The 69787-nt window shown below is 40.8% G+C and overlaps 8 protein-coding genes across 10 annotated transcripts in view; 5 read left to right on the forward strand and 3 right to left on the reverse strand.

Annotated features, from left to right (window-relative positions):
* Window positions 1-3838, forward strand: part of LOC134176906 (low-density lipoprotein receptor-related protein 4-like) — a 9577-nt gene extending 5739 nt beyond the window's left edge. Inside the window, exons 7-19 of the mRNA XM_062643587.1 lie at window positions 1-103; window positions 160-291; window positions 356-475; window positions 547-672; window positions 843-976; window positions 1034-1468; window positions 1942-2146; window positions 2401-2559; window positions 2616-2691; window positions 2755-2877; window positions 2978-3160; window positions 3247-3334; window positions 3560-3838. The exon at window positions 1-103 is cut by the window's left edge and continues 14 nt beyond it. Coding sequence (XP_062499571.1) covers window positions 1-103; window positions 160-291; window positions 356-475; window positions 547-672; window positions 843-976; window positions 1034-1468; window positions 1942-2146; window positions 2401-2559; window positions 2616-2691; window positions 2755-2877; window positions 2978-3160; window positions 3247-3334; window positions 3560-3604 — 1929 coding nt within the window. The 3' untranslated portion in view covers window positions 3605-3838. The remainder of the gene's footprint in view (window positions 104-159; window positions 292-355; window positions 476-546; window positions 673-842; window positions 977-1033; window positions 1469-1941; window positions 2147-2400; window positions 2560-2615; window positions 2692-2754; window positions 2878-2977; window positions 3161-3246; window positions 3335-3559) is intronic.
* Window positions 3839-5814: 1976 nt separating this feature from the next.
* Window positions 5815-7373, forward strand: LOC134177792 (uncharacterized). The gene is made up of 4 exons (XM_062644573.1): window positions 5815-5980; window positions 6039-6177; window positions 6382-6642; window positions 6711-7373. The coding sequence occupies exons 1-4, from the start codon at window positions 5815-5817 to the stop codon at window positions 7285-7287; spliced, it is 1143 nt and encodes a 380-aa protein (XP_062500557.1). The 3' UTR covers window positions 7288-7373.
* A 6692-nt stretch (window positions 7374-14065) lies between these two features.
* LOC134177011 (low-density lipoprotein receptor-related protein 8-like) lies at window positions 14066-22711 on the forward strand. Its single transcript, XM_062643711.1, has 19 exons — window positions 14066-14170; window positions 15000-15110; window positions 16055-16171; window positions 16750-16866; window positions 16924-17076; window positions 17983-18171; window positions 18230-18346; window positions 18472-18603; window positions 18669-18788; window positions 18855-18980; window positions 19139-19272; window positions 19335-19769; window positions 19913-20117; window positions 21266-21424; window positions 21490-21565; window positions 21631-21750; window positions 21908-22135; window positions 22199-22286; window positions 22357-22711. Exons 1-19 carry the CDS (start codon window positions 14107-14109, stop codon window positions 22417-22419), a joined length of 2754 nt encoding a protein of 917 aa, XP_062499695.1. The 5' UTR covers window positions 14066-14106; the 3' UTR covers window positions 22420-22711.
* A 1809-nt stretch (window positions 22712-24520) lies between these two features.
* LOC134177793 (low-density lipoprotein receptor-related protein 1-like) lies at window positions 24521-45602 on the forward strand. Its single transcript, XM_062644574.1, has 38 exons — window positions 24521-24796; window positions 24854-24955; window positions 30754-30790; window positions 31319-31510; window positions 31569-31685; window positions 31811-31942; window positions 32008-32127; window positions 32194-32319; window positions 32460-32593; window positions 32656-33090; window positions 33240-33444; window positions 34517-34675; window positions 34741-34816; window positions 34882-35004; window positions 35193-35432; window positions 35496-35583; window positions 35671-35727; window positions 36313-36354; window positions 36500-36558; window positions 37024-37121; window positions 37953-38069; window positions 39012-39134; window positions 39703-39816; window positions 39874-40026; window positions 40892-41080; window positions 41139-41255; window positions 41365-41496; window positions 41562-41681; window positions 41748-41873; window positions 42008-42141; window positions 42204-42638; window positions 42750-42954; window positions 44106-44264; window positions 44331-44406; window positions 44472-44594; window positions 44781-45008; window positions 45072-45166; window positions 45229-45602. The coding sequence occupies exons 1-38, from the start codon at window positions 24653-24655 to the stop codon at window positions 45240-45242; spliced, it is 5346 nt and encodes a 1781-aa protein (XP_062500558.1). The 5' UTR covers window positions 24521-24652; the 3' UTR covers window positions 45243-45602.
* A 65-nt stretch (window positions 45603-45667) lies between these two features.
* Window positions 45668-47603, forward strand: LOC134177487 (ankyrin repeat and SAM domain-containing protein 3-like). 3 transcript variants are annotated; one of them, XM_062644272.1, is made up of 6 exons: window positions 45668-45748; window positions 45896-46017; window positions 46078-46176; window positions 46298-46392; window positions 47191-47268; window positions 47328-47603. In XM_062644272.1, the coding sequence occupies exons 2-6, from the start codon at window positions 45964-45966 to the stop codon at window positions 47386-47388; spliced, it is 387 nt and encodes a 128-aa protein (XP_062500256.1). In that variant the 5' UTR covers window positions 45668-45748; window positions 45896-45963; the 3' UTR covers window positions 47389-47603. The 3 variants fall into 3 exon arrangements, with proteins under 3 accessions (XP_062500256.1, XP_062500255.1, XP_062500257.1); XM_062644271.1 differs by having other exon boundaries at window positions 45673-45761; XM_062644273.1 differs by having other exon boundaries at window positions 45673-45761; window positions 45896-46006.
* A 2010-nt stretch (window positions 47604-49613) lies between these two features.
* Window positions 49614-49952, reverse strand: LOC134177794 (uncharacterized). The gene has a single exon (XM_062644576.1). The coding sequence runs from the start codon at window positions 49950-49952 to the stop codon at window positions 49614-49616; it is 339 nt and encodes a 112-aa protein (XP_062500560.1).
* A 7678-nt stretch (window positions 49953-57630) lies between these two features.
* On the reverse strand, window positions 57631-58633 carry LOC134177028 (soma ferritin-like). The gene is made up of 3 exons (XM_062643730.1): window positions 58496-58633; window positions 58307-58428; window positions 57631-58177 (listed from the first exon to the last, which is right to left on the reverse strand). The coding sequence occupies exons 1-3, from the start codon at window positions 58557-58559 to the stop codon at window positions 57746-57748; spliced, it is 618 nt and encodes a 205-aa protein (XP_062499714.1). The 5' UTR covers window positions 58560-58633; the 3' UTR covers window positions 57631-57745.
* A 7318-nt stretch (window positions 58634-65951) lies between these two features.
* LOC134177795 (polycystin-2-like) lies at window positions 65952-68365 on the reverse strand. Its single transcript, XM_062644577.1, has 10 exons — window positions 68214-68365; window positions 67997-68157; window positions 67779-67938; window positions 67588-67713; window positions 67436-67527; window positions 67279-67364; window positions 66918-67208; window positions 66693-66827; window positions 66326-66622; window positions 65952-66263 (listed from the first exon to the last, which is right to left on the reverse strand). Exons 1-10 carry the CDS (start codon window positions 68363-68365, stop codon window positions 65952-65954), a joined length of 1812 nt encoding a protein of 603 aa, XP_062500561.1.
* Between the last annotated feature and the right edge of the window lie 1422 nt (window positions 68366-69787).

Below are 69787 nucleotides of genomic sequence, written 5' to 3' on the forward strand. Positions count from 1 at the left end.
CCACCTAAAGTTCAATTTTCTTGTGGTAACTCCAACTGCGTTCCTCTCAACAAGCACTGCAACAAAATCGATGATTGTGGCGACAACTCGGATGAATTCAACTGTAAGTAGTTAGGATGTTACAGTCAACGACAATCAATTATAGACAAACATTTCTAGGTGGCCTTACACAAACCAAATGGCAAGAATGCGAGGGAATGTTTCGTTGCGGCAACGGAGAGTGTCTCACGTTCAAACGAGTCTGCGATAACAAAAATCACTGCAGCGATGGATCAGACGAGAAGGACTGCTGTCAGTTTGGAACATTTTGAATGCACGTTGAGTGATGCTTTGTAATGGAGAGTTGTGGTTGTAGCATTCAACGAATGTCAAAGCGGCAAGCCTTGCCCAGGGGGGCAGATATGCATCGACGAGCCCACTTCGTATCGATGTACTTGTGCTCGAGGATATCGTATCACGACGACAGGCTGTGAAGGTGAGAGAAAATGATTCGTGTGGCCCTGTGTGTCTGCTTGCTTGCTCATGTGATTTTTGTGTTGTGTGTAGAAGTGGACGAATGTCGGGCGTATGGAAGTTGTGCACAGTATTGTACGAACACTCCTGGTAGTTTTACCTGTAGTTGTGCTTCTGGTTATACACTCAAAGCAGACGGTCGCACATGCAAGGCGAACGGTCAGTTTGTTTGTGACGTCATCAGTCTGTGTGTGTGTGTGTGTGTGCGTGTGTGCGCACGCGTGCGTGCGTGTGGTGTGTGTGTGTTTACCAGTAACACATTGTTGTAAAAATTTCCAATGACTTCACAACGACCTGATACTCAATCATATGCCCATTGTGACTTACAGACGGGGATCCCAAATTGGTGTATGCTGACGGGCAGGACATACGGCTAATGCATCTTAACACAATGACAACAGAAGATCTCGCAAAAGATAGATCCTCAGTCGTACCAGTTGCATATGACTTCAAGAAAGGCTTGGTGAGAAACTCGTTGTGCACACGATGAGTGTCGTCTCTAGCGATTCAAATTCTGTAGATCTACTTTGGTGAATACCAAAGGCATCGTATTAGTGTTGTTCCTGTTAATGGCAGTGCAGAACCAACAACCATTTTATTGCCACAGCATGGTGCTCGTGAGCCTGACGGTCTTGCTGTCGACTATCTGAATGATTGGATTTATTGGGCGAGCCCGATTACTCGTATGATCTTTATGGCTAAATTGGATGGTTCTTATCATCGAGTTGTCGTGAATGAGAGTATGAAGTTGGACGAGCCGCGTGGTCTTGCTGTTGATCCATTAAGAGGGTATCTGTTCTGGGCTGATTGGGGGGATCACTCACATATCGGTGCTGCTGCGATGGATGGAACGGGACAGAGACACATTGTGGTGGATGGATTGGTGTGGCCGAATGGAATAGCGGTTGATACGATAACACAGAGGATCTACTGGGTGGACGGTCACCATCAAAAGGTGAGTTGAAAACATGCTGGATTATGTCTGTGTGCACAGGCATAAATCAAGGACACACACACACACACACACACACACACACACACACACACACACACACACACACACACACACACACACACACACACACACACACACACACACACACACACACACACACACACACACACCACAAACACACACCACACAAACACACACACACCACCACACACACACACACACACACACACACCACACAAACACACACACACACCACACAAACACACACACACACACACACACACACACACACACACACACACACCACACAAACACACATCACACAAACACACACACACCACCACACACACACACACACCACACAACCACACACACACCACACACACACACACACACACACACACACACACACACACACACACACACAGCTCGCTACTGAGTTCTGTTTAACTTCATGTATGTGTGCATTTCAGGTTGAAGTTGCTGACTATTTTGGAAACAATCGAAAAGTGATTGTAAAGGGTGGTATTGGACGGCCAATCTTCATTGCATTGTATGAGGAGAAGATGTACGTGTCATCTGAATGGGGAGACAAAAAAGAAGGAAGAGTGTTCGTCGCTAATCGTCTAGACGGGACACATTTGATGACGATTACTACCAACGTGGACTCTGTGCAAGGTGGGAAGGAGCATATCGTTGTATAGGAGAGATGCGTAACTCAGACTATTGTATTGGAGGGATGCATCTCACAATACACTAGACTATTGTATTGGAGGGATGCATCTCACAATATATATATTTTTCAGAACTGTCATCAAAAGCACAAGGCAAACAATACATTAGACTATCGTATTGGAATAATGCACATCATAATAGACTAGACTTTTGTAGTGTGTTTCAGCATTGGCATTCAAGTGTTGCCTTGTATCTAGGTCTCACAGTGTATCAAAAACAACAGCAACAACATGCACAGAATTACTGCGATACGGCGGGATGCAGCCACTACTGCGTTACAAGCTTCGTGTCAGACTACACATGTCTTTGTCCTCCTGACTCTGAGTTGTTGAACGACAAAAAAACGTGTTCAGTTGGTAAGCCAGCACACTTAGCATCCGACATGCACCTGTTGTCATCACATAATTTTTAGGCATTTCGAGATGTACCGACAGCTACTGTAATAACAACGGCCAATGCATCGAGGAAGGCAACACGAGGAGATGCTTGTAATTTTGGTGTATGCATGGAGATTGTTCGCTCGCTGCAATGGTGGTTGTTTGCCTGTGTAGATGTGACAGCAGCCATACCGGGTCTCAGTGCACTGAAATTGTACGCGAGATGTTGCCGTGTCCTGCCAGACGATGCCAGAATCGTGGGCAATGCTACATAGCAGCAGATGGTCAATACTGCGTGTAAGCATAGGCACTCCTAGTCTGCATGTTTGTCTCTTGTTTACATCTGTGTTTACATGTGGTATCTGGTTGATATCAAGTATAATTTTGATGTTTTTAGGTGTGAGAGTGACTTTACTGGTCCACAATGTGGAATTGATATTGTGATAACACAGGAGCCGCCTGTTGAGACTAAAGGGAGTAGCAGCAATTCAGTAGCTGTTGCTGTGGGAGGTGCCGTTGGTGGTCTTGTTGTCATAGCGATTATCATCATTGTCGTCATTCTTCTAGTACGAAATTTGAAGTAAGTTTGTGTTTGTAGTTTTTGATTTGTCACGTAATGTGATTTTTGTGTTATGTGCTGATTGATTGTTTGGTTAATTTGATTAGAGGGAAAGGTTCGGTCAACTTTGATAACCCTGTGTATCATGGTGATGGCAACTCGACAAATTCGCATCCAAAGAAGGGAGTTGAAGAGGTGGAGTGATGGTGCACGGGCGCGCGTGCACACACACACACACACACATGACACACACACACACACACACACACACACACACACACACACACACACGTGACACACACACACACACACACATGACACACACACACACACACACACACACACACACACACACACACACACACACACACACACATGTTGTCTCTGTTTGTCTCTACTCACTTTATACTGTTTGTGTAGACTAATCACAAGGTCAATGATAATGCTGGTGCTACTTCCGTTTGATGATGGTTAGGAGATAGCAGTGTGTCAGTTCAGAAGTTGCCAATGTTACACAACCTTGTTGGCATGTCTCACATCGTCACCAGAACTGACAATAAATTGTTATGTTAATAGTTTGTATGTTTTGGTTCGATAGATTTGTTTTGTTAGCTGCATGTAAAGCGTAGTAATTTATGGTGATAGTAAGTAAGACTGTACATAGTAGGACGAGATGAAAAGAGTTACTTTATACGTTGATATGCCATGTGTATGTAATAAAGTCGTTGAGCTGCATAACACTTGTAGTCCGTGGGCTAGGTCTCAAAAAGACGAAGAGTTGCATTCCACCCACGTGAAGACACACATTTCTTTTTACGAAACGTTAGAGGAATCCATTTAAAGCATTTCTTCAATTGTCCCCCTTCGCGAATGTTGTCCGTTCGGTTGCATTTGTCTATTTTTGGTACTGACAGCGAGTACGCTCTGTACTCCGAGGGCAGACTCTGTTTTCTAGCATTTATAAGCATAACATTAACTTGAAGAAGAAATATATGAGTATTTAGACAGCAGCTATTCAAAACATAACGAGAGACTGAAAAAACACGAAAAGATTGCGGTCAAGTCTCTGCACTAACGTGCGTTAGCGGCAATGCTGTTTCTCTTGCCGTCATCAGCAAAGACTTAGAGTGCGTTTACACTGAGTGCCTAGTAGCTTTATATCCTCGTTTGCGAAGTCTTGTTTAAACTCAGCTGTGTTCACACCTACGTTCATATCTAGTCAAGCGACTCTGCTAGCTATCTAGATGTATATGTACCATATTTTCGCCTCTAGCTTCCAGTGTCCTTGAGTCAAGGCTGCTCTAGTGTGAACGCACCTTCGTTTTGCTTCTAACCTTTGTACACGGTATATTTGTACATACTCTAGTAGCATATCCTCACCGGGCGATTTTTTTTTGGGCTGAGTTGTAGGTTGAGCGTGGGTGTGGGCAGGTAGGCGTTCCGCGCAACAACTAAACCCACCAAGGCGACGTTTAGAACGCATCGCTTACAGTGACAACAGTTCTTACAGATACACACACAATTTGGCACCGATTGATGGGTACATTGAGACGGGACCCCATATCGAAACCACACAACGGTGATCGATGTAAAATGAGCTTCGACCAAGATTAGTGACGACCACAGACGTTAGCAAGACTACGGTGTAGCGAATTGAAAGTTTTTCAAAAGGGCTCACGGTTTTGAACGTCGTCTAACTACAGCTGCTTTCTCTACAGATCGAATTCAAGTAAATTGGACGACAGGTAATGTCATCCATAATAAATATAATCTTTTTATTTTTTTTAAAAATTATTTTCGGTCGGTTTTAGTATTACTTAGCTAAATTCAACTGTACATCGACATGCAGTGTGTACATGCATGCATCGAATTGTTTACTATATGTGGCAAATCTAATTTTGTGTGAGATTACACATACATACATATATACATACATACATACATGCATGCATACATATGTATCTATATATTTGTATATATATTTTAATAGTATGTATGTTGTATAATATGCTGCATAATATACTGCATAATATACTGCATAACATACTGTATAATATACTGCATAATATACTGCATAACATACTGTATAATATACTGTATATATACTGTATAATATACCGTATATATACTGTATATATACTGCATAATATACTGCATAACATACTGTATAATATACTGTATAATATACTGTATATATACTGTATAATATACTGTATAATATACTGTATAATATACTGTATAATATAATGTATATATACTGTATAATATACTGTATAATATACTGTATAATATGCTGTATATGTAGTAGTTAACGCATGGTAGGGAGATCATATCCAGTTTATTGACCGAGGTCTTGAGGGGCTTCCCAAGATAATTAGCCGAGGCTAATTATCGAGGAGAAAGCCCCTCAAGACCTCGGTCAATAAACTGGATATCGTCGACCCTACCATGCGTTAACCTATTTGTTGCATGTTTAACATCCTACTGTAATTAGAGTTCATAGATTATTCAAGTTGAATTAGAGTGGTTGTGTATTGCAATGACAGCTAGAGTTTTTATGTCAAACAACCACATTTTGACAGCTGTGAAGTGTTGTTGACGTGCACGTCAGCCCCATAAGGCCACGTGCTCAAAAGTATTAGTACAGTACAGTATCGACGTGTTTTGCCAGCGTGATGTCGGATCAGAAAGAAGACCGTAATAGTGATCAGGACGACGACTTTCAGCCGCCAACAAAGATGAGACGCATTGGTTCCAAAAAGCTTACCACTAGTACTAGCCAGCTTGACAGCAGATTTGCTGAAAAGACGAGTACGGACAAAGTACAGGAGTACAGCAAGGGTACGGTTTTGCAAGAACACGACTGCCTGCAACAGTCGGGCGATGCGAACATTTGAAGCATGGAGAAGCAATCGAAACAAGGATGCTTCACAAGAAGAGCAGGTACCCACAGACATTCTCTCAACGAAGGATTCACAACTTTTGCAAGAGTGGCTAATATGCTTCCTACTGGAGGCGAGGAAGACCAACGGTGACAAGTATCCTCCAAAAACTCTCGTACATTTGGTGTGTGGGCTACAACGTGTACTTCGAGCTCGGCACAGAAGGATTCGTTTAATTTTTCAACAAGGCAGACCATCGTTTTGAAGGTTTGCGCAATGCTCTTGATAAAATCTGTCGAGAATTACGTCAAGAAGGACTAGGAACGATCCGCAAGGGTTCCAGTGTATTCACTGCTGAAGAGAAGACAGTCTATGGAAGAAGGGAGTAATTGGCTTAGACACACCTGTAAAACTACTGAGGGCAGTATTCTTTTATAATGGGATAAACTTTGCTCTTCGAGGTGGTGCGGAGCACAGAAGCCTCAAATGGAGTCAGGTGACTAGATGCAGCCAAACCACAGACGGATTGTCAAAAGTCTGTTACATTTATGTTGAGCACGGATCCAAAAATCATAGTGGTGGACTACGTGATTTACGGCATCCAAACAAAAAAGTCACAAGGTAAATTATAGTCAAGCTCCAACGTGTTTCTGTAAGGTAATAGCATTTTGTGGTTTGTGGTTTATCAGATACGCTAATGAAGAAGCTGGTGACCGTTGCCACGTAAAAATTTTGGATCTCTATCTTAGTAAGTTGCCAGCAGGATTTTCTCGAGAAGCCTTCTATTATAAACCTTTGTCGTCTACTCCTTCATTTGGTCCTTGGTATTCAAAGCAAGTAATCGGTCATAACACGTTGGCTACAATGATGAAAGTGATGACAGCTGAAGCTGGTCTTCCGGTTCGAACCGACCACGCTCTTCGAGCTACTAGTGCGACAAGGCTGTTTCAAGTGGGAGTTCCCGAACATGTAATTCAAGGCAGAACCGGCCACAAAACCTTGCAAGCACCGAGACAATATCGAGAGCCATCCGAATTGCAGCAAATGGCAGCGTGCAAAGTTTTGGACAATGGCCATGGACACACCGATTACACTGACGCAAAAGTCAAGGAGTCCGGAGAGACAACGGAACAGGCAGATGAGCTGAAAGTAGTCGAGGTCGAACAGCCGTCTGAAACGGGAAGACAGAATCCGGCGCCATTTGTCATTTCTGACTGCGTCTTTACAAACTGCAGTACTGTGAACATTATTATTGGTAAAGAATAAGCTTGTAATCTAAAATAGGTATGCCCATGTATTGATTGCTAGTTGGTTTGCAGTATACAGATTCTGACCGGTCAATATACGTTTATTGACCGGTAACTAGACAACATGTGGTTGAGTTGCTATGGTAGGAGTGTAATATAACTAGAAAAAGAATCCTAGCAACGGCGGAATAAACACCCAAACATGCAACAAATACTGTATAATATGCTGTATAATATACTGTATAATATACTGTATATATACTGCATATATATTGTATAATATACTGTATAATATACTGTATATATACTGTATAATATACTGTATAATATACTGTATATATACTGTATAATATACTGTATATATATATATATATATATATATATATATATATATATATATTGTATAATATACTGTATAATATACTGTATATATACTGTATAATATGCTGTATAATATACTGTATAATATACTGTATAATATACTGTATAATATACTGTATAATATACTGTATAATATACTGTATAATATACTGTATAATATACTGTATAATATACTGTATAATATACTGTATAATATACTGTATAATATAATGTATATATACTGCATATATATTGTATAATATACTGTATAATATACTGTATAATATACTGTCTAGATATACTGTATATATACTGTATAATATGCTGTACATATACTGTATTTGCCAATCTTGTGGCAAGGAATGCCGTTCAAAAGCAGGTGTTAAATCCCACCAGAGACACAGAGGACACTAAAGAGAGTCATCACTGTTATCAGTGGACATGCCATCATCATATATACTGTATAATATACTGTATAATATACTGTATATATACTGTATAATATTCTGTATGATATACTGTATAATATACTGTATATATACTGTATAATATACTGTATAATATACTGTATATATATTGTATAATATACTGTATAATATACTGTATATATATACTGTATAATATACTGTATATATACTGTATAATATACTGTATATATATATATATATATATATATATATATATATATATATATATATATACTGTATAATATACTGTATATATTCTCTATAATATAATGTATAATATACTGTATAATATACTGTATATATTCTGTATAATATAATGTATAATATACTGTATAATATACTGTATAATATAATGTATAATATACTGTATAATATACTGTATAATATACTGTATATATACTGTATAATATAATGTATAATATACTGTATATATACTGTATAATATACTGTATATATACTGTATAGTATACTGTATAATATACTGTACAATAAACTGTATAATATACTGTATAATATACTGTATATATTTGTGCATGGCAAGTTTAGCCAAATGAGTGCTGTTGTATTAATTTATTTCTGGTTCTATGCGAATGAACATGTGTTCTCCATTGTCATAGACTGTACTCAGTTTCTGGCCAAGAGAAAAGGCGATGCACATCCCCTACACAGGGATTCACAGCTCTGTCGGAAAGAATCTGCTGATCTTTGTTGTTTTCGAGAAGTAGGTTTGTTTTGCAAGACTATATACTTGACGAGCGAAAGAAGCAGAGTGTCCCATGTGAAACACTGTCTAACCTATTGGGCCGGAACTACGACAATAGTCACCATTGCAAGCGGTTTAATTACTCTACATAAATTTGTCAACATCACCAACTTAATTAATTAAAGAAGATCTGAATTTAGTGCTGGAATAAATTAGAATGCAGAATTAGTCAAAAGGTAACCATGCCATTAAATTTGTGTCATTGTCTGAAATATAATATATGCAACCGTTTAATGGGAGTCTGAAGCTGCTTATGTCGATTCAACGAATACGCCAAATATCTGCGAACGTCTATCTTCAATGTACCATTACAGTATTCATGTAGGACCTGAGGTTTGAAGAGATAACATTCCTTTGTGTGTACATTTAACATCAATCAAGACAGATGGTAATAAAAATATACCTACCTACTCATCAGGTGTCTGTAAAACAATAGATGACTATACTAGTACTAACTAAGAATATACGTAGCTAGTACGTGCTATCTTTTAGTACCACAAATTTGTTATTAAATTAGATTAATAGCTTGAGTAGCACACAATATGCTTGTCTTTCTGTCAAACTTAAGTTCCTCACGCTCTGTTCATTATAATTACTTTATTATAATACAGTATATTCTGCAGTATATTATACAGTATATTATGCAGTATATTATACAGTATATTATATAGCATATTATACATTATGTATACAGCATATTATACAGTATATTATACAGTATACATATACAATATATTATACAGTATATTATACAGTATACATACAGTATATATACAGTATATATACAGTTTATATACAGTATATGTACAGTATATATACAATATATTATACAGTATATACAGTATATTATACAGTATATTATACAGTATACATATACAATATATTATACAGTATATTATACAGTATACATACAGTATATATACAGTATATATACAGTTTATATACAGTATATGTACAGTATATATACAATATATTATACAGTATATACAGTATATTATACAGTATATTATACAGTATACATATACAATATATTATACAGTATATTATACAGTATATATACAGTATATTATACAGTATATTATACAGTATATTATACAGTATATACATTATATTATACAGTATATTATATAACATACATACTATTAAAATATATATACAAATATACGGATACGTATGTATGCATGTATGTATATGTATGTATGTATGTATGTGTAATTTCACACAAAATTAGATTTGCCACTTAGAGTAAACAATTCGATGCATGCATGTACACACTGCATGTCGATGTACAGTTGAATTTAGCTAAGTAATACTAAAACTGACCGAAAATGATTTTAAAAATAAAATGATTATATTATGGATGACATTACCTGTCGTCCAATTTACTTGAATTCGATTTGTAGTTAGACGATGTTCAAGCTGTGAGCCCTCTTGGAAAACTTTCAATTCGCTACACTGTAGTGTTGATAATGTCTGTGGTCGTCACTAATCTTGGTCGAGGCTTATTTTAGTAAATTTACAGCGATCACCGTCGTGTGGTCCTGATATGGAGTCCCGTCTCAATGCAGCCATCACTCGGTGCGGAATTGTGTGTGTATCTGTAAGAAACTGTTGTAACTGTAAGCGATGCATTCTAAACGTTGTCTTGGTGGGTTTAGTTGTCGCGCGGAACGCCTACCTACCCACACCCACGCTCACCCTAACTTAGCCCCCCCAAAAATCGCCCTCACCAGGTCTAGATAGAACAAACACGGATGTTTCTTGTTTCTACGAACGGACTACCACGTAAAAGGATGTCTACAAGGAGGCGGACATTGGAAGAATAACAAGGATCTAGACTGATGTAACGCTACTAGAACACTACGACCGAGTCTCTCAAAGACCAATTATGCAGAAATGATGTCTTCAAAACAGTTTCAATGTATACAATCTGCGTACATGAAGTTCACCGATTCTGATCGCGGACAGACGGCAGCGTTTTGGATGTCGTACTGCTATACGATTGAACTACTGCTGCAGTTTGTTCGTTCCACTCGGATTGGAGACTGGTCTCTCCACTTGCATTGCCTTCACGACATGATACCATGGATGTTTGCACACGACAGAACAAACTACTGTCGGTATCTCACTGTCTACTGGTACGACATGGTCTCTCTTGCAGAAACTCATCCGGACGCTCACGCTCTGTTAGAAGCAGGAGAGTTTGCTGTCCAAAGGTCTCATAACGTCTTCGCACAAGTACCCGTTGACATGGCCATCGAACAATCTATAAATCGCGATACTAAAACCAAAGGAGGAGTTCTAGTGGTAGTAGTCTGAGATGCGGAGCCGTTCAGAGATGGATCGCCACAGCACATGACCGTGCAGCCATAACTGCGGCTTGCCACAGTTTGGCTGGCATTTCAAAAGAGTCTGATAGAAGCAAGCGACACAAAGATTTGACGCGAATAAAGCGAGACGAAGATGATGTTCAGAGTGTAATTGGTACGTTTGAACGTTGGTCTAATCCATTCGAGGCGTCAAGCTGCGTTGTGAACATTTCATCTGGAATAATGGCTCCACCTGACGTCGCGAACGACCTCTTGCAAGCGTACCAAATAGGAAGCACACATGCCGAGAAGTCTGTTCACGAACGCTTGTGTAGTGGCAGTGTTGGATTTTTTGACAAGCTGCAAAAGTTGAAGCTGAAAACTTTCTCATCGATGGCCAAGACAGTCACAGTCAGAGCTAATTCTCGTGATGTAGCACTAGAGGCTGACAGCAGCTTCTTTTCACGAATGTTTGCAATTTCGACGAGTAGGAATGTTGACTTGCGGATGGTCCTTTCGTTTTCCCTAAGTGCACTGCCATTGAGTTTGGCTTCATCGCAAGGTAATTTGAATAAAACAACCAAGTCTTCTTTACTGCCTCTCTTGGAAAGCCATGGCTCCCCGGTAGAAAACATTGGCAGAGCAGCACTGCTAGTCGACGCAATGGCTACCATTCAATCACTTACTAGGCCCACAGGCACTCTTCGAGATCTTGCTTTTCAAATTCTTCGCTCAGTATTAGGCACTCGCGACCACGATCAGCTTTCTCGTGTTGACTTTGTCATAGATCGCTATCCATCCGTATCCATCAAAGACGCAGAGCGCAGCAAGCGTGCCTCTGCCGGCGTTATTGTTTCCCATATTATTAATGCGTCTCGGCGATGTCCAAAGCAGTGGAAGAAGTACCTAAGCTCTGGAAACAACAAGAGTGCTCTGTTGGACTCTTTAGTAAACGAGTGGACTTCTTCTTGCTACAGTAGGATGCTCAAAAACATCAATTTTTATGTTTGTTCCGGAACCGGTCGTGTCCGCTTGACATCTACCGACAGTGAACAGATATCGCGGTCAGAGGTTCTTGAGCTAACGTGCTCTCACGAGGAGGCAGACACAAGACTCTTCCTACACGCTGCGCACGCTGCACAATCTAGAGAATCGACTACCATCATCAAATCTCCAGACACCGACGTTGCTGTCATTGGCATGTATGCAGCCTCTTTGGATGTTTTCGTCATGTTCGGTTACTGTGGCTAACGGGTATCAAGGACCGGCGGCGTTTCGTGCATTTGTCGAGGCTAGCCCACGCGCTTGGAACAGAAATATGCAACTCTCTTCCAGGATATCGTGCATTCACTGGTAGCGATACTACGAGTGCATTCTATGGTAAAGGCAAAAAGCGGTCTTTTGAAATTCTAATAAAAGATCGTACAATTCAGGCAGGCATGGCAGGACGAGGAGTAGCCCCTGAATGCTCGTTAGACACTCAAAAAAGTTGCGAATTGTTTGTTTGTCGATTGTATGGACAACAGAACTGCACATCTATTAATGAAGCAAGGTACAAAATCTTTTGCGCTAAGGCTCCTGCGTGCCAGAACCTCCCCCCAACAGCCGATGCCCTGTCACTGCACGTCAAACGGACCAACTACCAAGCCTACATTTGGAAACATGCTCTCCAAGCGTTTCCTGCCGTCGGAAGTTGTAATGAAGACGGTTGGATTGTGTATGGACAAGAAAAATAGAAATCAAGTGGATGAGCCAGCCCCCAGCACCAGATGCAATTCTAGAAGTACTTGACTGCAGCTACAAAACTGGTCGCAACAGCAATCGCTGCGGTTGTTTTAAAAATGAACTGAAGTGTACAGAAATCTGTCGATGCGAGAATCGCAGTAACTGTGACCGGGGAGAGGACGACACCAATGCTGTAGATATTCATAATGTTCCTATTGATGATGATGACGACGGCGACGACGACGACGACGACGACGATGATAGTGATAGTGATGATACCGCTGAGAATTAATTCAGTTAAGATAGCAGCGTATCGTCAGACGGAGGATTGACAGCGTAAATATCACAGCGACCTAGAGCTGCCAATTTTGAGAGTTTTATGTAAGAAATGTGGTATTAATAAATTAGAAATGCAATATTGGGCTGACTTTGGTGTAGAAAATAATTTACTTAGTTCCCAAACGTCTTTTGAATGCTACTACGTATGGTGCAACCTCGGACAACGGACCGTCAGCGCTGCTTAAATTAAAATATTTAACTACAGCTAAACGGACACTTTTCGCAACGGGGGACAAGTGCAGAAATGCTGTACTTGGACATGTCTATCATTTGGTGATAAGAAACTTGTTTCTTCACGAGGGTGGAATGGGACTTGTTTTCTGAAGCCTTTTCTTGACCTTGGCCCATGGACTATTAGCACAAAGACTTACAACGAATAGTGTTATAAATTAATTAATTTATAGCAAACGCGGAAATTGCCCGGATTGCTGCGCATAACAATGAAAACCAGGATCTAACTGCACACGCATGCGCAAACCTGTTAGGTGTCCACGTGACTAATTACAGGACTTGATTCAATTAACGAATATAAACACCGGAAACGTAACGTCTAGCGCAAAATTGCACTGTTTTTTTAGGTCGGCAGAGCGGTTATTTCTTAGACAAATCAAAATGTCAATAACACTTGTCATCTCGACGTCTGTCTGCTTTACTAGAGCATCTCTCTGAGAATAACGCTGGCGACTTGCCAGTGCCCTACGCGGGCTTTCCGACCAATGACAGCGCGACGTTTCACTCTCCAGACCCAATCACGCGCTCTGATTGGTCGATAAGTAACCCTATTAGTACGACTGTAGAGTAGTCTCCGCCAGTCTAGCTACTGCGTTCGTCCAGAGTGCAGACGTTCGGATCCTTTCTGCTCACGTGCGTTCGCCATGAGGTGTGCAGCTACGCTCGTTACACTCATCCTCCTTCGAATGTCGACAACCAGCGACTCAGGTATCTTTAAATACACGTTTTACTTCTCTTCGTCAACAAAAACTTTCGCACTCAAATTGTTGGCGAAAAATTCGATAAAAATTCGTTCCACGACGCGGACACGCTAGTAAAAATCATCGCGCAAATTGTTTCACTCGTCGCGTCGCGATTCGAAACATTCCCGATGCTCCAGCGTCGAAATTTCGTCGCCGCGTCGCATTCCGACGTCGAAATTTTCTCGCCGCGTCGAAATTCGCGCCGTCCGATTCATTCCGTACGCGCCGCAGCCGCTAGCTCGAGCAGCGACGCACGAATTTGTACCGTCAGTGAATTTCGGTTACAATTTCTTGGCACGTGGCGAAGTTGGCAGCGACCCAAAACACAGCTGTTTTCCCGCTCTTCGCTCTCTCTGTTGCAACTCCGTGCCGCACAGTCGGTCGACGCTGTTGGACGTCGGACTGGAAGCCTCCGTCACACATGACGTCTCATCTGTTGTTGGATCAATTCTCGACGCTCCTATTTGTCATCGGCTCCAAATTCTAATTTCTAGACCGCTAACGCATACGATTACAATCAGTTTATTGCGATTTTGTCGCAGCGCGTGCAGCCGGTAGGTCTAACGGCGCGTTGGAAGGCGATTGTGCACGACGCATTGCGAGAAATTCGATTCGCGTTTTTTGTCGAGTTTGATGCGGCACTAGGTTCTCACGCTTGATATCACCACCTGCTTAGTTTGTTTTCTTATGGGCAGCTACTTTTACTTGATATCCGATCGACATTCGGATTTTATTCGTTCTTTGACTTGATATCCTGTACACATCCGGGATTCCATTCATTTCTCTGTGTCTAGTTTGCCAACCGAAACTTTTCTACAAATGCGGCAATGAGTGTGTAAGTCGCTCGTGGATTTGTGACGGTTACGAGGATTGTGGCGACGGATCAGATGAAACTTTCTGTGGCGGTAAGACCGGACTACTTCTAGTGAGTTTGTTGTGTGAGTTTGTTGTGTGTTTTTTGTGTGAGTTTCTTGTGTGAGCTTTTTTGTGTGAGTTTTTGTGAGCTTGTTGTGTGAGCTGGTGGCTTGGCAGCAAGCCATGCATTCCTTCGTGCTGTGCAGTAAAGAGAATTTGGTGTAATAGACTGGCTTTACTTGAAACAGTTTAGTATAATTCACATGACAATAATAAAATAATCAGATAAATAATTAACATAATAATGTGATAGACGTAATGTAATTTTTATTAGTTTATTATTATATTATATTTGATTTATTTTAATTATTTATTTATTTTTAATTAATTTTTATTTTTTAATTAATTAATTTTTATTTTTTAGTTATTTTTATTTTTAATTATTTAGTTATTTTTAATTAATTAATAATCTTTAAAATTATTTATTTTATTTTTAAAATTACTTTAATTAATTAATTATTTAGTTATTTTTAATTAATTAGTTATTTTTTAATTATGTATTTTTATTTTTTTTATTATTTATTTTTTTTTAAACTTTAAATTTATTTTTTATTACTTATTTTTTGAAATTTTAATTTATTTTTTATTAATTATTTATTTTGTAATTATTTATTTATTTTATTTTTTAATTATTTTTATTTTTGTTTTAATTTTTAATTTATGTATTATAATTAATTATTTTTATTTTTATTTTTATATTTTAATTTTTAATTTATGTATTATAATTTTTTAATTATTTCTTATTTTTAATTATTTATTTTTTAATTTTTTTTATAATATGTTTTAATTATGTTAATAATTCATTTATTTATTAATCTTTTAATTATTTTTTTAATTTTTAATTAATAATTGTTTATTTTAAATTTTTGATAAAGTGCATCCTTACAGGACAGTTAGTATTATATATTTGTGTGTGTGTGTGCATGTTGTGTAGAATGTAAAGAATGGTTTCGGTGTAAAAGCGGTCATCCGTGCATCGAGAAAAAATGGGTGTGTGATGGAACACACGACTGTGACGATGGATCTGATGAGAGTGTGTCTCTGTGTGGAGGTTTGAATAGAATACAAAGCTGTATGTCTGTCCTGTCTGTCTGTCTCTGTCTATTTATCTGTCTGTGTCTGTCTGTCTGTCTGTCTGCTTGTCTGTCTGTCTGCTTGTTTGTCTGGTTGTCTTTGTCTATTTGTCTGTCTGCTTGTCTATTTGTCTGTCTGTCTGCTTGTCTCTGTTTGTCTGTCTGTCTGCTTGTTTGTCTGTTTGTTTGTCAATACATATATTTTCAAACATTGAACTATTATACGCCATATGTCTATTTGTCTGTCTGTCTGTCTGTTTCTTTGTCTCTGTCCATTTGTCTGCTTGTCTGTCTGTTTGTCTGTCTGTCTGCTTGTCTGTCTGTTTGTCTCTGTCTGTTTGTGTCTTTGTTTATCTGTCCGTTTGTCTCTGTCTGTCTGCTTGTTTGGCTGTTTGTCAGTCTGTTTGTGTACAGTACCGGCAATAAGTAAGCTGACAGCAATACGATACGATTTGCCGGTACTGTATCTCTGTCTATTTGTCTTCCATTCAGTATACCGTACGATCATATTACTGCAATAGAATACCACTTGTTTGACATGTTTTGGTTCATTTAGCCTGTGCATCTGGCGAGTTTCATTGCACCACCTCTGATGAATGTATCGGCCAGTCGTCTGTGTGTGACGGCAATTTCGATTGCTTCGACTATTCCGACGAACAACCACCTCACTGCTGTCAGTCACCTTATCACACACAATTACCCATTTGTATTTCTTTCTTTTTGTTTACAGACCGTCCAACTAAATCACCATGCAACTTGACAAACGAGTTCAATTGCAGGGCTTCTGGATCGTTTCATCGCTGTATTCCTAAGTATTGGACCTGTGATGGCGAAAGAGATTGTGACTCGGGCATAGATGAGGGCGACTTCTGTAATCCACCGGGTACAGTTATAGACATGCATGGAGATGGATAGACATGTCTGTGTTTGTCTGTCTATTTGTTGGTCTGTCTGTCTGTGACTGTCTGTCTGTCTGTATTTGTCTATCTGTGTCTGTCTGTCTGTCTGTCTGTGTCTGTCCGTCTGTCTATCTGTCTGTGTATTTGTCTGTCTGTCTGTCTGTCATTACATATATTTTCAAACATTGAACTATTATACACCATCTAAGCAAAGCAACTAAATACTACCCAAGCCAATAGGGCTTGTTCTACCTACAACTATTTATGTTTATGTTGCTGTCTCTTGAAACAATCTTCTTTATTTTTCTGTCAATCACTCTAGCATTTGATCGTTGTAGACACACAGAAAACACAGATTTCTAGTATGTCTTGAAGGTTGATGCATTTGGCTTTCCGTCTTCGTCTCTTGATAGCTGTGACAGTTTCTTCAAATAGTCTTCAGCTTTCTCTCCCCAACAGTCAAAATGTCTGTCTGTGTTTGTCTGTCTATCTGTCTGTATTGTCTATCTGTCTGTCTGTTTATCAGTCTGTGTGTTAGTCTGTCTGTCTGTTTGTCAGTGTTTGTCTGTCTGCCTGTCTGTCTATCTGTCTGTATTTGTCTATCTGGCTGTCTGTCTGTCTGTCCATCTGTCTTTTCGTCCGTCTGTCTGTCTGTCCGTCTGTCTGTTTGTCTGTGTTTGTTTGTCTGTCTGTCTGTCCGTCCATTCACCGTCTGCATGTCTAAGATCTGTCTGTCTGTTGATAATAATGTGTGGTCTGTTGCTGCAGGACTTGCTTCTCGTTTGTCCGTCTGTCTCTCTGCATGTCCATGATCTATTTGTCTGTCTGTCTGTCTATCTGTTTGTCTGTCTGTTAGTGTTGATAATAATTTATATGGTCTGTTTCTGCAGGACTTGCTGCTTCTGTTTCTCCAACGTCAGCTCGAGCTCGATTGTCTCCCTCAACTCCACAGCCAGTTATTGTTCAATGTGCTGATGATGAGTTTCAGTGCTACGACGGCTTCAAGTGTTTACAATGGTCACACCGATGTGACTCGATAGTAGATTGTCATGACAACTCAGACGAAAGCGGCTGTGCAGGTAGAGAATACATGCATTTTTCTAATGTATTATTATGGTTGTCTTTGTTGTTTTTTAGATGTCCCACACTGTCCACCCAAACTTCAGTTTTCTTGTGCTAACTCTAACTGTGTTCCTCTCGACAAGCACTGCAATGAGGTTGACGATTGTGGAGACAACTCGGATGAGTTTAACTGTAAGTAGTTGGGATGTTGTACTCAATGACAATCAATTATATACTGTCTGTCTGTGTGTCTGTCTGTCTGTCCATCAGTTTGTCTGCCTCTTTCCATGTATTATAACTAAGTTGAAACCTTTCAGGTGGCCTCACTCAACCCAAATGGCAAGAATGCGAGGGGATGTTTCGTTGTGGCAATGGACACTGTCTCACGGTCAAAAGACTTTGCGACAACAAAACTCATTGCAACGACGGATCGGACGAGAAAAACTGCTGTCAGTTGACATCAACATGTAACAACACAGTAACAGTGATGTATGAAAACTATGTTGTTGTATAGTTACAAACGAATGCTTGAACAGCAATCCATGTCCGGGAGATCAAAAGTGTATTGACGAGCCGACTTCGTATCGATGCACGTGTGCACGAGGATATCGCAAGACGAACGACGGATGTGAAGGTGAGTGGGTGTGTCGTTTGCTGTGTTGATGGCATGTGGTTACATCGTAAAGTTTGTCTTCTGTAGAGGTGGACGAGTGTCAGACGTATGGACATTGTGCACAGTTTTGTGTGAACACGCCGGGTAGCTTTGTCTGCAGCTGCAGTAACGGATACACACTGAAGGCTGATGGTCACACGTGCAAAGCAAACGGTCAGTCTGACCTATCGTGTGTGTGTGTGTGTGTGTGTGTGTGTGTGTGTGTGTGTGTGTGTGTGTGTGTGTGTGTGTGTGTGTGTGTGTGTGTGTGTGTGTGTGTGTGTGTGTGTGTTGTGTCCACTTTAATTCTATCTACTGTGTCTGTCTTACAGATGGAAATGCCAAGTTGTTGTATGCTGATGGTCAGGATGTCAAGCTAATGGATCTCAACACAAAGTCGATTGAAGGCCTAGCCAAACACAGACTGTCAGTCATTCCAGTCGCATTCCACTTCCGTACAGGCATGGTATGTTTGTATACACACTTAGTCTGCATGTTTATTGTCCTTGTAATTGTTTGTTGATTTAGATCTACTTTGGTGAATACCAATGGAATCGTATATGTGCAGTTCCCGCAGACAACAGTGCAGAGCCAAAACCGATTCTCACAACAGTGGATGGCACTCATAGCCCTGACGGTCTTGCTGTCGACTACTTGAACGACTGGATCTATTGGTCTAGTCCTGCTTATCGTACGATCTTTATGGCTAAATTGGATGGTTCGTATCGTCGAGTTGTCGTGAATGAGAGTATGAAGTTGGACGAGCCGCGTGGTCTTGCTGTTGATCCATTGAGAGGGTATCTGTTCTGGGCTGATTGGGGGAATCACTCGCATATCGGTGCTGCTGCTATGGATGGAACGGGACAGAGACACATTGTGGTGGATGGATTGGTGTGGCCGAATGGAATAGCGGTTGATACGATAACACAGAGGATCTACTGGGTGGACGGCAATCGTGGAGTGGTAAGTCAAGATGGACACACATACACACACACACACACACACACACACACACACACACACACACACACACACACACACACACACAAATTGTAGAGCATTGGTTGTGTCTTAGTCTAATAAGTCTTTGTTTGTGTTTTCTATAGGTTGAGGTTTGTGATTATTTGGGTCACAATCGAAGAGTTATTATACAGGGTGGTATTGGACGGCCTCTCTTTATTGCGTTGTATGAGGAAAAGGTGTACGTGTCGTCTGATTGGGGACCGAGGAATATGGGAAGAGTTTTTGTTGCCAATCGATTTGATGGATCACATTTGATGATGATTGATCATGATGTGGACTCTGTACAAGGTATGTAGTGGAGTATTGTATTAGAGGGATGCATCTCACAATACACGCTTGAACTCATTTATTTGATATGAGGAGCAACTCACTACTACTTGACCACCGCACTTACCAATAACGCGGCCCCATAAAAGTTATAGTCCAAGCTCTAACAAGTAACGTATGATTAAAATAACTAAACTACAGTAAACAGAACTAGAGATTGTTTCTGATTAGCCATATTTAAATGATCCTTCAATGGTCACTTTTATGATTGTTGACAAAAGTTGATGTTGATGACGTGGAGGAATAGAGATGATATGAAGAAGGGAAGAAGACTCCGTGCATCAATAAAGCCTCTAGATCTAATTTGAATGTTGGGTTAGTTACAGGTGAAGGTTTTTGATTTGATGGTCACGATGATGTCAGTATATATCGTTTAGATTTTTTGTTTGAATCAAAAGTTTGTTTCAAAAGGGAATGTTAGTTTTATCACATAGAATTTGAGTGTATGATTATTCCAAATTAACATGTCAGTCAGGCCTTTATGCAGTAGAAATGATGTCAGATGGAAATTTTACTTCACAGTCTTTTAAATCGGCAAAGATGTTGAATTAATGTGGTAGATGGTTAATAGCCACATTATAGAGCAGACTGACAACAGAGTTGTGATGACGTTGATTGTAATGATGACATTGTAAGAGGACTGGGTAATTATTGAGAACTTGAAGAAGGGTTTGATGTTGCTGACCTAGAGGACATTTAACACAAGAACGTTTACTCCATAGGACAAGATTAGCATTTGAAGGGAGGGTATCAGAAACGGCATTGAGGACAAAAGAAAGTTGATTATCAGGAAGACAAGAGACAATATTTACCCAGACATCAGATGCACAGTTTTCCAGACAAAAGGTGGAGCCCTGGAAATGTGGATTTTGAGTTCTGGCAAGAAGCTGTTTTTGATGTTCCTCATTCTTTCTTGTTTTGGTGATGTATGGAGGGATGCATCTGACAATACACTAGACTATTGTATTGGAGGGATGCATCTCACAATACACTAGACTATTGTATTGGAGGGATGCATCTCACAATACACTAGACTATTGTATTGGAGAGATGCATGTCTTCTTTATTCTAGGAAGGGTCAATTACAATCAATTAATTATCTTTTCCAGGCATTGCAGTTTATCAGAAACAACAACAGCAACACACTTCCAATCACTGCGATCGAGCGAACTGCAGTCATTATTGTGTCACCAGTTTTGTGTCAGACTACAAGTGTTTCTGTCCCGATGGCTCCCACTTGTTGAATGACGAAAGAACATGTTCAGTTGGTAAGACACTCTGTATATGCAGCATCTTGTCACGTTTTTAATTTTTTGTTTTTTATTGCATTTAGGTGTTGAAAGATGTAATGACAGTTACTGTAATTACAATGGACATTGTGTGAAGGAAGGCAACACAAATAAATGTTTGTAAGTTGTTGTATTGATTATCTAGTGTATGATGGCTGTTGGTGACAATTTGATTTTATTTGTAGATGTCGTAGTGACCGCACTGGATCTCGATGCACTGACGTTGTTAGGGAGACTGTGTCTTGTCCCATCACTCGATGCCACAGCCGTGGACGATGTTATAGCTTAGTAGATCAATACTGCATGTAAGTAACACGACTCATCTGTTTGGTGTGCGTGTGCGTGTGCGTGTGCGTGTGCGTGTGCGTGTGCGTGTGCGTGTGCGTGTGCGTGTGCGCGTGTGCATGCTCGTCTGTCTGTCTGTCTGTTACTTTCCAAGTATCACATGTCTGCTGTCTTCAGTTGTAATGATGGTTACTCTGGTGTTTACTGTGAGTCCGATATCTCTCCCATCACTTCTCCATTCGAAAATTCTACAACCACATCTCCTGCACCACCTCGTGTTGTCGGTAATGTCGGTCAGAACAAAGGAAGCAATGCAGTAGGCATTTCTGTAGGAGGTGCCATCGGTGGTCTAGTGGTCGTCGCAATTATTATCATTCTTGTTATTCTCTTGGTAAAGAATGTGAGGTGAGGTCAAAATTATTGAGTATATTTGTTGGGTTGGTAAATGGTTGTTTATTGAATTTTTAGAGGCAAGCTGTCGATTAACTTTGATAATCCCATGTACCATTCTGACTCTAGCTCAGTTGTTATCCCACCAAAGTCAGGAGTTGAAGAGGTAGATGGTGCAGTCACGTGACACACACACACACACAATTCTTGTTTATCTTTGTCTTCATTTTGTGTAGGTCAACCACAGTAAAGAGGTCAATGGCATGCATACAGCTCCAGCTACTTCCACTTCTGCCTGACGAATCCTTGAGAGAATAGTTTTGTTCCTTTGGTAGTCTAGTGTTGTTGACCTTGAAAACGTTGAGTTTACCAATCATCATCATCATCATCTGATCACGTGACATCAATACTGACAAGCAATTTCGTTTGCCATTTAAATTAGCATAGTTCTTTTGACTGCATGTAAGATACATGAATTAGTACATAATAGGACACACAAGTTACCTTAATTGTAGAAAAATGAATGTTAGAGAAAGAAATTGATATTATTGTGTGGAAGACATCTATTTTAAATAAAAATATAATAAAGTCACGTGGTTCTCTAATGAGTAATGCGCGCGATAGAAACGTTTCCAGGCACGTGGAGTAGCGCGCGTACTAAAGATTACCATCTAGATGTTGCGTGCCTAATCCCACGCCTCAGACGTCAAGGTGAAAAAGGTCATCTTGTGGTAAGCAGACAAACTAGAGGATTGCGGACTGTGTTGATGAGATGTGTGTCATAATTCCGTCAGCTGGGCTGCGCTAACTCGTCATATTTATGATATCATGTTTCCACAACTAATTTACATCGCAGCCCAGCCGACGACACGCGTCAAGTGTGTCATAATTCCGTCGGCTGGGCTGCGATATCATCGACCAGCCGACGAAACGACTTTTGACACACATGGCGCGCCATGTTATGTTATGTTATGTGTTAAAAGTCGTTTCGTCGGCTGGTTGATGTCGATTCGTCGGCTGGTTGATGTCGTTTCGTCGGCTGGTTGATGTCGTTTCTTCGGCTCATTGATGTCAGCGGGTGGCCTCAGGGTGCGTGACCATTTCGTCCATTCCATTTTCAACAATTGAATAAATATTGAATTAGAAATTGAAAATAGCCTAGAAGTTGCTTGTAATCTCAATATTCAATTCTATTAAAAATTAAAATTGACTGATTGACAAACTATAATTATCTGCGGATTATAATAAATATTGAAAACATACTTAATTTCTAAACAATTTTCTATTTCAATTCAATGCAATATTGAAATTGCAAGCACGTTAGTTTAATTTTCAATGTTAAATTCAATAATCAATTTAAATTTAATTTAATTTTAAATTATTTTTATTTTAAATTTAAATTTTAAAAATTAAATTTTGAATTTTGAATTTGCATGGCCAATTTGTCCATTCCATTTTTAATTTTTGAGACAAATTAAAAATTGAATGTCAAATTAAAAATTGACTGGCGTTGTTTGTTTTTACCTGCGAATTTTCAACACTTGCTGTGTCCACTGTGGACGCGGGCCCCCGCCACACGCGGGGAAGTCCCTAGAGGCACTAACCTTAGTGGATACAACAGATCAACAATTCACAGGTAAACACTTTGTGTTATGATAAGGTTCTTACAGGCCTGTACAGGCACCTCTACACGTTGTTGTAAACATTGTTGTCTAGAGATGTACGCATGTTAATTAACACGTCGTAGCTTGTTGTATCCACTAGGGTGCCTGTTATAAGAAAGCCTTTATACAGCCTTTAGGGACTTCCCCGCGTGTGGCGGGGGGGGGGGGCGAGTCCACAGTGGACACAGCAAGTGTTGAAAATTCGCAGGTAAGAGCAAACAACGCCAGTCAATTTTTAATTTGACATTCAATTTTTAATTTGTCTCAAAAATTAAAAATGGAATGGACCAATTGGCCATGCAAATTCAAAATTCAAAATTTAATTTTTAAAATTTAAATTTAAAATAAAAATAAAATTTAAAATTAAATTAAGTTTAAATTGATTATTGAATTTAACATTGAAAATTAAACTAACGTGCTTGCAATTTCAATATTGCATTGAATTGAAATAGAAAATTGTTTAGAAATTAAGTATGTTTTCAATATTTATTATAATCCGCAGATAATTATAGTTTGTCAATCAGTCAATTTTAATTTTTAATAGAATTGAATATTGAGATTACAAGCAACTTCTAGGCTATTTTCAATTTCTAATTCAATATTTATTCAATTGTTGAAAATGGAATGGACGAAATGGTCACGCACCCTGAGGCCACCCACTGACATCAATGAGCCGACGAAACGACATCAACCAGCCGACGAAACGACATCAACCAGCCGACGAATCAACATCAACCAGCCGACGAAACGACATCAATGAGCCGACGAATCGACTTTTGACACACATGGCGCGCCATAATTGTATTGAGAGCGCGTGTTGAGTGAAATTGTCGTTTGTGAATGAAATTGGAAGGATTTATTGTTATTGATGTGTTACTGTTATGTTAGAATGAGTGGGAGAGACATCACAGCATTGAATAGCCAACTACTGGACGGTGTGAGGAGCAAGTCACGTGATGAGGTTGAACGACTTTTGGTTGTAGGAGCTGAAGTTAATGCGTGTAATTATTGTGTATGTTATTGATTGAGTGACTCGTTATATTGTTGATAACAATTCCCTCTAATGTAGGGATTGACTGTACTGATGGAAGCTTGTGATAATGGCTCCAAGTCATTAGTTGAGCTTTTGTTGTGTAGAGGGGCAAATGTAAGCAGAACTGATTATATTTTGGTAAGTGTTGATAGTGAATGGGTAAGTGTTGATAGTGAATGAATGAATGAAGAGAATGAGATTTAAATGATGTTGTAGGGTAGACTATGTAGTATGAGTATACGGGACACTAGACTAGACTACTAGTAGACTGTAGGCGTTGCTTCTCCTAGTGAAATATAGACGTATAACACATTACATGGTGTCAGGAGTGTTGTATTGACTTGCGACAAGAGCAGAACAATCGACACAACATGTCAGGCGATGAGCATGAGCTAGAGGTCCCCGCCGCACTCGAGACGCAAGTTGACGCACACGCTATGGAGCCAGCTGCAGTCACAGGCACAGTCATAGAACAAGCGACAGTACCGATGCCAGGACCACTCAGAACGAAAGGATTGTTATCCCAGAACTGGAGAGACTGGCAGCAGGTTTGGAATTTCTATGAGATAGTGGCGTGTCTCAATTCCCAGACAGATGATTACTGTCTGGCGACATTCATAACTTGCATCGGGCATGCAGGACTGAGCATATATAACAGCTTGCCGTTCGCGAACAATGCAGAGAAGAGAGAGATGGCCAAGATATTGGAACTAATGGAGGCCCACTGCATTGGAGAAAGAAACGTGACGTATGAGAGATTTGTCATGGATAGGAGACAACAACAGCCAGGCGAGACGTTTGATACTTTCCTAACCGTAGTAAAGGAAATGGCGCACAGATGTCAGTTTGGAGATAAAACTGATGAAATGTCAAGGGACAAAATTGCTTTGGAGTCCTCGATGATAGCCTGAGGAAGCAATTGCTTCAGAAGAAGGGGTTGACTTTAACATCCTGCGTAGACGTGTGTAGAGCCCATGAAGCAACTGTGAAACGAATGAAGGATATGGGAGCGAATGGAGATGATGATGTACATGTAGTTAGACGCTTCAAGAAGACGGTGAAGTCCAAGCCTAGGAAGACAGCAGGACAACCAAGAACACCCGAGAAGTCCAGATACGAGTGCAGTTACTGTGAATTGAAACATGCAAGAGGACGAGATAACTGTCCAGCAAACGGGAAGAAATGTAGCAAGAGCAGCAAGATGACTTATTTCGCGAAGAAATGTAGATCAGACACAGCAGACAAGAAAGCAGTTCATTGCACACAACAGAGTAGTGATGAAGACGATATGTTGTCATTGACTCTTATTCAGGAAGAAGGTGTCAATCAATTCTGTACAAGGGTATCAGAAAGATATTTTCATTGATGAAAGTGGGTGGAACAAACGTCAAGTTTCAGTTAGACACTGGGGCAACTTGTAATGTCATTCGGAAAGAAGATGCGCCACCAGGAACAAAAATTGAGCCCACAGAGCAACAATTGTTTATGTTTAGCAAGACCAAGCTCAAAGCAGAAGGCAAATGCAATATTTCTCTATGAAACCTGAAGAATCACAAGAAGTACAGGGGCAGCTTTGTTGTTGAAGGGGTGACATCCTCTATCATCGGAGCTAGGTCTGTACAGCAAATGGGGTTAGTAGAAATCAAGTATGACAAGATACGAGCAATGGAGGAACAGAGGAGAGACCAGCAACAAAGAGATATTGATCACCCAGGACTGACATTGGCAGATCTGACTGCAAGATTCAAGAATGTATTTGAGGGTGAAGTAGGTCGACTGGGCGAGAAGTTGCAATTTGAAGTTGACGAGACTGTGCAACCAGTACAGTTACCAGTCTGAAGAGTTGCTGTTGCAATGACACTTAAGCTGAAATCAGAATTAGAGAGACTGGAAAGGCTGAAAATAATTGAGAAACAGGAAGCACCAACGAAATGGGTGTCGCACATGGTTGTGGTTCGGAAGCCAAACAATCACATTAGAATATGCTTAGATCCAAATCCTCTCAATAAAGCTTTTAGTCCCGGGGGCCCATCCCACAAAAGTTGTTTCTTTCGTGTGCTTTTGTTGCAGCCGAGAGTACGAGTTAGTTTTGACATGTGCAACTGCTGTTATGTATTTTTAGAAACATTTTTGTAGTGTTTTTGTTTACTTACCGGTGTCCCAAGTTCTCGTTTTGAAACTAACCCGTTTTCTAAGGAAAGGTCCCGTATATAATGACAACCAAGCAACTGCAAACTCACTTACATGCAACGCACGCTTATGAAATTTGTCTGGTATACGAGTACAAACATAGTTGATGTAATGATGTAACGAAATAATGTCGAATACGGATGTGGAACGACAACACGAGGCGATTGTGAGATTATTCAACCCGGATGTGAGATCATGTGTGATGATGACTCATCCTGGATACGATATTGGTAACCGTCAATGAGGTCTGCAAATCATTTAGATGCTCCGGTTTCCATACAGAAAACCTAGATGAGCTGCTGTGTCTCCCTGAGTTTATTGCATTGAAAGACAAATTTACTCAATACTTCTCAGAGCTGCAAAACCCTGTCGCCAAATTTTAATTGGCTAATGTATATTTCTATGGTTAACGTGTTTGCTGAATTTTTATTCAAGCAACAAGATTGGGCGATTGGCGTCTTCACCTTGACTGCATACGGCAAATGCTTCGATGGTTTTTAGCGTATGACCGTATAAACTACAGCAGGAACTTATCACTCTACTGGTGCCAAATGATGACGTTGCCTGTCTCTCATCCTGAAGTTTACAAAAAAATTTGGATGGAGAATTTGGCGTTCAGTGAAGTCACGTCCCATTTAGTCAGGTAGCAGTCGATCAAACCATCGAACAAACGGTCAATTGACATACAAAAACCAAAGGAGGAATCATAGGTTTCAGTGCGAAACCCAAATGCTGTCCAACGCTGGATGATCAATGCTCATCAGAGAGCAGCAATTACAAGCAGATGTCGAGAAATGGCAGGTCTAGAATCTACAGAGACCACCAATCATCAAGACTGCTCACCCAGTCGAATTGCGAAAGACAAAATATGCGTTGAGAGTCTAATGAAAACGTTTTTGGCTGTTTCGACTGTTTTTCCGGAGAATGGGTCTACTCTCTATAATATCGTATCTGGCGTTGTAGCAGACGAAGATGTTCAACGCGATCTCACTGAAGCCCATCCAATCGGTGACACTAAATTCATTGAGTTTGTGAAGTCTCGTCTGTCATCATCAGATGTGCTATTTTATGATCCGATTAATTAATAAACTAAATTTGAAAACATTTTCTTCTCTTCAATTAAAATCACTGGACGTGAAGTGATAGTACGAGCAGACCGTGACCTGTTTGCACGACTTCTAATTGTGGCACAAAACCGTGCTCTCGACATCAAAGACGTTCTTCGATACGAACTCGGTCCAATGCCATGGTTACTTGCTTCTGTTGACGGGAGTCTGGTAAAAACAAACAAGGCAAAATTAATGGAATGTATGGAAAATAACACTTTACATGTTGAACAAATTTTACCTAATGTGGCAGTGATGATTGATGCGATGGCTATTTTACTGAAATATTACCAGTCCACCAACTACTTTCCACAACTTGGCAATTATGATCTTTGATAAGATAACTGCACAAGGTTATAAAAGAGTTGACTTTGTGACGGACCAATATCCAGATCTGAGCATAAAAACGTGTGAAAGGAGGTCAAGAGGTCGACAGGGGCTCCTGAAGATCAAAATTGACACTCGGTCTAAAAAATGTCCTCTGCAATGGAAGAAGTTTCTGTCGGTCAATTCCAACAAAGAAATATAGTAACATTTCTTGCCTCAGAATGGAGAGAAAACTTGTTTGCTGAACGACTAAAACATTGCCACCTGTTTCTAGCTCACGGCACAAAGTGCAGTCTAGTGACCAGTGGTGATGGACGAGTAGTTGAAGCAACTGATGTTCCCTCTCTGAAGTGCTCACATTCAGAGAGGGAACATCAGTTGGGAATTCAGTAGCTGTTGCTGTGGGAGGTGCCTTTTGTGGTCTTGTTGTCATAGCGATTATCATCATTGTCGTCATTCTTCTAGTACGAAATTTGAAGTAAGTCTGTGTTTGTAGTTTTTGATTTGTCACGTAATGTGATTTTTTGTGTCTTGTGCTGATTGATTGTTTGGTTAATTTGATTAGAGGGAAAGGTTCGGTCAACTTTGATAACCCTGTGTATCAACCGCAATATATTGAGAACCAACCGCAATATATTGAGAAGAGGCGGTACCATCCCAGACCCGTGGAGGACGATTTTGTATCGGCGCTACACGGGTCTGGGAGGCCGAGGCTAAAGGATGCTGCCGACGTCGAGGCGGTTTCTTTGAAGTTTGACGCTCAACTCAGCGTCGGCGTCATATTGTGAACCAGGCTTAACTAACGCTGACGACTTGCCAGTGCCCTAGGCGGGCTTTCCGACCAACGACAGCGCGACGTTTCACCCTCGAGACCCAATCACGCGCTCTGATTGGTCGATAAGTAACCCTATTAGTACGTACGACCGTAGAGTAGTCTCCGCCAGTCTAGCTACTGCGTTCGTCTAGCGTGCAGACGTTCGGATCCTTTCTGCTCACGTGCGTTCGCCATGAGGTGTGCAGCTACGCTCGTTACACTCATCCTCCTTCAAGTGTCGACAACCAGCGGCTCAGGTATCTTTAAATACACGTTTTACTTCTCTTCGTCAACAAAAACTTTCGCACCCAAATTGTTGGCGAAAAATTCGATAAAAATTCGTTCCACGACGCGGACACGCTAGTAAAAATCATCGCGCACATTTTTTCACTCGTCGCGTCGCGATTCGAAACATTCCCGATGCTCCAGCGTCGAAATTTCGTCGCCGCGTCGCATTCCGACGTCGAAATTTTCTCGCCGCGTCGAAATTCGCGCCGTCCGATTCATTCCGTACGCGCCGCAGCCGCTAGCTCGAGCAACGACGCACGAATTTGTACCGTCAGTGAATTTCGGTTACAATTTCTTGGCACGTGGCGAAGTTGGCAGCGACCCAAAACACAGCTGTTTTCCCGCTCTTCGCTCTCTCTGTTGCAACTCCGTGCCGCACAGTCGGTCGACGCTGTTGGACGTCGGACTGGAAGTCTCCGTCACACATGACGTCTCATCTGTTGTTGGATCAATTCTCGACGCTTCTATTTTGTCATCGGCTCCAAATTCTAATTTCTAGACCGCTAACGCATACGATTACAATCAGTTTATTGCGATTTTGTCGCAGCGCGTGCAGCCGGTAGGTCTAACGGCGCGTTGGAAGGCGACTGTGCACGACGCATTGCGAGAAATTCGATTCGCGTTTTTTGTCGAGTTTGATGCGGCACTAGGTTCTCACGCTTGATATCACCACCTGCTTAGTTTGTTTTCTTATGAGCAGCTACTTTTACTTGATATCCGATCGACATTCGGATTTTAATCGTTCTTTGACTTGATATCCTGTACACATCCGGGATTCCATTCGTTCTTTTGCTTGTGGACATCCGGGATTCCATTCGTCTGTCTGTCTGTCTGTCTGTCTGTGTATTTGTCTATCTGTGTCTGTCTGTCTGTGTGTGTGTGTGTGTGTGTGTGTGTGTGTGTGTGTGTGTGTGTGTGTGTGTGTGTCTGTCTGTCTGTCTGTCTGTCTGTCTGTCTGTCTGTCTGTCTGTGTCTGTTCGTCTGTCTATCTGTCTGTCTGTCTGTGTATTTGTCTGTCTGTCTGTCTGTCTGTCTGTCATTACATATATTTTCAAACATTGAACTATTATACACCATCTAAGCAAAGCAACTAAATACTACCCAAGCCAATAGGGCTTGTTCTACCTACAACTATTTATGTTTATGTTGCTGTCTCTTGAAACAATCTTCTTTATTTTTCTGTCAATCACTCTAGCATTTGATCGTTGTAGACACACAGAAAACACAGATCTCCAGTATGTCTTGAAGGTTGATGCATTTGGCTTTTCGTCTTCGTCTCTTGATAGCTGTGACAGTTTCTTCAAATAGTCTTCAGCTTTCTCTCCCCAACAGCCAAAATGTCTGTCTGTCTATCTGTCTGTATTGTCTATCTGTTTGTCTGTTCGTCCGTCTGTCTGTTTATCAGTCTGTCTGTTAGTCTGTCTGTCTGTTTGTCAGTGTTTGTCTGTCTGTTTGTCAGTGTTTGTCTGTCTGTCTGTCTGTCTATCTGGCTGTCTGTCTGTCCGTCCATCTGTCTTTTCGTCCGTCTGTCTGTCTGTCTATCAGTCTGTCTGTCTGTCTGTGTTTGTTTGTCTGTCTGTCTGTCCGTCCATTTACCGTCTGCATGTCTAAGATCTGTCTGTCTGTGTTGATAATAATATGTGTGGTCTGTTGCTGCAGGACTTGCTGCTCTTTGTCCGTTTGTCTCTCTGCATGTCCATGATCTATTTGTCTGTCTGTCTGTCTGTTTGTCTGTCTGTTAGTGTTGATAATAATTTATATGGTCTGTTTCTGCAGGACTTGCTGCTTCTTCTGTTTCTCCAAAGTCAGCTCAAGCTCGATCGTCTCCCACAACTCTACAGCCAGTTATTGTTCAATGTGCTGATGATGAGTTTCAGTGCTACGACGGCTTCAAGTGTTTACAATGGTCACACCGATGTGACTCGATAGTAGATTGTCATGACAACTCAGACGAAAGCGGCTGTGCATGTAGAGAATACATGCATTTTTCTAATGTATTATTATGGTTGTCTTTGTTGTTTTTTAGATGTCCCACACTGTCCACCCAAACTTCAGTTTTCTTGTGCTAACTCTAACTGTGTTCCTCTCGACAAGCACTGCAATGAGGTTGACGATTGTGGAGACAACTCGGATGAGTTTAACTGTAAGTAGTTGGGATGTTGTACTCAATGACAATCAATTATATACTGTCTGCCTGTGTGTCTGTCTGTCTGTCCATCAGTTTGTCTGCCTCTTTCCATGTATTACAACTAAGTTGAAACCTTTCAGGTGGCCTCACTCAACCCAAATGGCAAGAATGCGAGGGAATGTTTCGTTGTGGCAATGGACACTGTCTGACGTTCAAAAGACTTTGCGACAACAAAACTCATTGCAACGACGGATCGGACGAGAAAAACTGCTGTCAGTTGACATCAACACGTAACAACACAGTAACATTGATGTATGAAAACTATGTTGTTGTATAGTTACAAACGAATGCTTGAACAGCAATTCATGTCCGGGAGATCAAAAGTGTATTGACGAGCCGACTTCGTATCGATGCACGTGTGCACGAGAATATCGCAAGACGAACGACGGATGTGAAGGTGAGTGGGTGTGTCGTTTGCTGTGTTGATGGCATGTGGTTACATCGTAAAGTTTGTCTTCTGTAGAGGTGGACGAGTGTCAGACGTATGGACATTGTGCACAGTTTTGTGTGAACACGCCGGGTAGCTTTGTCTGCAGCTGCAGTAACGGATACACACTGAAGGCTGATGGTCACACATGCAAAGCAAACGGTCAGTCTGACCTATCGTGTGTGTGTGTGTGTGTGTGTGTGTGTGTGTGTGTGTGTGTGTGTGTGTGTGTGTGTGTGTGTGTGTGTGTGTGTGTGTGTGTTGTGTCTACTTTAATTCTATCTATTGTGTCTGTCTTACAGATGGAAATGCCAAGTTGTTGTACGCTGATGGTCAGGATGTCAAGCTAATGGATCTCAACACAAAGTCGATTGAAGGCCTAGCCAAAGACAGACTATCAGTCATTCCAGTTGCATTCCACTTCCGTACAGGCATGGTATGTTTGTATACACACGTAGTCTGCACGTTTATTGTCCTTCTAATTGTTTGTTGATTTAGATCTACTTTGGTGAATACCAAAGGAATCGTATATGTGCAGTTCCCGCGGACAACAGTGCAGAGCCAAAACCGATTCTCACAACAGTGGATGGCGCTCATAGCCCTGACGGTCTTGCTGTTGACTACTTGAACGACTGGATCTATTGGTCTAGTCCTGCTTATCGTACGATCTTTATGGCTAAATTGGATGGTTTGTATCGTCGAGTTGTCGTGAATGAGAGTATGAAGTTGGACGAGCCGCGTGGTCTTGCTGTTGATCCATTGAGAGGGTATCTGTTCTGGGCTGATTGGGGGAATCACTCGCATATCGGTGCTGCTGCTATGGATGGAACGGGACAGAGACACATTGTGGTGGATGGATTGGTGTTGCCGAATGGAATAGCGGTTGATACGATAACACAGAGGATCTACTGGGTGGACGGCAATCGTGGAGTGGTAAGTCAAGATGGACACACATACACACACACACACACACACACACACACACACACACACACACACACACACACACACACACACACACACAAATTGTAGAGCATTGGTTGTGTCTTAGTCTAATAAGTCTTTGTTTGTGTTTTCTATAGGTTGAGGTTTGTGATTATTTGGGTCACAATCGAAGAGTTATTATACAGGGTGGTATTGGACGGCCTCTCTTTATTGCGTTGTATGAGGAAAAGGTGTACGTGTCGTCTGATTGGGGACCGATGAGGAAGGGAAGAGTTTTTGTTGCCAATCGATTTGATGGATCACATTTGATGACGATTGATCATGATGTGGACTCTGTACAAGGTATGTAGTGGAGTATTGTATTAGAGGGATGCATCTCACAATACACGCTTGAACTCATTTATTTGATATGAGGAGCAACTCACTACTACTTGACCACCGCACTTACCAATAACGCGGCCCCATAAGTTATAGTCCAAGCTCTAACAAGTAACGTATGATTAAAATAACTAAACTACAGTAAACAGAACTAGAGATTGTTTCTGATTAGCCATATTTAAATGATCCTTCAATGGTCACTTTTATGATTGTTGACAAAAGTTGATGTTGATGACGTGGAGGAATAGAGATGATATGAAGAAGGGAAGAAGACTCCGTGCATCAATAAAGCCTCTAGATCTAATTTGAATGTTGGGTTGGTTACAGGTGAAGGTTTTTGATTTGATGATCATGATGAAGTCAGTATATATCGTTTAGATTTTTTTGTTTGAATCAAAAAAGTTTGTTTCAAAGGGAATGTTAGTTTTATCACATAGAATTTGAGTGTATGATTATTCCAAATTAACATGTCAGTCAGGCCTTTATGCAGTAGAAATGATGTCAGATGGAAATTTTACTTCACAGTCTTTTAAATCGGCAAAGATGTTGAATTAATGTGGTAGATGGTTAATAGCCACATTATAGAGCAGACTGACAACAGAGTCGTGACGACGTTGATTGTAATGATGACATTGTAAGAGGACTGGGTAATTATTGAGAACTTGAAGAAGGGTTTGATGTTGCTGATCTAGAGGACATTTAACACAAGAACGTTTACTCCATAGGACAAGATTAGCATTTGAAGGGAGGTTATCAGAAACGGCATTGAGGACAAAAGAAAGTTAATTATCAGGAAGACAAGAGACAGTATTTGTCCAGACATCAGATGCACAGTTTTCCAGACAAAAGATGGAGCCCTGGAAATGTGGATTTTGAGTTCTGGCAAGAAGCTGTTTTTGATGTTCCTCATTCTTTCTTGTTTTGGTGATGTATGGAGGGATGCATCTGACAATACACTAGACTATTGTATTGGAGAGATGCATGTCTTCTTTATTCTAGGAAGGGTCAATTACAATCAAGTAATTATCTTTTCCAGGCATTGCAGTTTATCAGAAACAACAACAACAACACACTTCCAATCACTGCGATCGAGCGAACTGCAGTCATTATTGTGTCACCAGTTTTGTGTCGGACTACAAGTGTTTCTGTCCCGATGGCTCCCACTTGTTGAATGACGAAAAAACATGTTCAGTTGGTAAGACAACTCTGTATATGCAGCATCTTGTCACGTTTTCAATTTTTTGTTTCTATTGCATTTAGGTGTTGAAAGATGTAATGACAGTTACTGTAATTACAATGGACATTGTGTGAAGGAAGGCAACACAAATAAATGTTTGTAAGTTGTTGTATTGATTATCTAGTGTATGATGGCTGTTGGTGACAATTTGATTTTATTTGTAGATGTCGTAGTGACCGCACTGGATCTCGATGCACTGACGTTGTTAGCGAGACTGTGTCTTGTCCCATCACTCGATGCAACAGCCGTGGACGATGTTATATCTTAGTAGGAGTTCAATACTGCATGTAAGTAACACGACTCATCTGTTTGGTGTGTGTGTGTGTGTGTGTGTGTGTGTGTGTGTGTGTGTGTGTGTGTGTGTGTGTGTGTGTGTGTGTGGTGTGTGTGTGTGCTTGCTTGTCTGTCTGTCTGTCTGTCTGTCTGTCTGTCTGTCTGTTACTTTCCAAGTATCACATCTGTCTGTTGTCTTCAGTTGTAATGATGGTTACTCTGGTGTCTACTGTGAGTCCAATATCTCCCCCATCACTTCTCCATTTGAAACTTCTACAACCACTTCTACAACCACATCTCCTGCACCACCTCGTGTTGTCGGTAATGTCGGTCAGAACAAAGGAAGCAATGCAGTAGGCATTTCTGTAGGAGGTGCCATCGGTGGTCTAGTGGTCGTCGCAATTATTATCATTCTTGTTATTCTCTTGGTAAAGAATGTGAGGTGAGGTCAAAATTATTGGGTATATTTGTTGGGTTGGTAAATGGTTGTTTATTGAATTTTTAGAGGCAAGCTGTCGATTAACTTTGACAATCCCATGTACCATTCTGACTCTAGCTCAGTTGTTATCCCACCAAAGTCAGGAGTTGAAGAGGTAGATGGTGCAGTCACGTGACACACACACACACACACACACACACACACAATTCTTATTGTGTATGTTTGTCTTCATTTTGTGTAGGTCAACCACAGTAAAGAGGTCAATGGCACGCATACAGCTCCAGCTACTTCCACTTCTGTCTGACGAATCCTTGAGAGAATAATTTTGTTCCTTTGGTAGTCTAGTGTTGTTGACCTTGAAAACGTTGAGTTTACCAATCATCATCATCATCATCTGATCACGTGACATCAATACTGACAAGCAATTTCGTTTGCCATTTAAATTAGCATAGTTCTTTTGACTGCATGTAAGATACATGAATTAGTACATAATAGGACACACAAGTTACCTTAATTGTAGAAAAATGAATGTTAGAGAAAGAAATTGATATTATTGTGTGCAAGACATCTATTTTAAATAAAAATATAATAAAGTCACGTGGTTCTCTAATGAGTAATGCGCGCGATAGAAACGTTTCCAGGCACGTGGAGTAGCGCGCGTACTAAAGATTACCATCTAGATGTTGCGTGCCTAATCCCACGCCCCAGACGTCAAGACGAAAAAGGTCATCTTGTGGTAAGCAGACAAGGTAGAGGATTGCGGACTGTGTTGATGAGATGTGGTGTGTGTAGTGATTGTATTGAGAGCGCGTGTTGAGTGAAATGTCGTTTGTGAATGAAATTGGAAGGATTTATTGTTATTGATGTGTTACTGTTATGTTAGAATGAGTGGGAGAGACATCACAGCATTGAATTGAATATCAGGGTTATGATGAAATCATTGAATTCTATTTACAGCAACAGCTGATGATGAACAGAAGAATGTGGTGAGTGGTTCCATGTGTTGCAGTTGAACTGTTGTATTGTATTTCTTTGAATAAATGTTGTGGTGTTTCACACCCATACTCAAGATTTGTCTCATTGGGTTTGCTTGGGATAAAAGTGTACCATTTAAAGTTATTAGGAGAATGTATCCAGTTATAATATCCGGAATTATTTGACTTTGGACATCCACAAGATTGCATGTACACACCACTACCCTTAATTAACGTGTACAAAAGAGTAAATACCAGAAACTTGGACGTAAATATCTGTACATGCTGATAATTAGCTACGAGCGTAAAAGAAGGACACCACATTAAGTGGTGGACTGCTTTGCGAAAAGCTCACTCTAAACGAACTGAATTGACTTCTGGTTATGTTTGTTTGTAAGCGTGTGTCACTCTTGGGGAGTTTGTTGAGCCAATCAGCAGTTGTTTTGGCAGAATAACGCTGGCGACTTGCCAGTGCCCTAGGCGGGCTTTCCGACCAATGAAGCGCGACGTTTCATCCTCCAAACCCAATCACGCGCTCTGATTGGTCGATAAGTAACCCTATTAGTACGACCGTAGAGTAGTCTCCGCCAGTCTAGCTACTGCGTTCGTCAAGCGTGAAGACGTTGGGATCCTTTCTGCTCACGTGCGTTAGCCATGAGGTGTGCAGCTACGCTCGTTACACTCATCCTCCTTCAAGTGTCGACAACCAGCGGCTCAGGTATCTTTAAATACACGTTTTACTTCTCTTCGTCAACGAAAACTTTCGCACTCAAATTGTTGGCGAAAAATTTGATAAAAGTTCGTTCCACGACGCGGACACGCTAGTAAAAATCATCGCGCACATTTTTTGACTCGTCGCGTCGCGATTCGAAACATTCCCGACGCTCCAGCGTCGAAATTTTCTCGCCGCGTCGAAATTCGCGCCGTCCGATTCATTCCGTACGCGCCGTAGCCGCTAGCTCGAGCAGCGACGCACGAATTTGTACCGTCAGTGAATTTCGGTTACAATTTCTTGGCACGTGGCGAAGTTGGCAGCGACCCAAAACACAGCTGTTTTCCCGCTCTTCGCTCTCTCTGTTGCAACTCCGTGCCGCACAGTCGGTCGACGCTGTTGGACGTCGGGCTGGAAGCCTCCGTCACACATGACGTCTCATCTGTTGTTGGATCAATTCTCGACGCTCCTATTTGTCATCGGCTCCAAAATTCTAATTTCTAGACCGCTAACGCATACGATTACAATCAGTTTATTGCGATTTTGTCGCAGCGCGTGCAGCCGGTAGGTCTAACGGCGCGTTGGAAGGCGATTGTGCACGACGCATTGCGAGAAATTCGATTCGCGTTTTTGTCGAGTTTGATGCGGCACTAGGTTCTCACGCTTGATATCACCACCTGCTTAGTTTGTTTTCTTATGGGCAGCTACTTTTACTTGATATCCGATCGACATTCGGATTTTATTCGTTCTTTGACTTGATATCCTGTACACATCCGGGATTCCATTCGTTCTTTTGCTTGTGGACATCCGGGATTCCATTCGTTTCTCTGTGTCTAGTTTGCCACAACCGACCGGATCTTTTCTTCAAATGCGGCGATCTGTGTTTGGCTCGCTCGTGGATTTGTGACGGTGGCGAGGATTGTGATGACGGATCAGATGAAAGTTTCTGTGACGGTAAGACCGGACTACTTCTAGTGAGTTTGTTGTGTGAGTTTGTTGTGTGAGTTTCTTGTGTGAGCTTTTTTGTGTGGGTTTTTGTGAGCTTGTTGTGTGAGCTGGTGGCTTGACAGCAAGCCATGCATTCCTTCTTGCTGTGTAGTAAAGAGAATTTGGAATAGTTGTGTAATAGACTGACTGTACTTGAAACAGTTTAGTATAATTCACATGACAATAATAAAATAATCAGATAAATAATTAACATAGTAATGTAATAGACGTAATGTAATTTTTATTAGTTTATTATTATATTATATTTGATTTATTTTAATTATTTATTTATTTTAAATTTTTTATTTTTTAATTATTTTTATTCTTAATTATTTATTTTTAATTTATTTTTATTTTTTAATTAATTAATAATTTTTTTAATTATTTATTTTATTTTTAAAATTACTTTTATTTTTAATTAATTATTTATTTATTTTTAATTAATTAGTTATTTTTTAATTATGTATTTTTATTTTTTATTATTTATTATTTTTTTAAAACTTTAAATTTATTTTTTTATTACTTATTTTTTGAAATTTTAATTTATTTTTTTATAAATTATTTTTTATAAATTATTTATTTTGTAATTATTTATTTATTTTATTTTGTAATTATTTTTATTTTTGTTTTAATTTTTAATTTATGTATTATAATTTTTTAATTATTTTTATTTTTTAATTTTTAATTTATGTATTATAATTTTTTAATTACTTTTTATTTTTAATTTTTTAATTTTTACCAATTTTTATAATATGTTTTACTTATTTTTAATAATTCATTTATTTATTAATCTTTTAATTATTTTTTAAATTTTTAATTAATAATTGTTTATTTTAAATTTTTAATAAAGTGCATCCTTACAGGACAGTTAGTATTATATATTTGTGTGTGTGTGTGCATGTTGTGTAGAATGTGATCCTAAAAAATGGTTTCGGTGTGAAATCGGTCATCCATGCATAGACAGAAAATGGGTGTGTGATGGAACACACGACTGTGACGATGGATCTGATGAGAGAGTGTCTCTGTGTGGAGGTTTGAATAGAATACAAAGCTGTATGTCTGTCTCTGTCTGTCTGTTTGTCTGTCTCTGTCTATTTATCTGTCTGTCTATCTATTTGTCTGTCTGTTTGTCTATTTGTCTGTCTGTCTGTTTGTCTAGTTGTCTGTCTGTCTGCTTGTTTGTCTATTTGTCTGTCTGTCTGCTTGTCTCTGTTTGTCTGCATCTGTCTGTCTGTCTGTCTGTTCTTTTGTCAGTCTGTCTGCTTGTTTGTCTGTTTGTTGTCAATACATATATTTTCAAACATTGAAATATTATACACCATATGTCTATTTGTCTGTCTGTCTGTCTGTTTGCTTGTTTCTGTCCATTTGTCTGCTTGTCTGTCTGTTTGTTGTTTGTCTGTCTGTCTGCTTGTCTGTCTGTTTGTCTCTGTCTGTTTGTGTCTTTGTTTATCTGTTCGTTTGTCTCTGTCTGTCTGCTTGTTTGGCTGTTTGTCAGTCTGTTTGTGTATCTCTGCCTATTTGTCTACCACTCAGTATACGGTACGATCATATTACTGCAATAGAATACCACTTGTTTGACATGTTTTGGTTCATTTAGCCTGTACATCTGGCAACTTTCATTGCACCTCTGGTGAATGTATCGGCCAGTCGTCTGTGTGTGACGGCGATCGCGATTGCTTCGACAACTCCGACGAACAACCACCTCACTGCTGTCAGTCACCTTATCACACACAATTACCCATTTGTATTTCTTTCTTTTTGTTTACAGACCGTCCAACTAAATCACCATGCAACTTGACAGACGAGTTCAATTGCAGGGCTTCTGGATCGTTTCCTCACTGTATTCCTAAATATTGGATCTGTGATGGCGAAAGAGATTGTGACTCGGGCATAGATGAGGGCGACGTCTGTAATCCACCGGGTACAGTTATGGACATGCATGGAGATGGATAGACATGTCTGTGTTTGTCTGTCTGTCTGTTGGTCTGTCTGTCTATCTGTGTCTGTCTGTCTGTCTGTGTGTTTGTCTGTCTCTGTCTGTGTATTTGTCTGTCTGTCTGTCTGTCTGTCATTACATATATTTTCAAACATTGAACTATTATACACCATCTAAGCAAAGCAACTAAATACTACCCAAGCCAATAGGGCTTGTTCTACCTACAACTATTTATGTTTATGTTGCTGTCTCTTGAAACAATCTTTATTTTTCTGTCAATCACTCTAGCATTTGATCGTTGTAGACACACAGAAAACACAGATTTCTAGTATGTCTTGAAGATTGATGCATTTGGCTTTTCGTCTTCGTCTCTTGATAGCTGTGACAGTTTCTTCAAATAGTCTTCAGCTTTCTCTCCCCAACAGCCAAAATGTCTGTTTGTCTGTGTTTGTCTGTCTGTATTGTCTATCTGTCTGTCTGTTTATCAGTCTGTCTGTTAGTCTGTCTGTCTGTTTGTCAGTGTTTGTCTGTCTGCCTGTCTGTCTATCTGTCTGTATTTGTCTATCTGGCTGTCTGTCCATCTGTCTTTTTGTCCGTCTGTCTGTCCGTCCGTCTGTCTGTTAGTCTGTCTGTTTGTCTGTGTTTGTTTGTCTGTCTGTCCGTCCGTCCATTCACCGTCTGCATGTCTAAGATCTGTCTGTCTGTTGATAATAATATCTGTGGTCTGTTGCTGCAGGACTTGCTGCTCGTTTGTCCGTCTGTCTCTCTGCATGTCCATGATCTATTTGTCTGTCTATCTGTTTGTCTGTCTGTTAGTGTTGATAATAATTTATATGGTCTGTTTCTGCAGGACTTGCTGCTTCTGTTTCTCCAACGTCAGCTCAAGCTCGATTGTCTCCCACAACTCCACAGCCAGTTATTGTTCAATGTGCTGATGATGAGTTTCAGTGCTACGACGGCTTCAAGTGTTTACAATGGTCACACCGATGTGACTCGATAGTAGATTGTCATGACAACTCAGACGAAAGCGGCTGTGCATGTAAAGAATACATGCATTTTTCTAATGTATTATTATGGTTGTCTTTGTTGTTTTTTAGATGTCCCACACTGTCCACCCAAACTTCAGTTTTCTTGTGCTAACTCTAACTGTGTTCCTCTCGACAAGCACTGCAATGAGGTTGACGATTGTGGAGACAACTCGGATGAGTTTAACTGTAAGTAGTTGGGATGTTGTACTCAATGACAATCAATTATATACTGTCTGTCTGTCCATCAGTTTGTCTGCCTCTTTCCATGTATTATAACTAAGTTGAAACCTTTCAGGTGGCCTCACTCAACCCAAATGGCAAGAATGCGAGGGAATGTTTCGTTGTGGCAATGGACACTGTCTCACGGTCAAAAAACTTTGCGACAACAAAACTCATTGCAACGACGGATCGGACGAGAAAAACTGCTGTCAGTTGACATCAACACGTAACAACACAGTAACATTGATGTATGAAAACTATGTTGTTGTATAGTTACAAACGAATGCTTGAACAGCAATTTATGTCCGGGAGATCAAACGTGTATTGATGAGCCGACTTCGTATCGATGCACGTGTGCACGAGGATATCGCAAGACGAACGACGGATGTGAAGGTGAGTGGGTGTGTCGTTTGCTGTGTTGATGGCATGTGGTTACATCGTAAAGTTTGTCTTCTGTAGAGGTGGACGAGTGTCAGACGTATGGACATTGTGCACAGTTTTGTGTGAACACGCCGGGTAGCTTTGTCTGCAGCTGCAGTAACGGATACACACTGAAGGCTGATGGTCACACTTGCAAAGCAAACGGTCAGTCTGACGTATCGTGTGTGTGTGTGTGTGTGTGTGTGTGTGTGTGTGTGTGTGTGTGTGTGTGTGTGTGTGTGTGTGTGTGTGTGTGTGTGTTGTCTACTTTAATTCTATCTACTGTGTCTGTCTTACAGATGGAAATACCAAGTTGTTGTACGCTGATGGTTGGGATGTCAAGCTAATGGATCTCAACACAAAGTCGATTGAAGGCCTAGCCAAAGACAGACTGTCAATCGTTCCAGTTGCATTCCACTTTCGTACAGGCACGGTATGTTTGTATACACACTTAGTCTGCATGTTTATTGTCCTTCTAATTGTTTGTTGATTTAGATCTACTTTGGTGAATACCAAAGGAATCGTATATGTGCAGTTCCCGCGGACAACAGTGCAGAGCCAAAACCGATTCTCACAACAGTGGATGGCGCTCATAGCCCTGACGGTCTTGCTGTCGACTACTTGAACGACTGGATCTATTGGTCTAGTCCTGCTTATCGTACGATCTTTATGGCTAAATTGGATGGTTCGTATCGTCGAGTTGTTGTGAATGATAGTATGAAGTTAGACGAGCCGCGTGGTCTTGCTGTTGATCCATTGAGAGGGTATCTGTTCTGGGCTGATTGGGGGAATCACTCGCATATCGGTGCTGCCGCCATGGATGGAACGGGACAGAGACACATTGTGGTCGATGGATTGGTGTTGCCGAATGGAATAGCGGTTGATACGATAACACAGAGGATCTACTGGGTGGACGGCAGTCGTGGAGTGGTAATTCAAGATGGACACACATACACACACACACACACACACACACACACACAAATTGTAGAGCGTTGGTTGTGTCTTAGTCTAATAAGTCTTTGTTTGTGTTTTCTATAGGTTGAGGTTTGTGATTATTTGGGTCACAATCGAAGAGTTATTATACAGGGTGGTATTGGACGGCCTCTCTTTATTGCGTTGTATGAGGAAAAGGTGTACGTGTCGTCTGATTGGGGACCGAGGAGGAAGGGAAGAGTTTTTGTTGCCAATCGATTTGATGGATCACATTTGATGATGATTGATCATGATGTGGACTCTGTACAAGGTATGTAGTGGAGTATTGTATTAGAGGGATGCATGTCACAATACACTAGACTATTGTATTGGAGGGATGCATCTCACAATACACTCTTGAACTCATTTACTTGATATGAGGAGCAACTCACTACTACCTGACCACCGCACTTACCAATAACGCGGCCCCATAAATTACAGTCCAAGCTCTAACAAGTAACGTATGATTAAAATAACTAAACTACAATAAACAGAACTAGAGATTGTTTCTGATTAGCCATATTTAAATGATCCTTCAATGGTCACTTTTATGATTGTTGACAAAAGTTGATGTTGATGACGTGGAGGAATAGAGATGATATGAAGAAGGGAAGAAGACTCCGTGCATCAATAAAGCCTCTAGATCTAATTTGAATGTTGGGTTGGTTACAGGTGAAGGTTTTTGATTTGATGGTCATGATGAAGTCAGTATGTACCATTTAGATTTTCTTTTGTTTGCATCAAAAAAGTTTGTTTCAAAAGGGAATGTTAGTTTTATCACATAGAATTTGAGTGTATGATTATTCCAAATTAACATGTCAGTCAGGCCTTTATGCAGTAGAAATGATGTCAGATGGAAATTTTACTTCACAGTCTTTTAAATCGGCAAAGATGTTGAATTAATGTGGTAGATGGTTAATAGCCACATTATAGAGCAGACTGACAACAGAGTCGTGATGACGTTGATTGTAATGATGACATTGTAAGAGGACTGGGTAATTATTGAGAACTTGAAGAAGGGTTTGATGTTGCTGATCTAGAGGACATTTAACACAAGAACGTTTACTCCATAGGACAAGATTAGCATTTGAAGGGAGGGTATCAGAAACGGCATTGAGGACAAAAGAAAGTTGATTATCAGGAAGACAAGAGACAATATTTGCCCAGACATCAGACGCACAGTTTTCCATTTTCCAGACAAAAGATGGAGCCCTGGAAATGTGGATTTTGAGTTCTGGCAAGAAGCTGTTTTTGATGTTCCTCATTCTTGTTTTGGTGATGTATGGAGGGATGCATCTGACAATACACTAGACTATTGTATTGGAGGGATGCATCTCACAATACACTAGACTATTGTATTGGAGAGATGCATGTCTTTATTCTAGGAAGGGTCAATTACAATCAATTAATTATCTTTTCCAGGCATTGCAGTTTATCAGAAACAACAACAACAACACACTCCCAATCACTGCGATCGAGCGACCTGCAGTCATTATTGTGTCACCAGTTTTGTGTCGGACTACAAGTGTTTCTGTCCCGATGGCTCCCACTTGTTGGATGACGAAAAAACGTGTTCAGTTGGTAAGACACACTCTGTATATGCAGCATCTTGTCATGTTTTTAATTTTTTGTTTGTATTGCATTTAGGTGTTGAAAGATGTAATGACAGTTACTGTAATTACAATGGACATTGTGTGAAGGAAGGCAACAGAAATAAATGTTTGTAAGTTGTTGTATTGATTATCTAGTGTATGATGGCTGTTGGTGACAATTTGATTTTATTTGTAGATGTCGTAGTGACCACACTGGATCTCGATGCACTGACGTTGTTAGCAAGACTGTGTCTTGTCCCATCACTCGATGCCACAGCCGTGGACGATGTTATATCTCAGTAGAAGGTCAATACTGCATGTAAGTAACACGACTCATCTGTTTGGTGTGTGTGTGTGTGTGTTTGTGTGTGTGTGTGTGTGTGTGTGTGTGTGTGTGTGTGTGTGTGTGTGTGTGTGTGTGTGTGTGTGGTGTGTGTCTGTCTGTCTGTCTGTTACATTCCACGTAATACATTTTCCAAGTATCACATCTGTCTGTTGTCTTCAGTTGTAATGATGGTTACTCTGGTGTTTACTGTGAGTCCGATATCTCTCCCATCACTTTTCCATTCGAAAATTCTACAACCACATCTCTTGCACCACCTCGTGTTGTCGGTAATGTTGGTCAGAGCAAAGGAAGCAACGCAGTAGCCATTTCTGTAGGAGGTGCCATCGGTGGTCTAGTGGTCGTCGCCATTATTATCATTCTTGTTAATCTCTTGATAAAGAATGTGAGGTGAGGTCAAAATTATTGGGTACATTTGTTGGGTTGGTAAATGGTTGTTTATTGAATTTTTAGAGGAAAGCTGTCGATTAACTTTGATAATCCCATGTATCATTCTGACTCTATCTCAGTTGTTATCCCACCAAAGGCAGGAGTTGAAGAGATAGATGGTGCAGTCACGTGACACACACACACAATTCTTATTGTGTATGTTTGTTTTCATTTTGTGTAGGTCAACCACAGTAAAGAGGTCAATGGCACGCATACAACTCCAGCTACTTCCACTTCTGTCTGACGAATCCTTGAGAGAATAGTTTTGTTCTTTTGGTAGTCTAGTGTTGTTGACCTTGATAACGTTGAGTTTACCAATCATCATCATCATCATCATCATCATCATCCGATCATGTGACGTCAATACTAAACAAGCAATTTCGTTTGTCATTTAGATTAGCATAGTTCTTTTGACTGCATGTAAGATACATGAATTAGTACATAATAGGACATATATTAAAGTTACCTTAGTTGTAGAAAAATGAATGTCATAGAGGAAGAAATTGATATTATTGTGTGAAAGACATCTATTTTAAATAAAAATATAATAATGAAGTCACGTGGTTCACCAATGAATAATGCGCGCGTTAGGGACGTTTCGAGGCACTTGGAGTAGCGCGCGTGATAAAGATTACAATTTACATGTTGTGTGCCTAGTGGCCACGCCCCAGACGTCGCAAGACGAAAAAGGTCACCTTGTGGTAAGCAGACAAGGTAGAGGATTGCAGACTGTGTTGATGAGATGTGGTGTGTGTAGTGATTGTATTGAGAGCGCTTGTTGAGTGAATTGTCGTTTGTCAATGAAATTGGAAGGATTTATTGTTATTGATGTGTTACTGTTATGTTAGAATGAGTGAGAGAGACATCACAACATTGAATCGCCAACTACTGAGCGCTGTAGGGAGCAAGTCACGTGATGAGGTTGAACGTCTTGGATCAAGGAGCTGAAGTTAATGCGTGTAATGAAGTTGTATGTTATTGATTGAGTGATTCGTTTTATTGTTGTTCATAACAATTCACTCTAATGTAGGGATGGACTGTACTGATGAAAGCTTGTATGAATGGCTCCAAGTCATTAGTTGAGCTTTTGTTGTGTAGAGGGGCAGATGTGAACAGAACTGGTAAATGGGTAAGTGTTGATAGTGAATGAATGAATGAAGAGAATGAGATTTAAATGATGTGATGAGATTTGTGATAGGACGGATATTACAGTAGAGACAAACAATAAAACACAATTATTGTCATTACAGGGTAGAACTGCTGTAATGGAAGCAGCATATCAGGGTTATGATGAAATCATTGAATTCTATTTACAGCAACAGCTGATGATGAACAGAAGAATGTGGTGAGTGGTTCCATGTGTTGCAGTTGAACTGTTGTATTGTATTTCTTTGAATAAATGTTGTGGTGTTTCACACCCATACTCAAGATTTGTCTCATTGGGTTTGCTTGGGATAAAAGTGTACCATTTAAAGTTATTAGGAAAATGTATCCAGTTATAATATCCGGAATTACTTGACTTTGGACATCCACAAGATTGCATGTACACACCACTACCCTTAATTAACGTGTACAAAAGAGTAAATACCAGAAACTTGGACGTAAATATCTGTACATGCTGATAATTAGCTACGAGCGTAAAAGAAGGACACCACATTAAGTGGTGGACTGCTTTGCGAAAAGCTCACTCTAAACGAACTGAATTGACTTCTGGTTATGTTTGTTTGTAAGCGTTTGTCACTCTTGGGGAGTTTGTTGAGCCAATCAGCAGTTGTTTTGGGATACAGAAATAGGTGACGTAACACTAACTTGTCAGCGTGAATCACAGTTGGGAATTTGTTGCGCCAATCAGCAGTCCTTTGGGGCACCAACAATATGTGACGTAACAATCCCGTGCATTTTGACAGAAAGGCTGAGATGTCATATCCATAGTAAAAACATTAATAAGGTTAAACCGTCATCAAACTGAGGAACACAGAGTAAAGTTTGGGTATAGTTGTACGCGTCTGGTACTTTTTTTACAGAAGAATCACAAAACAAACAAATTTCATTGTTCTTCGAGAAGCCAAAGGTTCCATGGGACCATGCATGCATGTACCGTTGCTCACGACCAATGTCATGTGCAATCTTCAATATGTTTTAGCTGTGATGATGAAGAATCGACGTTGTCTTGCAAGAAAAGATTTGTAGGAAACGCTATCGCTGCTTTCTTCTGGATCAGGTCACTACATGTCACTTCACAGTATTGCTAGGAGACGTACGAGATCAATGTTTATCTAGCTACGACGAATTATCATCGGAACGAAAGATGCTAGCAACGTACGGCTCAACGAAATCATGATAATCTCGTCCACCTCAGTAGTTAACTGCAAGTGATGCAAGATCGACCTCTACAGAATCGAGCGCTGTACAAGAACATATTTACAGGTGTAAGTAGGACTGATCGTTCTTGCAAGAAAGATTCGTAGGAAACGTTAAGCTGCATGCTTTCTTCTTGATCTGATCGCTACACATGTTACTTCACAGTATTTTCTGTGCACGTACATCAATCTCTAGCTACGACGAATTAATTTTAACGGAACGAAAGATGATAGCAACGGCTCAATGAAAGCATGATAATCGTGTCCACCTCAAGTGATGCAAGCAAGAGCGCTATGTGCAGAATTGAGAAAAAACGTGGATAGCTGAAGCCCGCTCAGTGCAAGAGACGCAGCTGTCACGCATGTGCATGTATTCGAAGTGTAGTGTATGATATTAAGTTAATTATCTTTAATCACATCAACGCATCCCTGGGTTCTAAAGAATTATACATTCTAGCAACACGCTAATGATTAATTAATGATACTGACAATAAATAGACAAAAATTAATAAAATTTACATTAATATTCACAATAAATACACACACAAGCGAACTAACACACACACACACACTACACACACACACACACACACACACACACACACACACACACACACACACACACACACACACACACACACACACACACACACACACACACACACACAACTACATGCACATACGCTAGTAGCTCTGAAGCGACGGTGTAAACACAGCTTTATTTATTAGTACAAGAAGATAGGCTAAAAAGATTGAACTTGTTGTCATCATGTGGACCTCGTATCTTAAGTTAATAAGATTGCTGTCTTGATATATTTTCTATAGTTCCTCTTAGTCGACGAAATGGACCTCTAACTGCTGCAGGATGTTTTGTACGACTCCCTTAACCCCTTCTGCATACGTGCCTGTGTGTATGTATTTTTTTGTTAATATTTAAATGCAATGTTTACATGAGGTCGTTGTTTATTGATTATTTTTGTCTTTCCTTTGGAAGTGTAAATGCTGTAGGATTGACATCTTTTGTTCAATCTAAATCATATAATAAACCCAGGCGTGCATTAATATCAACTAGTCAAGTGGCTTAAGAATAACAGTAAATACTTGGAGTAATGATATCAGTCACAGTTCTTTACAACATCAACATCACTACAAAGACTAACCCTAGGAGTAGTATGCACAAGATTTGGTGCTCAAAAAACGTGTCAAGGATTAGCATGGAGTGATCATGTCTTATAAAGTGGCTACACCCATTTTTATACTGGGCAGCCTGCCTGGTTCCAGGATACCTAGAGGAAACCCTGATAAATATCATGTTTACTGTAGTGATGAGCTGCTAAGTTGCAAGTGTGATGACTCTGTACTAGGTGTCTTACTTATTGGTTACCTACTTGTTGTTCACATATTTGTACTACAAATTGTTTTATTACATTGACATTGTTAGCTTTTGTTACTTTGTCATTCAATCAGTCTGATTTAAAGTTGACATCCATCTCTAGCAGAAACTTTGTATCATGCAAGTACCCACATACTTCACGTCTACATGTCTGCAGGTTTTAGTAATTAATTACCACGGGTGATAGAAACAGTTTAAATGTGGAGTGGCCTAACTGCATTAAAGGGGATAGTTTAACACACACACTACAAGCAGCTGGCTTACACCAAGGTAAACAATGTTATGACACATTTGTCAATAGTGAACATGTGCACAGAGTTGCTGCAGCAGACAAAGTTGTACATAAGAACATTTGTCTAATGTTATGAATTAGCGGTCTTTAGGTAAATGCAGAGAATTCCTGTGTAACTTGAAAACTAAATACAGAAACATTATTAGGTAAATCTCTAAATACATTATTTTATTTAATCAGCTATTTCCATGATTGGAAGTATGAGGCTATAGATGGACATTCATAAACTCAGAGGCCAGTGCTATGATGGTGCCAGAACCATGGCAGGAGCAAAGTCAGGTGTGGCCAAGCAGATACTAATGGAAGAGCCTCTGGCTTTTATACACACTGCTATGGGCATGCGCTTAATCTGGGTGCCAGTAATACAATCAAGAATATTCGAATTCTGAAAAATGCATTGGATACTGTATAGTGGTATTCTATATCTATTGTGTATACATTCCCACACTGATACATATCTATACTATATACCCTTACACCCTTCCTTCTTTACCAAAAAAACAAAGTTATCTTACTCTACGCTAGCGCAGCTTATAATCTGCCAAATATGCCGGCATTTTAGTTGTTCTACCACTACTTCTCTGAGTCTGTTTAGGACTGGCTTGCTGCTGTTGTTTTCTTTCTTGACTTGGAGTTCTTGTCATTGGCAAGTCTACTCCTGTCATGCCTTTACCAGTCACTTGGCTCAGCTTCTGCTGATTTTTGACTGTGTTCTGTTTCATTTGTCTCAGGTGCTTTCTGTTTCTGATCAATTTGGTACCTTTTGTTGTCTCTACTTCATATGATCTTGGTCCTATTTGTTTTGTCACTGTTGCCTTTTGCCACCGTTTGCCATAAGCAAAGGATTCAATCATCACCATATCTTCTGGTTGTAGCTCTCTCAAGTCCCTTCTGTCTTGTTGTGTTGATGGTGATGATGATGATTGATGGTGATGGTAGACGGAAACTAGACTGCAGCTGTTTACGCACACTACAAGACTTACTATGCTATACTACCTAGAGAGGGTAGTTTCACTATTTGACCTCGAGAAGCCAACTAGGAGTTACTGCATACATTAGATGATGGCATGTTTTACGTACGTTCAAGGGTGCCTTCGTTGTTGAACTAGAAATAATTTCTTTGTGTGACTACAAATCACAAGTGTCTTCCTCATACCCACGAAAAGCATTTACTAGAGAGGAGGATCACTTCATATCGTAGGCGTAGAAAGCCACTCACCAAAGCGCTGAGGATAGGTAGGAGCCTATAGCTAGATTCTACAGCATACGTTACTCGTTTTTACCACAACTAGCACAATGAATTGTTTATTTAAACTACGAAACTTTCTCCAAGAAACCGACAGCAAGCATACGACTCATCTGCTACATATCAACATTTCCTGTTATTGAATACTTCTTTTCATTAGATAGTCACTTGTAACTTGAGACAATCACTAGGCTCACAGAAATCGTTTTTAAAATGACCCTAAGACTGACACTATTCGAATTCTCTTGTCAAGGTTTACTTTTGGATCATGGAGGCAAAGGTGTTTTTGCGAGACTCCCCCTCCAGACACCAATATAATATATTAGATCCATTTCATTAAAGTATTACAAAAAATTCGATAATACATACGTCTAAGTCTATCTATTACATATAGAAAATTCAATAAGTCTATGGATTCGTGTTTAGTGAATAAATACATAAAATCTGATAACGATGTACTTTGTCATGCACAGTGAAAGGCATATGCAAACGGCGACCTCCGCGTCGCCGTAAAGAACGCGGCCGTACAACTGCTCGATTAGTAAGCGTAGAGACGTTGCATTGTTGTCGATGAAGAGGTTGAAGCGGTCGGTATCAGCACGCGGCTCGGATCCCATTTGCAAGAAATCTTTCGGATCCCGTTTGCACGAAGGATCCAGAATAAAAGATGCACGAGTCCTCTCAATTCCATTTCTGTGCTTCGTACATGCACGCATGCTTTAAGTCTAACTAATGACCATACCCGTCTGACATCTGGAGAGAAGTACACCGGCGCTTTACTGCATGCTCTTCGAAAACTTAGTAAACTTTTATTATTTAACGTAACAAATAAAAGGTAACAACAACCTCAAACTCTAAGTTCTTGACGTTAACTTAACAACCTCAAACTCTAGAGATTCCTTACGTACTCTAGATTCCATAAACTCAACACAACATTTTTACTACTACTACTACTAATACTCTGGCTAGATGGTTTGCTATCATGATACTCTAAAGATAGCAATTAGCTATTTGTTCTACCCAGAGCCGTATTGACGTAATTAACGTAACATTTTACTATTTTCTGTAACTCGAATCGTCAATGGTGTGAACATGAGACGAAGGGCTACTATCGCTAGCTAGGAGTGCGACGTCTGGGAGGGAGCGAGAGTGGGTAGCGTCGCCAACGGCTTAATTCGCCTATGGGCGTGCCTTCAACGCACGCTAGCTTTCTACCTGCCAAGTACAGAACTATTCTGATCAGACATTCTGAGCGGGACGGTGGCGAAAGCCAAAAGTCTTACGTTATGAAACGATTTGTAGCACCAACGTGCAGCATGCAGACGAGTGTAACACGAGCAAGACACCCTGTGTGGGGTTCCGGTAATCACGGCTTGATTTGTGCATGCGCACGCGCCACATCGTATGAAGGCTCGGGAACTTGGAGTGAAACGGTAACAGCTGCAGGTAGAAAAGAGCGCGAGTCTGTACAGTGCGCGGGCGTTTGAGGCAGAATTATGAAGAAACCAGAAACGCTGTTGCCTTTTGATTTTGTCGTATTGAAAAATGGACGAGTGGCCAGCAGATCGATTCGCTTTGAGACGCGAATATGGATAAGTGGAAACAAGATATGGATATAATCCGTGCACCATTCGGCCATTCCACTTCCCAATTGTTATAGCGTCATTGCGTGCGCGTTCATTATTGTAACATTGAACAACGGATATTGCACTTATTCGTGTCTCGTTTCCAGTTACTCATATCTTGTTTCCACTTATTCACAGTTCACTTCCATTTACATATCCATATTTCAATGTTTCAAAAATAAACCCGTTGGCCACATATCCATATTTAATGCGGAAAAATTAAAATCGAAAAGAATTTCTGGAAAAACCAAGAAAAATCAACGCACCTTTAGGCCTTTCCACTTGTCAAGGCCACGACGTCGCTTCGTGCGCGGATATTATTGCAACATCGAACACCGGATGTCGTATATATCCTTAGCTTGTTTCCACTTATACCATATTCGCGTCTCAAAGCGAATCGATCTGCCTGTCACTCATCCATTTTTCAATACGACAAAATCAAAAGGCAACGGTGTTTTTCATAATATATAATTTTGCCTCAAACGCCTATGCACTGTACAAACTCGCGCTCTTTTCTACCTGCAGCTATCACCGTTCCGCTCCCAGTTCCCGAGCCTTCATTCGATGCTGCGCGTGCGCAGGAACAAATCAAGCCGCGATCACCGGGACCCCACGCAGGGTGTCTTGCTCGTGTTACACTCGTCTCTACTAATCGTTTTATAACGCGAGAGTCGTTTGGCTTTCGCTACCGTCTAGCTCAGAGTGTCTGATTAGGAATGTTCTGTAACTGTTTGCGTGTATCTCGAGAGGAAACTTTGTACGTGTCATAGACACGGATACGTCACGCCTACCATATCATGTGCACGGATTCCTCTACTAGAAGTCGTGATGAAAGCTGCATAGTAATTACGGGTAACGTACAACAAAACAGCACAAGTAAAAGAATAATAATCGCCGTTAATTAATCAGCAAGACGATGAAAGATGAATCACAAAACGGAAATGATGCCTAGTAACTCATAAGTGTTTGACATTCAGCTAGTGAATCCTGCCCATCTGCCATCTCCCATTTCTGCCAACGCATTCAGACATTCTTCTAGCGGATATATATCTAGTTTACTCGACCGTTCATATTTCTACCCAGCCACCCTCTCCCTTTTCTACTTATTAATTAATTAAGGAAGATGACTGCTACAAATCAGACAACGCTCAGTCTCAAGAGAGAAGACAATGTACTCCAAACAGTTGCACGTGCACACGCGCGCGCGCGCGCATTTCACTAAATCCAACTAATGCAGATTAATGGACTAGGAGATGGTGCAGTGTCGATCCTTAGTCAATTAGCAATAGGGATTCAGTCCTTTCAATTCCATTTCTGTGCTTCGTACATGCATGTATATGTCTAACTAGTGACCATACCCGTCGAACATCTAGAGGAACGTACACCGACGTTTCACTGCATGCTCTTCAAAAATTTAGTAAATTTTATTAATGTAACAAATAAAAGAGAAAAACAACCTCAAACTCTAGATTCTTGACGTTAACAACATCAAATTCTAGAGATTCCTTACGTACTATATTTTTCCTAAACTCAACACAACATTGTACTACTACTACTACACTGGCTAGATTGTTTGCTACCATGATACTCTAAAGATAGCAATTAGCTATTTGTACTACGTAATTGACATAACGTTGTACAGTTCTCTGGAACTCTAATCGTCAATGGTGTGGACGATGTTAGGAGTATGACGTAGTATATACGGGACTACTCAGTTCATTCTGACTGAGTGCCGGTAGCGTGTAGTCTACTTAATTTTGGGTTCTGTGCATTGCGTTCTAAGTTTGTGTTTATAGTTTATTGACTTGATACATGGTGTCAGGAGTGGAAGAGGCAAAAACAAATCACGACCGGAATCTACTCGCTTTACTGAAGCGTTGTAGAGATACAGGTATTTGATTGAGAGAATCGCAAGTGACATATATGGGCCATATTCTTACAGAAAACGGGCTAAAACCTGATCCAAAAAATGTTAATGCAATTCTGCAAATGCCCAAGCCTGAAAATGTTAAAAGTGTTCGGCGGCTTCTTGGCATGGCTAACTATTTATCAAGATATCTGCCGAAGCTTGCTGATACTTGTGAGCCAGTGAGAGAATTGACACGTTCGAATAATGAATGGGAGTGGTCAGACAAACAAGAACGAGCGCTAAGAGAAATCAAACAAGCTATAACTACAGCACCCGTTTTGAGATATTTCGACACCACAAAACCCACATTAATGCACTGTGACGCATCCAGTTTGGGGTTGGTGGCCGTGCTTCTGCAAGACGGACGACCAATCTCGTAGGCCAGTAGAGCGTTGACTGAGTGTGAAAGAGGATACGCTCAAATGAAAAGGGAATTACTGGCGATAGTCAATGGATGGAACGATTCGATCAATTTACGTATGGACGACCAATGCAAGTACAATCTGATCATAAGTCTTTAGAAATCATTGTGCGCAATTCACTTTAAACAACGCCAAGAAGATTGCAGAGAATGCTACTGTGGCTGCAAAGATACGATCTCAAAGTAGTGTACAAGAAAGGAAAAGAAACGATTTTGGCCGACACTCTTTCAAGAGCGTATTTAACGACAGAGAGCAGGAGCAATACAGTGGAGAATGGCCTTGAAATTCTGAACACGCAGTCGACATTTGAAAAGAAATTAGAACAAATTGCAGCGCTGTAGATTGTTACTCATTACAACAAGCAAGTTACAAGAGATTCAGCGAGAAACAGCAGTCGATGATACCTTGCAAGCGTTACAAAATGATATTCATAACAGATGGCCAAAGGATAAGAAGAGCTTGAAACCTTGTGTCCACCCGTATTTTCCCTTTAGAGACGCGCTTGTTGTTGAAGATGGTGTGGTGTACCGAGGAAATCGCTGTATAATACCTCACTCTCTTAGACGATTTACATTAGGACGAATACGTCAAGCACACATCGGAATTGGAGGATGTGTCAGAAGAGCCAGAGATTCAGTCCTTTGGCCAAAAATTAATGTAGCGATTGCGGATTATGTCGGCAAATGTGAAGTCTGCAGAGCATACGAAAGACGGCAACCAAAAGAAACACTTCTCTACCATGAGATATCGAAACTGCCATGACAACACTAGAGAGAGTGTAGATCGATTCGCTTTGAGACGTGAATATGGATAAGTGGAAACGAGAATATGGATATATGCGAAATCCGGTGTTCAATGTTGCAATAATATCCGCGCACGAAGCAAAGTCGTGGCCTTGAAGAGTGGAAAGGCCGAAAAGTGCGTTGATTTTTCTTTGTTCTCTAGAAAGACTGTTATATTTTAAGTTTTTGCATTAAAATATAGATATGTAGCCAGCGGGTTCATTTTTGAAACATTGAAATATGGTTAAGTGAAAAAGTGCAACTATGAATAAGTGGAAACAAGATATGAGTAAGTGGAAACGAGATATGAATAAGTGCAACATCCGGTGTTCAATATAGCACTAATGCACGCCCATGCAATGACGCTGGGATAATTGGGAAGTGGAATGGCCGAAAGGTGCACGGATTCAACAGCGTTTCTGGTTTCTTTATAATTTTGCCTCAAACGCCCATGCACTGTACAGACTCGCGCTCTTTTCTACCTGCAGCAATCACCGTTCCGCTCCCAGTTCCCAAGCTTTTATACGATGCGACGCGTGCGCATGCACAAATCAAGCCGTGATGACCGGGACCCCACGCAGGGTGTCTTGATCGTGTTACACCCGTTGTCTGCATGCTGCATGTTGGTGCTACAAATCGTTTCTTAACGTGAGAAATTTGGCTTTCGCTACCGTCCAGCTCAGAGTGTCTGATTAGAATAGTTCTGTACTTGACAGTACACCCGAGAAGGTATAAAGCTAGCGTGCGTTAAAGATACGCCCATAGGCGAATTTAATTAAGCCGTTGGCGACGCTACCCGCTTTCACTCTCTCCAAGACGTCGTACTTCTAGCTAGTGGTCGCAGCCCTTCGCCTGATGTCCACACCATTGACGATTAGAGTTACAGAGAACTGTACAACGTTACATCAATTAGGCAGAACAAATAGCTAATTGCTATCTCTAGAGTATCATGGTAGCAAACAATCTAGCCGGAGTGGGAGTAGTACAATGTTGTGTTGAGTTTAGGGAAAATATAGTACGTAAGGAATCTCTAGAGTTTGATGTTGTTAACGTCAGGAATCTAGAGTTTGAGGTTGTTGTTATCTTTTATATTTATATTTGTTACATTAATAAAATTTACTAAATTTTTGAAGAGCATGCAGTGAAACGTCGGTGTACGTTCCTCTAGATGTTCGACGGGTATGGTCATTAGTTAGACATATACATGCATGTACGAAGCACAGAAATGGAATTGAAAGGACTGAATCCCAATTACTAATTGACTAAGGATCGACACTGCACCATCTCCTAGTCCATTAATCTGCATTAGTTGGATTTAGTGAAATGCGCGCGCGTGCACGTGCAACTGTTTGGAGTACATTGTCTTCTCTCTTGAGACTGAGCGTTGTCTGACTTGTAGCAGTCATCTTCCTTAATTAATTAATAAGTAGAAAAGGGAGAGGGTGGCTGGGTAGAAATATGAACGGTCGAGTAAACTAGATATATATCTGCTAGAAGAATGTCTGAATGATTTGGCAGAAATGGGAGATGGCAGATAGGCAGGATGTATTCGCTGAATGTCAGACTGTTTATTGGCGGCGATTATTATTCTTTTACTTGTGCTGTTATGTTTTAGGTTTCCCGTAATTACTATGCAGCTTTCATCATGACTTCTAGTAGAAGAATCCGTGTACATGATATGGTAGGCGTGACGTATCCGTGTCTGCGACACGTACAAGTTTCCTCTCAAGATACACGCAAACAGTTACAGAACATTCCTAATCAAACACTCTGAGCTAAACGGTAGCGAAAGCCAAACGACTCTCACGTTATGAAACGATTAGTAGAGACAACGAGTGTAACACGAGCAAGACACCCTGCGTGGGCTCCCGGTGCACGTGATCTCGGCTTGATTTGTTCATGAGCACGCGCCGCATCGAATGAAGGCTCGGGAACTGGGAGCGAAACGGGCGATAGCTGCAGGTAGAAAAGAGCGCGAGTCTGTACAGTGCATGGACGTTTGAGGCAAAATTATGAAGAAACCAGAAACGCTGTTGCCTTTTGATTTTGTCGTATTGAAAAATGGACGAGTTACCAGCAGATCGATTCGCTTTGAGACGCGAATATGGATAAATGGAAACGAGCTCATATGGATATATGCAACATCCGGTGTTCGATGTTGCAATAATATCCGCGCACGAAGCGACGTCGTGGCCTTGAAAAGTGGAAAGGCCGAAGGGTGCGTTGATTTTTCTTCGATTTTTAGAAAAAATTTAATTTTAATTTTTCCGCATTTAAATATGGATATGTGGCCAGCGGGTTTATTTTTGAAACATTGAAATATGGATAAGTGGAAGAGTGCAACTATGAATAAGTGGAAACAAGATATGAGTAAGTGGAAACGAGATATAAATATGTGCAACATCCGATGTTCAATATTGCACTAATGCATGCGCACGCAATGACGCTGGGATAATTGGGAAGTGGAATGACCGAAAGGTGCACTGATTATTATGCAGTGTCAGGAAAGTGATGAGCAACGCGTGTTGCAAGGACCTATGGTGAGGTCGGTAGATGCATGATGACAACATTTGGTATTTAACTGTAGACATCCCTACGCGGACAAACTATAACAAAAAGTTAACCAGACGAAAAGCAGGAGTTTCGTGTGTCTCTTAACATCCAGGTGGTCACTTGGCGTCATTTTCCATTAGCCTGTCAACCATGTACTCACCTAGTCCACTTCCGACACGTTTCAGCGTCAACACATATTCTCCCATCTTCTTTATACTGTCTACCTGCTCGGTCAGGTACTGAGACGCAATAAAATCAGCTAGGTGGGGGTCGTTATTGTCTTCAGCCGTCTGATGAAGATCTAGGAGAGCCTTGTTGATCTTCTTCTCCTCCTGCAGAGCTAATTCCATGGCCTCGGTGACAGTGTTCCATCTCTGAGATGGTTTCTCACTGATGTTGACGCAGGTGTTTTCGTAGAGCTGATCGACTCCTCGTTGGTTTTGATATTTCATCAGTTTGTCAGCATGTTCGAGCTCTTCGTTTGACGCTCTTTTGAAGAACTTGTGAAAACCAGGAAGAGCAACATCGGTACGGTCAAAATAGTAGGACTATACAACACACCATTATCAAACAATACGCATTGTTGTATTCAAGCGATTGTTCATAGGAACAAAAACCAATGCACAATACACAATGTCTTTACACCTACACTTTGACTCGTCAACACGGTTGCTTACCATTCTCCTATACAAACGAAAGGCTCGAAGTTCATACGTAATCTGCTTGTTTACTGCATTTTCGCAAGACTGTGGGTAGTTCTGACGGGTGTGCGATGTTATAAGAGGAGAACGGTTTGCATCTGAAAGCAAGATACAGAATAGTCTACAACAACATTACAGCGTATGCAGCCAGATACATTGTCTGACCCTTATCCGTATCAGCAAATACCGAGATGCAAAACAAAAACAGAAAGCCGTGGACAAAATTCATGGTAAAACTTGATATCCACAAGTACAGCAGGCACGTAATAAAGGTTGCTTCGGTGTGACGTTACAACACTTCAAGTCTTGTGACTGATCAAGGGCGGAGCCAATTATTTTATCCGAGGCAAGTTGATATAAATTTTGCGATTGATACACATTTTATTGTTGAAAGCCATATCTATCTAAGTAGGTACACAACTTAATTAAACTATAAAAACGATGTACAAAGACGTGCAGAATCTACAGATTCAGCGTTGGAGTAAATGGATAGTGTGACCGAACTCGATCTTTACGAGCTAAAGTTAGAAGTTGTGCATGAGTGATGCATGCGTAGGAATAACTGTATTTAGTACCATTGTGAGGGTTGGAATAGTATACTCCATTACAGTAACTTACAAAGAGATTGTGCAATTAATTAAATGTATGTGCTCTACGTTCAATGTTTCTACAGCAATTTCGCTTACTTTTAAAACACTTTTGAAAGTGCCAATCGCTGCAGGTTTAGCTGTAAAAGCTACGAATATTATGTTATAATTTCTATAGATGAGTGAGCGAATAATAGGATGAGATTAACGTGGAAGCATCAAAAGCATAATATATAGACGTGGCCGGTAACTTTGCACACTAGTGCGGCCTCGATTCGAGGGCAGCCTCTATTTTCAGCAAGTCTCTTCAGATACGGCTTCTAGACGAAAGCGGCTAATACAGTACTCATTTTGTTGTCGCTGAGCTAAACGCACGTGAATCACGCGAAGAGGAGGAGCTTTTACCAGAATTGTTGCAGCACGAGAAGAGCTTGGTCGCTTTCTCGTGCTGGAAATAGTGACGTGGGACTAGTTTCATAGCTTGGACAAGGTTCGATTTACTAAAGAGCTCTTATTAATTAATTAATGTAATTGTGTGTAGCAAAATGACAATGTACTAATTAGTGATGTAGAGATACGCATGCGTAGCGAGTGGAGTTGTTAGAGTGTTCAGACGACTTTGTGGTTTACCGTACATACTGTACTATAACGTTACACTGGTGACAGGAATGTCTCAATGACCGAGCCTACGAATGAGGATCTTGCCGATCACCCAGCCGCCACTCACTCGGCCGGTCGTCGTGCCGGAGCTGTACGGTGGCACAGAGTCTTGTTCCCAGGACTGGTTTACTACCTTTGAATTATGCGCCGAATTAAAAGATTGGAGTTCAGATGTCCGACAAAAATTTCTAGTCGTTCGTCTCCGTGGATTAGCGCGTGAAGTTTACGACAGCCTCGATGATGTCACTCGTACCGACTACCTGCTGCTAACGAAGGCGCTGGCTACCAGCTTAAATCCGGAGAGCCAGGTAACAAAGTACAGAACCGAGAGACAGCCACGAACAACTCGGACGCGAACTTGAGCCTGTGAAGCAGAACATCATATCGGCGACTGGCCACCCGCTAGTTGCTCTTGGATCGCTTTCGGTTACCGTCTCTATAGGACCCACGAAATTTTACCACCGTGCCATAGTATGCAGACACGTCACCCATGATTTTATTATTGGCGTTGACTGTCTCAACAAATATGATTTCGACATCGAGTTTTCAGCACACTTTGGATTCTAGTTTGGAACCAACGCGGCTACCGCTGTTGGTAGCTGCTTCGACGCCACAGCCTTGCCGATTTGCAGTACAGGAGACCGTAGTCATTTCAGCATTTCGTGAGATAGTGGTGCCTGCCGCGATAGTACCACAACTGGGCCTACCATGTGCTGCGGAATGGTAAAGCCTCGCCAGGAATTTGTCGACGTCGGCTCATCGATGTCGACTCGTCGGCTCATTGATGTCGATTCGTCGGATTATTGATGTTGTTTCGTCGGCTTATTGATGTCGTTTCGTCGGCTCATTGATGTCGTTTTGTCGGCTCATTGATAACGTTTCGTTGGTTCATTGATGTCAGCGGGCGGCCTCAGCGGTGCTTCAGTGTCTTTACGGGATCGCGTTTATAAAAAGAAACCGGTGTTTGTCTCTACTTTCTCTTACGTGCCACGTAAAAGGTTCGCCGACAACTCCGCACTGGCACACAAGTCACAACATTCATTTGCATGCAGGCAGTTATGGCGCGCCAGTTGTGCCATAATTTGCTTTTTGTACTGAAGTAGAAATAATTCTATCTAAAGGGTAACTGCAACGCAAATATCAAAAAATTTATGTTGGAAATTTATAGTTCTAGTTGCATACATGACAGGAAAAATAGTTTTAATTTTTTAAGTTAAGTCTTCGCTGAGATAGAGCAGGTCAAAGTTGCTTCTGGTTCTTCAAGTTTGTATGCAAAGTTTTACTTCTGAAACTACATATTTGCCAAAGTGGTGGTCAGATATGTCAACACCTGTCAACAGATTTCAAAAATTCAAATGACTTGTATTGAGAGAAGACAACTTTCAATTGAATTTAAACTTGGTATATATCTTACCCAGCTCAAACCATCAATAGAAATATAACTAGGATATAAAGAATGTGTATTCACTAATATTCAACCATTTTATATTATACTATAGCTATACATACAGCTCTTGCTGTTTGTTGCTCAACTGCCAGAATTGAATCAAAATAACTGTAATATGTAGATATTAATATCAATCATTAAACCTTTCTCAAAATATTAATACAGTAAATAGAAGTTTGTATGCAAAGTTTTAATTCTGAAACTACATATTTGCCAAAGTGGTGCCACCTATCCACAGATTTCAAAAATTCGAATGACTTGTATTGAGAGAAGACAACTTTCAATTGAATTGAAACTTGGCTTATATCTTACCCAACTCAAACCATCAATAGAAATATAACTAGAATGTAAAGAATGTGTATTTACAATATTCAACCATTTTATATTATACTATAGCTACATACAGGTCTTGCTGCACACTGGCAGAGTTGAATCAAAATAATTGTAACATGTAGATATTAATATCAATCATTAAAACTCTCTCAAAATATTAATACAGTAAATAGAAGTTTGTATGCAAAGCTTTACTTCTGAAACTACATATTTGCCAAAGTGGTGCTCAGATATGTCAACATCTGTCAACATATTTCAAAAATTCGAACGACTAGTATTGGGGGAAGACAACTTTTAATTGAATTCAAACTTAGTAGATATCTTACCCAATTCAAACCATCAATAGAAATATAACTAAAATATAGTCAACCATGTAGATACATTATTGTTTCTTCACAGCCATTGGATCAAAATAAATGTATTAATAAAATGTAGTTATTAATAGCAATTATTAAAACAGTTTAGTTAATTAACACAATAAATAAAAAATGGTATCTGTGGCTTTAATTGTTAATTAAGCTAACATTTGCAATGGTCAGATATCATACTGTATGACACAGTGTGGGCTGACGTTCTGCTCATTAGATTGTCTAGCCACGCCTATGTATTGATAATTGTGCCACGCGGAAGCGACACCGCTAAAGTCGTGATCTTTCGTGTTATGTGCTGTTTGGAACAATTTGCGACGTACGTCATGTATATGACAGCACTAGATGTCATACGGCTCGTTACGCTGTTTTGGCACTTGGCGATCGCACAGAACGGTCTCTACGTCTAGCGGCGAGCTCTTGTCGAGATGTTGCGCCGTCTGTACCTGCTTTACCTACTGGAACCGTATCTGTCAGACCAGTCAGGAAGGTAATAATTATGCTATGCGATTCTGTCAGGTTGCCTTTCAATATTGCTGCAAATTAGGTGACTCACGCGTGCTGGAGGAAACTCTCGTCAGTTTATTTCATGAGGGCTTGCGCGCGGAGTACCAAGTCGAGTTGGAACGTGACCAACCCGCAACGCTTGCAGATACCGTGAAATCCGCCGAGAAAGCTGAGAGGATGCAACGACGTCAACTACGCTATACGCGGACGACGTGATGTTGTGGCAAAACAAGATCGACGACGATACAACCCAACTAACTCCTTCAGCAGATGGTCAAGGTGGGCGAGCGACAAGACAAGGTCTTGAGTCTTCTGATGCAGCAGGCTCAGTGCTCACCTGCTGCCTCTCAATCAACAGCAACAATGTGTGTGTGTGTGTGTGTGTGTGTGTGTGTGTGTGTGTGTGTGTGTGTGTGTGTGTGTGTGTGTGTGTGTGTGTGTGTGTGTGTGTGTGTAGTATATTCTGCACTAAGATCGTAAACAACAGAGCTTCAAAGTCAGACACATTTTTCCACAAGACCGAACTATAATACTAATTATTATTATCTAGTGCTATGTCATACACAAATTATACCTATACAAATTATACGCTACTAAAATGATTTCGGAAGTATTTATCAAAAGCGATGCTAAATGGTAGTCTAACAGCATAGGATCGTTTTACCTAGATCAACATATCATTTGTAAATGTCATGAGATCTCACGAACAAAGAAGAGACGTCTGCTGTGTTTGCGGCGATATCTTGGTAGACAGCATGAAACCACGACTCTTTGATTCTTTGGCAGACCGCTAGCTAGTCTAACCGCTCGACTAGCGAGACTACCGCTCGACCAGTTGTCAAAGGTGATGGTCTAGCGACGCTGCTGTGCATGTCCTGCCACCGCAAGCTTGAAAATATTGAAGAACTAAAGCTGAAACTAAAACTAAGATGTGTGCGTGCACCAGAGTCTTCATCACGGCTCTGGCGTGCACTTAGCCGCCCCTGAGGATTTCACACGCGCGCAATCAGCGTTATTTCACTTAGCATAACCAATTACTGCTAAACCAATCAGAATTTTACAACCGACATTGGCTTAGAAGGCTATTTCCAATATCATTTTTAGTACAGTATTCGCGCGCTTTGCGCGCTCTCTGGTCTGGACGTTCGAGGCAAATGCTGTGATCAGAGCCGTTTATATACAGCTCTGGCTGTGATAGACTCGTACCCAGGCCCTCTTGAGCGAGGGCCTGGGTAAGGGTGACTGCATACCCGGGCGTTACTAGTGTAATAGTTACGTCTGTCGATATCACAAGCAATAATATACAGAAGTATCTGCAGAAGACAGAACACAAATAATTTGTTTCATTTTAATTAATAATAAATTTTTGCTCAATCCATCTCCATCTTCCTCACCCCATCTTCTTCCCTCAAATTAATTCCGCTATCCTCACCTACCTCTTTGGAAAAAGATATGCCGCGGCGGCATATTTACACATCAACATCCGCTTGCAAAAGACATGTTGCACTGCACCTTCCCTAGCTCCTCTTTGGAAAACGTATGCAACTCTCCCCTTGGAAAAGGGTACGCTGCACTCTCGACTCCCTCTCCCCTTTGGAAAAAGCAACGCTGCAATCGCACCTTCCTCTCCCCCCTTGGGAAAAGGTCTGCTGCACTTGCCTCCTCCCCCCTCCCCTCAGAAAATGTCATCCATACCCCTGCCTGAAGAGTAACTGCAATTGCCCAATGCATTGGACTGCGGCCTGCGTACTGCACGCTAATTAACAAAGATCCCACGCGACAGTCGTCTACTGTAATCTACAAAGTCCACTTGTAATTGTCATGTCCCTACGGACATAATTCGCGGTGACCCCAAGGAGCGGTACCGAGCAAGACGTAGTGGTGATGGCAGCGCATTCGGGGCTGCAATCCACACTGCGTCTAGGGCGAAGATACTTGCAATGGCCTTTGATTGTCTGCAAGGTAACAGGTTATTTAATAGCCGCTGCACTTGCCATGTCCAGTGTCGTCAGAGACTATCCTAGTCTCGCGTAGCCAGACTCTTTTCCAGCGTCATACATGTACTTCTGCAAAAATAGGGTCTGGCGCTGTTGCTTTAAAGTCGTCGTGTTGCCGCTTGACAATAAACGGATAACTAAAGACCAGATGAACATGTACTTAGTGGTTACTTATCTCTTATCTACACTAGCTGGAATTTTCTTCTCTTCGTCTTTTTGCAAATTGTGTTTCATGTGAGCGACGCAGTCATGTCTCTGCAATGTGTATCTTTTATGTGTACTTACACAGCACTCGGGGCGTCGACAACAGCCTAGACGTAACTTATTTACTAGTGTCGATCAGTCGCCCTGTTTGCCCTGTCTGCCCGAGCTGTTGTCTGTGTTCTTATGCTCCTGTTTTGTCGTCTCGTGCTAGCTAGTCCCTGTGAACAGAATAAATAGTCCCTGTACACATGCAAAGCGCACTCACTGCGTAGTCGGTGGCCATGCATGGAAACAATGGACGTTCCAGTGTGCAGACGTGCGATTCTTGCTGTCACTGTTAACGTCAGTATTCAGGTACGTACATACACAGCAGTCACTTAGCAAAAGGTGAAAGCAATTTATGGACGTTCCATGGCCAACGTTAACGTTACGTACGTAAAGACTCGCCTGCGTCCATCACTTTAGAGTGCGTCAGTATTTAGCTAGGTACGTTCCGAGTGCTGTGTAAGTACACTAGAAGCTACACATTCGCAGAGACATGACTGCGTCGCTCACATGGCAACACAATTCGCAAGAAGAAGAAACGAAGGAAATTCTCGCCAGTGTAGATAAGAGATAAGTAACCACTAAGTACTGACTAGTGCCATGTTTATCCGGTCTTTAGTTGTCCGTTTATCGTACAAGCGGCAACACGACGACTTCAAAGCAACCGCTCTAGACCCTATTTTCGCGGAATAGGATCTGGCTACTCGAGACTAAGAGTATCCGTGGTATTTTTTAAGGATACTAGTACCACCCGTTGTCTTACCACACTCTGATAACACTGTCGTCGGTTGTCTATTATCTGAGCCGTTAGCATAGGCAGTCAGAATACTCGGCTATATATCTCTACACTAACCGTTTATCTAACAGAGCGCAATTTTGGTAGCCCGTAGTAAGCCTGCATAAGGATTGGGGAGAAGAGATAGTCAGTTGCGGTTTGCGGTCTTTCGATATCTTCACGTCTCGGACGCCAAGAAAGGTGCGCCCAGAGACAAGGAAAGCTAAAATCGACCACCGAAAACCACAAAACGGGAGAGAGGGGTTAGCGTTATTTGTCTGACCTCATTTAGACTACTGTAAGCGCCTGAAATGTCTATGTCAATGGAGAAATCTGTCTCAATCCGTTCATGTGCCGAGCTAGTTGTGCCCCGTTTTAGTCGGGTCCTGCAGGGATTACGCCTGAATTGGCATGTAGAGCAAGAGAGAGAAAGAGAGCGTTTCTTGGTGAGTGTTATCGTTCCCCCACCAGACCCACTACAATAGAATGTATAGCTTTACTTCTGAGTGTACAGAAGATACAAGTCGTGGTGTTCGCAAAACACTCCTGTTCCACAGTTGCATTCATGCACTGCGTTGTAGGTGCGCCAAGGGTTGCATTGATATAGTTCATATTTTTGTACGATTGCAGATGACAATTAGTTAATTGTTTGAAACTTTATATAAAATGACAATAGCTGCTTGTTCAATGTAACCTCTCTAGTTCTTTCCCCACTTGTAGACCGGTTCCCCTCGCTTGCCTTCTTTTATCGGAAACAGTGCATCGACAAGACGAAGAATAGTGTCTACCTTTGCTGATAAATCGTATTCCCACAATTCAGGCAAACTTTGATTGTTGCTGCCAAAGTCACAGTGATGTTTACAGTCTTCCTCCGAGCCAGCAGGTGATTGTCCGTAAATCTTGCGCGTTGATTCGGTCTCACCAAGTTTGATATCTCGAGCACTAAGTACACTGATCTCAGAGCGAAAAGTACTACAAGAAGTAGTTTCTTCTCGCATGTCAATTGCCTGCTAAAGATGAATCTACCTACAAGCACTCACACAAGAAAATGTTGCAGATTTTTTGTACAAACCTTTGAGCTGCAGCCAAGCCATAAGCGTAAGCGTCTCAGCATGTATTCCAGTACTTCGAAGTCGTTGCTCTGCTCCAAGAGCGATTTCCTTATTTTGAAGACCGACCTATTGAGGATGACTAAGAAGAGGTTCAGCAAGACAAAGAAGACGGCCAGATTGAAGACGAAGAACATAATTGGCGCTAGAATACGATGTGCTTTTACCCATCCGTAGAATTCAAAGTTGCCTAGGATTGTACTCATCAGAGTTCTCATTGTCGAAGCCAACGAACGGAATTCGCTGTTCTCCAGTAAAACCTATTAGAGCGAAAATGTTTGTCAGTTGAGAGTAATACTATGCTAACGTAGCTAATTGCTGGTTGCTTGCCAAATATCCAAATTGGGTGAAACACCACAGAACAACAACAAGAATGGTTATAACTGACAGAATCTCCGAAGCAGCAATTTTCATAACCATTCCCAACATTGTCATTCGTCGATTAAAGCGAAATAGTTTGAGAACCTATATGTATACAACAAAGCACGGTACACCATACCAAACAACCACGCATGTACGCTCAGTCGATGGAAGCGTAGAGTCACCAGTTTCTACCTTTATTGTGACGAGAAATCCCAAGAAGGCTAGAACGTATTGCATCGTCAGATTTGCGAGCACAGTTGGGTAGAAATTGATGAAATTGTCGCGCGATTTACTATACCGACTGAGAAGCTGTTTAATGGCCACAATGCGATAAATGGCATAAACGATGGCCGCGTAAGACAAAGTTAAATACGAAATGTCGATCCAAGTCCAAAAATACTTAATGTAAGTCCGCATCCCAATTTGGCGTGCTTCCTTGAAAGTACGGTACGAGTAGAGAATAATAAAGAAAATAAACAAAATCTAGATAAATGCAATTGCAAAAAAAACAAGAAATTTATCAAACAGTTAATTTTTCTGATTGAAATCTTACTTCACACGCTAATTTGAGAGAATCCAGAGAGCTAACGTATCTGATCAGTCTGATAGAAAGAAACTGATACGACGGGAATGCTCCACCTGAGTTCAGCGAACAGAGTATGATGTCAACAACAAATCAGAGAATCGTAAGCGATCAGATGTGCAGTAACCTGTGGCGGGAAACTCGATTAAGAACGTAAGAGATTGAAAGAGATTGACGTTGGCGTTGTATATAGTAAATTCGACAAATACGGCTCTTGTTCTGACATAAATTACCATTCTCGACGTCGCACTCAAAATTGCTTTTCATTATCTCACTTACTGACGATCAATCCAAAGATTATCGCGCAACCCTAACAACGTACGTCTGGCTTGAGAACTGGTATGGCCGAGGTCTTGCACATACCCAGCACCAGAGTAAATGTCGACTTTACCCCAATACGGTACTCTAAAAAGCAAGACAACATTGAACACAACTGGACGAGAAAATGAGTCGTACTAACAACAGATTACCCGTCCAGATCAGACCTGCTACTCCATCGCCAACGCGAGTCACTTACGTTTGTAGTGACCGTCCATCCCACGCCATAATTCTTTTGTTCGTTGCCGGCGCTTGCTTGAGAATAGCAACGTTTAATGTCGTCTTCAAATGTTTCGACAACGTTACACGAATCTTTTTAAAGCTGACCTATAAATTACTATTCAATTATCTCGGGAAGTAATCGACTCGCCTGTATTCACTCGAATTTGTCTCAATCTCGCTCCTCCTAGCAGCTTGCCAATGTTGTCTTTCGTGAATCCCCCATGTTCTACAGAACCTCCGTTGTACCATTGCTCCCAATACAGCCCGTTGATAAGTGTTGTGTTAGCCCATTGAAAGAAATCGTCAGCACTTTAGATTAGCAACACTAACTATAACGACGCACTTAAACAGTGAAATAAACATACGCATTGATACTACTAAAAGACTTCTTGACGTCGAACACATTCTCAGACATCTTTGTCATATAAAAGGAGCGTTCGTCTCGATCGGTGTACGAAATAATGAGGACGAGCCAAAGAAAGGTGATATAGAGCAAAATCTCCCAAAAAACTGCCATCATGTGTTTATGTTTCTCACGACGAATTCGAGCTGATTTGCGATCGCTGTCACTCAAAGCTCTAACGTCGCTAATCTATACAAAGCATTCCACTGATCACATCTACACACACACACACACACACACACACACACACACACACACACACACACACACACACACACACACACACACACACACACACACACACACACAGTCGACTTTCTTTGTGAGCAAAAACTTGAATGATTAAACTGTTTCATAAAAATATTTCAAATGTAAACATATTCTAAAAGTTAAATTTTGCTAGAATATGTTGCTACATAAATATCAAGAAAAAAACAGTTTAAAACAAAATATAAAACAAGTAATAGGTCGTTAGTCGAGAAATTGTTTACAGTTACAAAACGACACGTGTTGCTCGCACACTTTTAATGGACACGCATGAGATTGCAAGAGACAGGCACGCTTAAACTAACGGGTTGTAAAAATGTATATTATTAAATATATATTAATGATCAATGACAAAGCGTAAGCTAGGCAAATGCAACTACAATACACTATTGATCGTGACGGATATTCGCTATCTACGAATGGCTGGCGATGTCAATCAATACATGCATAAGCTCGTTTTACGTCTCTATTCTATCTTGACTCAGACGAACACTGCACATAGCGAATATCATTGCTGAAGTCTTCAGATTTTCTTCTCCATGTCTGCTGAGTTTGAACTTTTAAAACAGTTGGGCTTATTTGTGAATGTATTCGTACTAAACTGCAATTTCGTCTGACTGATTATAGCTAAATTTCTTCAGACGTGTTGTTCATTCTCCACGCTTTCTCGGACTGAACTGTTACGTTTCCTTGCTGCAAAGTATCTGGGCAGAAGTACATTTCTTCGTTTTGTAATAGGTTTGAAAATACGGCTATCACGATTTTGTGTGAGCAACACGGCGCATCCTCCGCTATTTTGGAAGCAACGCTGCGCTGAGTCCTATATAGCAAACGGTTCTGCACCACCTTTGTAAGGCTTCTAGAAAGCCAATACTTCTAGCACGTCTCACGTCTGCAAGGATTCTAAGAAGCTAGTACTGCTTGCACGAGTGGTCCAACTTTCCCCCCATCTATTTTATTGGTCCACCTCCTATTTCCCATTCTTGAGTCTAGAGTTTGTATATATCTTGTCAATCTAATATCTTCCCAGGGGCGGCGGAGCCGGTACGGCATTACTGCGAGCGCCGTACAACTTTTTGAAGTGGTAAGGCAGAGCTGCGGGCTTGGATAAGACTAATTCGATTAGATAAGCCTGTAGGTTTAAATGTCGAGTACGACGCGGCATCGCTTAACGCACTTGCTTGTATAGCACAAAGTGCGTAGTTGACATCATCGTTCGCTTCTAGTACGTATACATAAAGCTCGGCCATGTACTATTCTGCGGTGTCA

Source organism: Corticium candelabrum, chromosome 3 (genome assembly GCF_963422355.1).
Source record: "Corticium candelabrum chromosome 3, ooCorCand1.1, whole genome shotgun sequence".
NCBI classification, from domain to species: Eukaryota; Metazoa; Porifera; class Homoscleromorpha; order Homosclerophorida; family Plakinidae; genus Corticium; species Corticium candelabrum.

Excerpts from the sequence above, each read along its gene's own strand:
- LOC134177792 (XM_062644573.1), top strand. The coding sequence starts at position 5,815 with ATGTCGGATCAGAAAGAAGACCGTAATAGTGATCAGGACGACGACTTT. Across the intron at positions 5,981-6,038 it reads AGTACAGGAGTACAGCAAGG|CATGGAGAAGCAATCGAAAC; the intron begins GTACGGTTTTGC and ends GAACATTTGAAG. Across the intron at positions 6,643-6,710 it reads CCAAACAAAAAAGTCACAAG|ATACGCTAATGAAGAAGCTG; the intron begins GTAAATTATAGT and ends GTGGTTTATCAG.
- LOC134177011 (XM_062643711.1), top strand. The coding sequence starts at position 14,107 with ATGAGGTGTGCAGCTACGCTCGTTACACTCATCCTCCTTCGAATGTCG. Across the intron at positions 18,789-18,854 it reads GACGAACGACGGATGTGAAG|AGGTGGACGAGTGTCAGACG; the intron begins GTGAGTGGGTGT and ends TGTCTTCTGTAG. Across the intron at positions 21,566-21,630 it reads GGCAACACAAATAAATGTTT|ATGTCGTAGTGACCGCACTG; the intron begins GTAAGTTGTTGT and ends TTTTATTTGTAG.
- LOC134177793 (XM_062644574.1), top strand. The coding sequence starts at position 24,653 with ATGTGTTACTGTTATGTTAGAATGAGTGGGAGAGACATCACAGCATTG. Across the intron at positions 30,791-31,318 it reads ATCTCCAGTATGTCTTGAAG|GACTTGCTGCTTCTTCTGTT; the intron begins GTTGATGCATTT and ends CTGTTTCTGCAG. Across the intron at positions 35,728-36,312 it reads CTCCAGCTACTTCCACTTCT|AATGAGTGGGAGAGACATCA; the intron begins GTCTGACGAATC and ends CTGTTATGTTAG.
- LOC134177487 (XM_062644272.1), top strand. The coding sequence starts at position 45,964 with ATGAGGTTGAACGTCTTGGATCAAGGAGCTGAAGTTAATGCGTGTAAT. Across the intron at positions 46,177-46,297 it reads TGAACAGAACTGGTAAATGG|GGTAGAACTGCTGTAATGGA; the intron begins GTAAGTGTTGAT and ends TTGTCATTACAG. Across the intron at positions 46,393-47,190 it reads ATGATGAACAGAAGAATGTG|CTGTGATGATGAAGAATCGA; the intron begins GTGAGTGGTTCC and ends AATATGTTTTAG.
- LOC134177794 (XM_062644576.1), bottom strand. The coding sequence starts at position 49,952 with ATGGTGATGATTGAATCCTTTGCTTATGGCAAACGGTGGCAAAAGGCA.
- LOC134177028 (XM_062643730.1), bottom strand. The coding sequence starts at position 58,559 with ATGAATTTTGTCCACGGCTTTCTGTTTTTGTTTTGCATCTCGGTATTT. Across the intron at positions 58,429-58,495 it reads ATTTGCTGATACGGATAAGG|ATGCAAACCGTTCTCCTCTT; the intron begins GTCAGACAATGT and ends TCTTGCTTTCAG. Across the intron at positions 58,178-58,306 it reads TTCGTTTGTATAGGAGAATG|TCCTACTATTTTGACCGTAC; the intron begins GTAAGCAACCGT and ends TGTGTTGTATAG.
- LOC134177795 (XM_062644577.1), bottom strand. The coding sequence starts at position 68,365 with ATGGCAGTTTTTTGGGAGATTTTGCTCTATATCACCTTTCTTTGGCTC. Across the intron at positions 67,939-67,996 it reads ACAAATTCGAGTGAATACAG|ATTCGTGTAACGTTGTCGAA; the intron begins GCGAGTCGATTA and ends AGCTTTAAAAAG. Across the intron at positions 67,365-67,435 it reads AATCGAGTTTCCCGCCACAG|GTGGAGCATTCCCGTCGTAT; the intron begins GTTACTGCACAT and ends CGCTGAACTCAG.